The sequence below is a fragment of the Pholcus phalangioides genome, unplaced genomic scaffold (assembly GCF_987345545.1).
Source record: "Pholcus phalangioides strain wild (caught in Gottingen) unplaced genomic scaffold, Ppha-v1.0 ptg000009l_1, whole genome shotgun sequence".
Lineage (NCBI taxonomy): Eukaryota > Metazoa > Arthropoda > Arachnida > Araneae > Pholcidae > Pholcus > Pholcus phalangioides.
Genome location: NW_028301602.1, coordinates 6,758,883 through 6,830,971, shown reverse-complemented (window position 1 = coordinate 6,830,971; position 72,089 = coordinate 6,758,883).

Sequence of the window (72,089 nt, the reverse complement as noted above, 5' to 3'; positions counted from 1 at the left end):
AACCGCATCCATCATTGAGAAGGAAAAAAACCCCGTTTCATTTCCTCGTAGCTCATTTTATTCGTATTTTCGATTCTTATTGCGAACATATCATGCAGCTAATTGAAGCTGAAAGAGAGGGATGATCGTGAAAGAGCATATTTTTCCATTAACATGATTTTCTTTGCGTTTAAATGCATAAACAGCATAGCTATCATTCATATGCTCCTTTTATTTTCGAATATGTTTAAAATATAATCTTGCAAGAAAACAAATATCCGTACTTATTAGAATAATGATTTGTATTCATCATAAAAATTTGAGATTACTATAAATACGCACACTAATATAGTCTGTAGTCCATTAGCTTCTGCCTATTATGCACATTTGCTTTCCTTGAATGTGTTTTTCAACTGAAATGATAACAAAGCCAAAGGGAATAAAAATTTGCTTGTGATTATACTGGGTGTCGTGTAAATCTTAATTAAGCATTTGCTTATTTCATCAACATTTGAGATACAGTTCTAATTAAAAAAAAGCTCAAAATTAGGGCTGGGAATCGATTAAAGTCTGATAGGAAATATTTTAATGGGTTATTCGAGTATTTTCTGTAACCTTATAATATTAATTGACGCTAAAAATGTAAGTTTTATTCATTACGCTCACCTATTCACTAGATGCAAACAAATATAAGTATACGTAACAGATTAATTAAGAAATTATTAATTAAATTTATTGCCCACTTGAAGCAATTTAATATGCTGAAAATATTTTGTCTCAAAACCTGAAATTTCTTATTAACATGGATTTTTGATTAACAAAAAACAAAATCAGTTATTGTAGGTTACTCGCTGATTTCGAAACTAATTTCGATCATAATGCTCATTGTTTTACTACACAGAAACTCCTCCCAAATGATACAAGTGAGTAGACGGGGTCCTTGATTTTCCAAGAATACTTAAAACTATTCTTCACAGGGAAGAAAATAAATTTTGATCTTATGTTCTGATTCTTTTAATCAATTTAATGAAAATTTGAAACTGAAAACAATAGGTTTTGGTTAAATCGACTTGTATTTCCCTATTCCGAAAACATTTCAAAACCTGTCACTTATCCAAAATGTTATATATAGGTACATAATTTCAGACATCTAATCGAGTTATAAGTAACAAATATTTTAATTGAATTTCATTCATATTCATCGAGTCGATTCTCAACTAACATTATAAACTGCGATTGACAATCGATCGATTAACACCCCCGATCAATCGATTATTCGGACCAAACTCAAAATGTGTTCAGAAATAACTTTGTACCAGTTTTCGAGAGTGAAACTGCACAGCGTGTCATCAAAAGAGAAATGTAAATTTTATATGTCTCCTTGTTCTCTAACCTCAGATTCGAAAATTTTTGTTTTGTCTCCATGCTTTTTGGCCAATTCCATGTTTCTAAGTGCAATATTCACTTAGATGTTTTTTAATCCACAAAATCGGAGAAAAGTTGGGAAAGAACAGCATAAAAGTGAAAAAGAATCATTGTCCATTAGTTTATGCCGCTTTCTATATTCTCCGGTTAAAATATCGGCCGCTTAATAAAATAAAAATCATCAGGATAAAAGTGATTTCAATAAACTGGCATTGTGCCAGTTTCTGGCACACGAGTTGGAGAAACACCGCCTACCTGGCCCTGAAATGAAAATTTTATGCAGCCCTGTTATATTTTAGTTATTAACACACCATCAATCAACTGCTTCGACAAGGGGACACCAGTGTTGTTTAGTAAGGGGCATTTCCAGGTTGTGGTGTCGCAGGAAGTTATTTCTGCAATAGGGTTTGGATTGCTTACTAGAAATGCTTATTTCCAAGGTTCGTGAATTCTAACACAATTGACACGCTTAAAAAGAAGTACTATAGACATAGTGGGATAAATCGGGATGCTATCCATCATAAGGTTAAGGCAGCCATAATTTTTTTTATGGGCAGTGTATTATACATTATTGATCATTAGCTTTTTCTTTCATGATATTTGCTTTATATATTGGGTTCCTTTATTTTAGTTATATTTCACACTCATACTTTTATGAACATCTTTTTTTCAGCCACCTCGTTGGCCATTTTGCCTGTTGTGGCCTTTGTACTTGTATTTGTATTTGATAAAAGAATAGCATGGGGTGAATATGAAAGCATTCGTGACTAATCCTATCGGTCGATATAATGAAACGCTTGCAATAATTCATGGTGGTCAAAGTGCTGCATCGATTGTGTAAGGATTCTATGTGAAGTCTTTATAATGATTGATTTTTCTTACTTTTTCTACACTGATGCGTTTTAGTGATGTAAGATCAGTCTGGTTCCGTACGAACAACTACAAGAAAACTAGAAAGATTCTGCAGGCAGAAAAAGAAGTGAAATGGGAGAGAGAATTGCTCTGGTGCGAGAAATATTAAGACATTTGACAGCGAGTCCTTTCTTAATTCACTTCCTGGAATGCACTAATGGCAGCGTTTCCCTCCGATCTCAAAAGATTCCGTGTACATATAATGCCTGGGGGAAAGTCGCGAAATTCCAAAGGAAAAAAAAAAATTAAAAAATATAGTGACTAGAGTTATATGACTGTGAAAGGAATAAAAAAAAAAAAGGAAATAAAAAGAAATAGAAGAAGGGAATGAAAAGTTCTTCTTACCTTTGGGCGAGATGAATTTCTAGAACTCGGCTCAAGAGTTTTGAAACTTTGTGGGTTTGGAAACATTCTTTCTGATTAAAAAGAGATGCTTAGAAATTCAAGCTCACGCTTCTGAATCTAAAAATTTCTCTTATCCCTCTTACTTCGTCACGTGTTACCTATTAAAGAAGTTTAAGCTTTAAATCAGCTTTTCCGTAGCGGAAACTCTTTCTCTCCTCTCGTACATACTTCTTTATGAAATGGAAATTTCAGTAAGAAATTTTCTTTCGTTATAATTTAAAAATCTTTCCCGTTGAACAATGTCAAACTGAAGGTCGTTTCCTAGCTTAACTTTAAATTATTCATTGGGGAAAGCCATTCTATGCTCTGCGTAAGCTATTATGTGCTTTCCTTGGACCTACCGCGTTGGCGGGAATTTCGAAATGTAGTGATTGTAATTTCATTCTAGTAATAAGCTTTAGACCTGGGAATCGAAAAAAAATTAACCGGTTAATCGAATTTTAATCAAATAGTTTTTGAGCTGTAACCGTTCACATCAAACGTAGTATTGGTGAAAATGAAATATCAATTGATGCTATAAAAATATATTTCATTTATTTCAAACACTTATTTTCTTGATGAAAAAATTATAGGAATTGATTAAGAAATTCTGACTGCCCTCACGAAGCAATTTAATAAGCTAACCTATTTTGTCACATCCTGGAATTTATTAACTCGGATCCTGTTTTTTATTAAATTCAGAAAATCGAGTTAGTCACTAATATCGAAGCTACTTTCGATCTTCATAGTATTGTAGTTCATTCGGGTAATATGTAATTCTATTTTTCTTTTCTCGATTATGCCAATTTGAAACATGGGACAAATCTGAAATCTGTATTTATATAGAAGTTGGTTTCTCGTATTTTCATTGATAAGTGTATCGAATTTAGAAATAAATACCATAATTAAAAAAAGACATTTAAACAAATAATTTTTGTCGGGTAATATAGGATAAATCGATTCGAATCGATCAAACACAAGATTTAATGAGTCTATTCAAAAGAGTCAAAAACACAATATTCCTGTTCTGCCCATAACCGTCAAGGGGTGCCTACAGACAATCGGGCACGCAATATTTTTAGAGACTGTTTTTTCTCCTATCTTACTAAACTTTCCATCTCGAAGAGTAATATTCTTGCCCAACTCACAAGGAAAGAGTCTCACGGTGTCGTCCTGAAAAAACTCATGAAAAAATGTATTCATCTCGCCCAGAAACACGTAAAGACAAAAAACATCAGCGGTGAAATGCAGTTATTAAAACCGTAAAATACGATAACAAAAATTCAAGATGTGGCTATTTATCGCCTTTCTTGGCGATATCTATGAAAAAAAGAAAATTATTTTCACTATCTCACACACTCTCTTCAGTTGTGTGTTTCTTCTCTTCCTTCTTTTTTTTCTGTTCTGTACCTGATCATGCGTTGTTGTAATGACGTCACTCTAGGGGGAGGGGCTTGCGGGGTAATTAAATTCATTCTGGTCGTTCATTTTATTATTGTTCAAAACATTAGTATTTATTATTATTTTTTGAGTGACCAAAATATTTCCGCTGGATTTTTAAAATTCATTTCTGTGCATTATTTGAATGAGAGGAACAAGTGATGATTTTTTTTCAAAATTTTCTCAAAGACGTCATCTTGGTACCCTCTCTTTGTCAGATAATACCTACGGTATTCTATACTACAAGACACATCATTTGTAAAAAATAGCGTTCCACTACTACCCGTATTTTTCGTATTTATTGCATTTAATCTTATATCCACATGTAATCGAATCAGACACAATAAAATACAACACTTGTGATGTACACTGTGCTTAGTTTAAAATCATGGGACACATTTCTAATAATTAATAGACATTTTTAAAAACTTGTCAAAAGTTCGAGTGTAACCAATGGGCTTATTGGTTGTTGTAAAAGATCTATTATCACATTTATATAGTGTAATCTCGGCTTAAGACCAGATTACACTATAATGGTTTGATAAAAAATATTTTACAAAACTTGAAAAAAAAAGCAACCAATAAGCCTATTGGTTACGTTCACTCGCATGTAATCAATACGCTTATTGGTTGACTATTTTTAACTTCAAATTTTGTAAAATATTTTTTAATCAAAATTTCATACTGTAATCCGGCCTTAGTAAATTTCTGGAAGTAGAGAAATTAATATTCCCTTATTGCAGCCGTGATGATGGTGACAACCAAGCGACACCAACTCGGGGACCACCATCACGGGGACATTTCGTAACCGCTTAGCACTGTTTCAATTGGAGGCCATACTTGAAGGCAGAGAAAACTGTAGGAAACATATAAGACGGAGAAGTCACAGTAGACACAATAATATATTTTCAACTTTTCTTATGAAACTGCCATAAATCTCACTTCGGAACTGAAATTCTAACCGGTTTCTGTTGAATCGACGTTTATTTTTAAAAAAAAAATGAAATTATTGGTTTAAGAATATTCAAATATGGTCACATGTCTAAAATGTTGTGTATAATGTACATAATTTAAGACATCTAATCGGTTTCGTTAAATAAATAAAGTTGATTTGCACAGGTTTAATGGAAATTTCGATCGAATTCCAATTGGATTGATCGATTAGATTAACTCAACTAAAATTTCTAACTGTGATTAATAATTGATTTATTGATCTGCGACAAACAATCGACCCGATTAATTGATTAAATAGATCAGTCATAATAGGGATACTTTGAAAAAATTCTAATTAATAGTTAAAGGATCGCAATTTTTTATATAATCGGTATTCTTCACTTCTATACCATTCGTAACTCGCCCCAATCCCCAAAAATCCGATCTAGATCTTCATCCCACTCAGAATATTGAATCTCGAATAGAACAATTCTGTTCACGAAGCCGTATCTTGGGTAATTTGATTACCGAAGCACCAAATAGCTCGGCCATTAGGGAATTGGGAAACAAGGATCTTCTAACGTCGTTGTAAAATAAAACCAAATAATAATAATAATAATAATGAAACAATTTAAAGTGTTTTTGGGGAGAATTTAGTTTGATTTATTTTGATGTTGACAAAATATATATGTCATTCAGCACATCTTTCAAAACCAATTGAAATAATCTGCTTTGTCGTACAAATGCGCAACACATTTCCATGTGGATCTTCATTTCATGAGTTATTGTGGTCGCGGGAGTGTTCATTAAAATCGCATGCCATCTCTGATTGGACGTATATAGTGCGTATCGTATATAAGAGAATTTATCTCTTGAGTACAAAATTTCACTTTATGTTGTCAAGACTAGATAGAGGACTGTAGAGACTCTGCTACCGCTAAACCATACATGTACCTCGTCCACATTCCTCTGCGGAACTTCTAACGAATCGGTGCATGTTGGAATATGCGCGTACGTGTTGTGAAACTGCCGTGAAGTTTGTTTCTGTGTGGAACTTGTTATGTGTAGTGCTGTCATCTGACATCAATTTTTCTAGGCAGGATTGAAGTGTAATGATTGAATAACTGTATCGTTGTCTGCCTGTGGTTCGCTGTGTACAAAGAAAACTTTATGTCAGATGGCAGCACTACACATAACAAGCATTACGCAGACTGTGTGCAATGCGGTAGAGCAGGGGTTTCCAACGTAAAGTTTCTCTTTGATAATTATGAAGCTGTTCCGTGGAATTCATACAAATTTTTAACTATTTACTCAAAATAAAGTATGTCTCTCCTGCTGTCAGAGCAGCATCATAGCCTCACGGCAAAATGAAATAGGGCTTCGTCACCACCTCTTAATGTACTTATTTAATACCATCCATCAATGTGTTTTTTTTTTCAAACCGAGCACAACTCAGGTCTATCGCCATGGGCAATTTACTACCTAGTGAATTGTGCGGAAGTGTAAGTGTGTGTACCTAACAGTCTGATTGCGTATCTAGTGCCGTGTATGGTTTTTCAGTGCTGCCATTTATATTACAGAAGTGAAGTGAGTGAAGTGTTATGCCTGAATACTTGTACTGTTTGTAGGACTGTTGCTCTCTGTGGCGAGACATTTTGAAGGGGAGAGCGGCTCGAAGTTCCATCAATGTGTCAGATGTCATCGCGGAAGCTCCATGAAAGTGAAGTACCGCATTGCTCTCACAAGGGGAGGACTCTGACCGACGGTCCGAGATGATTTTCATCTTTTTTTGTATTTGTTTTTCACGCTATAAAGTTATAACAGAGGGAGCCCGTGAACAGTTTGACAAAAATTTGAATTTTAGTAAATAATTTTTTTTTTAAATTAGACGCTTTTACGTTTAAGGGACTATTCAAGTATTACGTCAGCAAATTTTTAGTCATTTTTGACCCCCCTCCCCCCTCTGTCAGCCAAATTTCGTCATCAGCTCTGCCCCTTTGAATCCTAACTCATATTTTCATAAAGGGTGGTTGATGACGTAAGCATTATCCAAATCCCCCCCTCCCCCATTGTCATCAAACGTCAGTAAACCCCAACCCCCCCCCCCATCGATGATGACGTAATACTTGAACGGCCCCTAAGGGAAAAGAAATTTGCGGGTTTGGCAATGTTACGGCACCTTAATGTTCCGCCCCCCCCCCCCTTTGTCTTTGAAAATAGAAATTTTCCATACTTTACAGTGATAAGCGAGGTTTCTCGATATTTTTTTCCATGGCTATACTCGGGGGCCTTGGATACATAGGAGGGTCTCATGATCATTTGAGACCAGGCATTACGATTTTCACGAGAAAATATGTAAACGGGTAAGCTGTGAATTCCAACCAGATAAGATCACTTGCCTGGGGTGCTCTTAAGATGGTCCTTAATTTGATGCCTAGCCCCGAGGTTGGAGTCATGTTAGCATATTCACGAATCAAGATCTTTGATTGTAACCCTCACAAAAGAAGAAAAAAAACTCTGACTGAAGCTGAAATATTCATGATGCGAGTCATTAAACCACAGGGTGTTCATCTGAGTTGTCGATGAATTTCTCCTGATAACGAAATCCATCCTGAATGGTACAAGTGTGCCATAGATATAAGACAAAGTGCTATATTTATGTGTATGAAGTGAGCACCATGACCTCCCTACGTGGGTAGGGAGAGACCTGGCAGGGATCTAACACGAGGCCCGGGACAAAGCCTATTATATTTGTTCTTGTTTTTCTTAAACTATAGATTCGCCATAGAGGAGGTCCACAAAAGCTCTCAGTCCATAGTTTCGCAACCTTTTTTGTCCCATCGCCCCTTTCTTCAATTTTTTTTCTCACATCGCTCCCTCAACGCAATCTGATCCATAGGATCTTATGTTATACCCGTAGCTTCTACCGACCCCCTAGACCTTCCCAAGTCCTCAAGGGGGCGTTAACGCCCACGTTGGGAATCACTGGTCTATAAGGAGCCTGCGTACAGGTTGTGGGGCACCATGGTAAGCACCGAGATGCTCGTGTGAAAAGGAAAATTTATTTCTACATAAAATGTGCCCTCTAACTTGTATTTTCCCACATATAAAAAGGGCACATTCTATTTTTTTACACCTGCACAGACTTGTTGTTTCTCTGCGTGCAGAATCATCATATCTGGATGTCTGCGCGAAATGACAAAATATCATACTACGTATATACAATGCCAGAGATACTATCATGGCCAGAAACAGTGTCAGAATGACCCCCGTTGTATGAAATGCAGCAAAGGTCATCGGACCCATTTGTGCAAAAAACCAAAGGTACTGGCACATGTGTGAACTGCCTGGGAAATATTATCGCATCATGGAGCGGATGTCAAAAAAATCCTAATAACGCTCACGCAGACAAGAATAAGATGAGAAGTAAACAAATGAACGATAACTTTAATCAGAAGCTCCACAGTGCAATTTGACAAATAAATTCCATACCTGAAAGCAATCAACGAGATTCTGTTGAACGTACAGAGTATGATGCTGATGAGCTACCCCAAACAATTCAGAATTACTTTATAGAGTTTTCTTACCAGACACAGAAGGAGAGTCCTCAAAAGAAGGGAATATTTCTCTAAATAGAAGAATAGCGCCTCCTACGCTCAAGAAAAGTCTAGTGGTTCCGATAGAAATGCTCAGAAAAGAGGCCACAGATGCATTGGTGGAAGAGTCAAGAAAAGAACGTAGGCAGTTAACATCCTTGTCTTGTTAACTGTCTACGTTCTTTTCTTGACTCTTTAGGGAGAAACTAAAATTCCCCTCAACAAGGGAATAATGAGGGTGAAAACACAAGGATCCAGCAAGAGAATGATGGTGGCAACACAAGGATCCAGCAAGAGAATGATGGTGGCAACACAGGAACCCAGTAAGGATATTGCAAGGGTACTGACACAACGACTCAACGAGGAATCTACTGTGGATTCAAGAAAATAATCCAGCACAAATGTTCCCGAAGGACCCAACAAACAAACGATGGATGTTCGGAGTCAGTTGCAGGTAAATTTGGGTCATAATCTTCAACGAGTGAATGGTTGGAAGGAAGTCGTTTCCAACATCATAACTCAAGATTTCCCTTTAGATGATATTTTGGATATAGTCGAGGGATATCTTTTCGTCATCCTCAGTACTAAGCGAGAGAATAGAAGAAGCAGTATAGAAGAAGAATGCCACTAGAGGAAGCTCTTTTAAAGGTCCTAAAAGTGCTGACATAATGCCAAAAGAGTCAAACCAATCGCTCTTCTACAAAGGAACGCAGACGAATTGAAGAGTGATTTATCAGAGTTCCGTCAGTTAGTTGAAGACAGAATAACGGACGTGGCATGCGTCTCCGAAACAGTTTTGAAACCTATAAAAGGGCCAAAATCGCCAACTTCTTATGTATCAGAAATAACAGAATCATTGGTATCAAATATACAGTGGCAATATATGTTCAAAAGCACCTGCCTTACAACTTTGTGGACTTACCATTCTCCACAGATACGGAGGCTCTGGCCGTAGATTTGTCGTTCGGTCACAATCTACAAATGCGAATAACATCGCTGTATAAACCTCCGGACGAGATTTTGAACTATAAAGTCATCACAGCTATCTTCAGAGACAACATACCAACTATAGCAATGGGAGACTACAGTACAAAATATTCTTACTGAGGCTTCAGAATTGACTCTTCAGCAGGTAAAAAGTTAAAAGAACATTGCGACAGAAATGGAACATGTATTGTAGGGAGTCAAACTCTCACTTACTATCCATACAACCTGAATTGCCGACCAGATACTCTGGGTATAACGCTGGTAAAAAAACCTACAGTTTCAACTACAATCGAAGGTTCCGAGTGCTCTTAACGCAGATCCAGATCATCTGCCAGTTGAACTTCTTATAAATTGCACGACCCATGTACCAACCTACATCTCCAAAAAGACAGACTGGAAAAAATACCAATGTTTGCTCCAATGCATACCTATACTGATTTCACAACAGGAAACAGAATAAGTGGAAACCCAGTTTTGGAAAAGATCACGAATGTCATACAGGCATGCGTCAACGCAGCAACTTCTACAAAACTTAGAAGTCATAAATCCATTAGCATACTTCCATACTTAATCAAAGAAAAGGTAAGAGAGAACAGACACAAAAAATTGTATCAGAAAAAACCAGAGATCCATATTTTCATTCAGAGTAGAGCAGAAGAAAAGCCGAGACGCGACGCCTTATCAAGAATTTACTAAATGAGAGGTTCGATGAATGGGTCATGGACGCTAAGCCAGGAGGTGGGATCGTGTACGACATCTATAAAAAATGAACAAGAAAGATACTTCGATGCCAGCTATCTACAGTAGATCCGAGGGAGTGATATTTGAGGACGAGCAGAAAGTAAATGAATTAGCAGTGGATCTAGAGCAGCAATTCTCTCCAAATGGCGTCTACACTTCAGAACATCGGCAGCGAACAAATCAAGTAGGTAGAGTGTATTCGATGAACCCACCTCCATTGGATTATGAGATAGAGACAATCATATCCAAATGGCCCTTAAAGCACCTGGCGTGGATGACCTCACATCTGAAGCGATAAAAATGCTTACTCCAAATATCATCACGTCTCTTACAAACATTTTCAATCTCATGCTAATTCTGGCTTATTTTCTCGCATATTCGAAAAATGCTAAATTCATCCTTCCTTCAGCATTCACATCATCGTACAAGCCTATCGCTCTTCTTTGACATATGTCCAAGTTATTTGAAAGTGTGTTTGCTGCAAGACACCGAATTTACTAATGAATCCAACTTAGGCCGAATGGAACAGTTTGGTTTCAAGGCAGAGCACGGAATGGCTCATCAGCTCGTTAGGGTGATCCAATGCTTTCTAGCAGCTAAAAATTATAGAGATTACTCGGTTGCAGAACTTTTAGATTATAGTCGAGCTTTTGATCAAATTTGGCCATAAGGGCTGTTTTTGTAAATGATAAATAGGGGATACCCCTCAATCATAATCAAATTTTTTAGTTCATATTTATCTTTTCGGACGTCTTTCAGGTCAAGATAAACGACTCATTATCAGAAAAAAGACCTATAATCGCAGGAATTAACCAAGGCTCTAGCTTGGCCCGATGATACACAATATCTTCATGGATGATTATCCTATGGCACCAAAGGGCATCTTGGGTTTATACCTGACGATGTTATATTGATTTCAACCGACAGTAAGCCCTTGAAGGCGCTAAGTAACCTGCAGGAGCTGATCAGCAATGTCGAAAGCTGGGACTCATACAACAATGCCAAGTTGAATGTGAACAAATGTGTCATGATATGGCTCACAAACCGAGATATTCCCTCAAATATGAAGATCATCATAGAGCGACAAGATATCTTGCCATCGACTCAAACTGGCGTCACCCTGGATGACTGGATGAAAGACTCAACTTCAAGAGCCATACCAAGAACAAAATAAAAAAGGCTCAGATCCTCTTAGACAACTATTTATATTCTGCTATCCGAAGTCCAAACTCAGTTAGAGAAACAAAGTTTTTATGTACGAACAAATTGTTCGCCCAGTGTTAACATATGGTGTCCCAGCTTGGGCTTCTATCGTCTAAGAACAATATGTACAAACTACAACGACCGCGTCCTCTAGCTAGTCCTCATTCTTCTAGTGATACTGATAATGCTTTGAAAAGACAAATATAAGTGATAACGTGTCAAGAAAAATTGGATATATTCACGAAAACTATGCTTGACGAAAGTAAGTCAATACCTGCTGGGGTCCGCCATTACTGAATCAACTAATCTACGGTGGGATATATCAAGAAAAAGGAATCTGAAATTCGTTGAGCCGTGGCTGTAGCTGCACAGGTGGCAGTCAAAACTTTTGAGCGCCTACGGGATCCACGTGTTTCTCGTACAGAAAATGCTGTTTTTTGTGGGTACAAGACTGATACAAAAAGGTATTTCAATTGATTGTAATATTATAACAGAAAAGGCCAAAAAGTTTTACTCTTCCATAAGGAATATGCTGGTGAAACGTCTATTTCATAAGAATTTTATGCAAGTAAAGGCAATTTTATAGGTTTAAGAAACGATTCGGATCACGCAATGTAAAAATCTCCGGCGATCAAGCCCCTGCCGACCAGGAGGCAGCTAAAAAATTTCCAGACTTTAGTAGTAGGGAATTTTTATAAATTTAAGAATTAAGAAGATTTAAGAATAATTTTTTGTAGAAAATTATTGAAGAGAAGGGTTGTGCACATCAGCATGTGTTTAGCGCTAACGAAACTACACTATTTTGGAAGAAAATGCCGCAAAGAAGTTAAGCAAGAGAAAAAAAAAGCGAGCTAAAATTATACTTTTACCCGTTTATTGGTTATGGACCAAAGTAAGTCTGCTCGGGTGCATAAAGGTGGCTTGGTCAAATGCCTCACTTTTCCACGTGAAAATTCGAGCAATCGAGCCGATAATGGGTTCGCTTGAGGTCCCCTCCATTAGTGGATTTAGGGTTTTTCTACCTGTGGGCAACATACATTTTTCCATTCTTCACCCATTCTAGTGTAGTTTTCTTGACTTATTCTAATTACCCGCCTCATTCCTCCAAATTACCAGCCCTGGAGTGTCGAAGTCACTTCTTTGGTCGTTCACATGCTTTCACATCCTCTAGGTCAACCGCCGGCTCCTGACATCAATCAAACCGGGCCGTGAGTGGTTCACCGTTTCATTTCAACCCATTTATTTTCCATTAGTCAACAGTGTGACCAGGCTTTCAACTCGCAAAAAAGAAATTAACCAGGCCATGGGCTTCCAAATGTTTAGAACCACTGCTCTAGGTCACTTTTTTCGTCCCTCGTTTACCAAATCATTCTTTTGATTACTCACATACTTGCACACTGTTTTCGTCACTCAAATGCTTGCACACTCTCTGGAGATCAGTTGTTCCCAACTTAAAATTTCTCCCAGAAACGTTGATGATAATGAGGCTGTTCCACGGAACTCAAACATATTTTTAAATATTTATCCAAAAAGAAAACAATCGTGTCCCTACTGCCGTCTCTTTGTCCCAGGGCAAAATAAAAGAGCGATTAGGGCACCACCTGGAAATTTACATACTTAATGCCATAATCAATGGATTATGCCAGATGTTATCGTGAAAGCCCCTACGCAAATGAGCTTGCCGTGCCCGGTGTGACCCATGCACTGTGGCTCTCGTAAAGTGCACATAAATTTTGCTATCCAAAAATCCACACTCTCAAAAATATTAATAACGGACAAAACAAATTCTGAAAAAAAAAACCATCGTTTTTAAAATTTAAAATTTCCTGATGAAACGAAGAATGACTTTTATAAACTTTTGTAACTTCTGATTCGAATATTCGAATTTAAAGTAAATGTAATGTCACTGTTTCAAGAAAGTGGTGTTTTTTTTTAAAGCTCTCTGGGTTCTGCGGAACACCAGGTGGAAATCAATGCTGTATAGACTGTCCAGAATAGAGCGTTCATCTTAAGGATCTAAGCACGTTTTAGAAGAATTAGTGTGTGTGTGCGGAATGAAAAGATTGAAATTCAAGATAATACACACACACACACACACACGATTTTCGGAAGACTGGTTATATCTAGAAATGAAGATGATTTAGTCTTCCGAAAATCTTGTATCAACAAGTATAGAGCACATCTTTCTCTATATTAACGATGATAGTCTATCATAAACAGGTGATTGGGGGTGGCATTATGAATTGTTTGGAAGGACATACTCGTCGCTGCGTACAAAATCTTGTCAAAAGTGCATCTTGATCATTTAATGAAAGTGTTGTTGGACTAAAATTGAGCCTTTACATTATTATGTTGACATATAGGGTAAACATTTTAGCCCCTTGGCCGCCAATTCTGTGGTGTTTGGTCAGAACATGGCAATTCCAAAATCATATTTTTGAGATATAAGCATTTTCATTGTTATTTAAAAATAAAAAATAAAGCATATACACAAAAACAAAGGACAAAAGGACAATATCATACATTAGCAAGTTTTATATAATATATATATATATATATATATATATATATATATATATATATATATATATATATATATATATATATATATGTATATATGTAGCCGTAGGCACATACTTTTGCATTTATCTCACTTCTTAAAATAGCCATTTTTTGGAGAAACCTGTTCTGACCAAACACCACAGAATTATCGGTGAAACATTGATGTTAGAGGCATATTGCATCAGAAAACGTGTAGGCCTCAGATAGGTCATTCATATTGTGTGCAAGGGGTTGTAGAGTTATTCAAATAAATACAAAAAAAAAACCTTGAAAAAAAACACACACACGAATTAGAGTGAAAGTTGGTGAACTTCTCTGTTCAGGCCAACAATAAATAAAGATGCTACATTTATAATTGCAATATTCACTGATATGTTTGAATTCAGAATTTGCTGAAAATGTGGAGAAAATCCGCATAAAGTAACGGACAGGTGATTATGCTGATTTTTTTTCTCCTTTCCAGTGATTTTATTTCTTTTTAATTCTAATATCCCGGCGAATATTCAACTTAGAAACGCGGAATCCTCTTTCTTTGGCCTCAAAATAGAGACACCCCAAAAACTTTCTCGCTGTCGAATTAGAATTTTAGGATATACTCACAAAATAATTTTTTTTTTGATTTCAATAACAATACAATCCTTTGCGATATGAATGATGTATCTGAGGTCCACACGTTAATTGGACACTTTTTTTTTCTTCCATTTGGAAGTAGGCCACTAGGATCAACGGTTCGCAGTGATTTGCGGCCAAGGAAACGAAGGCGTCTGCCCTGCCATTATAACAACGTAAAAACGTGGTTCACCTTTAGTGCAACATATCTTTCATTTAATAATCGAGATATGCTTCTGACAAGATTTTGGGCATACCGATGAGTACGGCTTGTAAATAGCTCGTAATGCCACCACCACTCACACTTTTCGTGGTAGACTATTATCGTTGATTTTAATCACAATATATATAATGCGTAATTTACCTAGATCAGATGGAAGACTTTTGTCACTATGGTAAACTTGTGTTATATCGTGAGAACCTGTTCCTAGATGTATTTTCAACCCACTATATATTTTGCAATGTTGCTCTGAAACGCAACTCATGAGTTTCTTATATTTTTCAAGTGAAGGCATTGTATATTTTGAACTCGTTTCGGCATTGATGCTTCTAAGCGACTCCTAAACATTATCGTAACTGGAGCGTTTGCAGTTAATGGCTTATCGGTACACCCTTTCTGTTGAGGACTTTCAAAGCCATGGGCAACAAATCGTTTCTAACCTGTTAAATAGAGGACCCCGCAGTGGGAGTAGCTATTGCCGATAGTAGCAATGATGCATGCGTGGCACCAATGATGCTTAATTGGCGTACATTCTCAAAAATAGCTCAAGTTTTGCGGATGCCGGCAGTGACAATCACAATTTCACAAGCTAAGAATGGCTTTCAACATCTAAAATTCGATCATGTCAATACAACATGTCCTAATTTGCAATTTGAGCGGGGACGAACAATGCCAAATGTCACCTGCGCAGATATTCCTATGTAAATAAGTTAGGTTATTTCGAAATTTTGCTATTCTTTGATGTTAAGGTTATGAACTCTGCATAAATATAATTCTGTAGTTTCAATTATTCTTAATGCGATGATGTGAATCATACGTATTCGCATATTCTATCATATTTTCTCCTTTGGGAGTCCCCATAATGAAAAAAAAGAAGAAAACTATACGGACAAAGTAAATTTGTGCCTTCTCATTATTGTTTCCTCCAAATCGAATTAATGTTTGTAGGTTCAGCTCCTTGTTCTTTCGTAATCAATTCGACAACAAAATGATTTATTGTTATTCGAAAAGAATCGTGGCCTAAGGAACACACTCCGGTGCGCACTATTTTATTCGAAAACACCAGATGCAGTGGGAGTTAAAACTCCCGAACTGGAAATTCGGAGAACAGAAATGTCAGAGTTAATTAAATTCTGAGAATCGCTGTTGCCGTTCAATTAATGGTAAAAGTACTAATCGTATTAGGCGTTTCTCTCAACTTACACTTTGACTTCGATTTGTGCTACAGGTACATCGGGTTTTAACATTTAAACAAGTTTAATATTTCGCGCTGGAAACTCAATTCCCACGGAAACGGCCGATAATAACGTTTTCGGAGGTTACATTGAAATGAAATAAAACATAATAAGTTAATTCGTGAACACGCACACCGCCGACGCCACCGCAATATTTATAATTAAATCCCGTCATTTCAATTGCACGGACCTGATAGCAAATACACAGACATATTGGCTAGTTGTGTTCATCTATGCTAGTTTTTCTATTAGAGGTGGGAGATAATTCTTAGCGCGCAGTAAAAGTTGACACATACTTGTCAAACTCGGTTATGGAGCCATGGAATATTCCGGAAAAATTTGTCGTTATAACCGAGGCGTTGTTACATCTGTTTATGGAAAATTTGCCAACGAGATTTCGCCTCCCATGTTTTGTCCTCGAAAAATTTCGCTCCCGGGAATTTCGACTACCCTGATCGCATAAGTAACCAAGTGAATAATAAGTGAGTGACTGCATAAGTGAGTAATAAGTGAGTGACCGCATAAGTGAGTAATATGCATGTAACGGCATAAGTTACTACGTGAGTGACCATTACTCACTTTGTTACTCATTCGTAGTCTCTCATTTGATCACTCATCTGGTCATTTACTGAACCATATAGTCACTCCCAATCACTTACTCATATGGTGACTCACTTGATAACTTATACGGATGCTCACTAGTACATTGTCTCACTTTATCATTCATATGGACATTTACTCAACCATGCAGTCACTCAGAATCATTCACTGATACGGTCACTCACCCACTCATATGACAACTTATGCGGTCGCTCACCCACTCATATGACAACTTATACGGTCACTCACCCACTCATATGACAACTCATACGGTCACTCACCCACTCATATGACAACTCATACGGTCACTCATCCAATCACTTGGCCACTCATACGGTAAGGACAGGTGACATGTCAGAGATGAAATTTCCGAGGGCGAAAAGTACCGGGGGAGAAATATCGAGGCGAGATACCCGTTACATCCCATGTTGACGTCAATTACAGACTAATTAATAGACTCATTACAAGTCTATTTAGATGACTAATGCAACCAAATGCAATCAAATACTGTGCACATGAATTTTTTATACCATTACAAAAAGTGTGACCATGTTTAATCTATAAAAAATACGGGAAATCGGGGGGAGGGGGTGTTTATAAATACCAGATGCCACTAATTCGCGCCAGATATATTGCCAATTGTTGACTAAATAGCCAAATACTGTTCCTAAATATCTCATAGTAAGAAATAGTATGATAAAAAAAAACAACTTTGCAGTGTTTTAAAACGTATTTCACTGTGTAAAATTTACAAGGCAGATATGCTAGATGGATAATTATTCATAATTATTAAAATTAAGTTTGATTTTAAATAATATATAAACATACTTATATTCGTAATATTTCTGCGCTGATGTAAAACTATGATAGCTCCTTGCAATACATATATTACATTGTATTATGACGTTGCGTATGGGGAAGGCCCTCACAATGAAATTTCGTTCGCAAAGAAATGTAACAATTACAATATAAATGTGATTATACGAATACAAATATCACAACAAGCAAATTGCCCAACGAGGTGACTAAAAATGATGTCCATAAAAAATATTGATGTAAAATATAATTAATCTACAGCAACCCAAAATATAGAAGCATATATCAAGAAAGAAAAAAAATTCAATATTATATATATAATAAACTGCTCATAAAAATATTATGGTTGTCTTATCTAAGTATGGACAGCTTCTCGATAATGGTTATTCCAATATGCTCATCATACATCTTTTTGAACGTGTCAATTGCGTTAGAATGCACGAGTTGTGATTTGCTAAACATTACTTGTGTCCACTTGTCGATGCACTTGATTGACGGTGTATTAATAACTCACGGTCCATCCTATCCATCCTGTTTAAAATTTTAAACACTTCGATCTTTCCTCCAATCTACAACACCTTACTTGCGGTCCTTCAATGTGAACACATTCAAGAAATCAAGTCTTCCTTCATACCTCAAGCGTTGTGTTCCAACAAAAGCTCGCGTGGATTTCTCTGCGCCCCCTGAACCAAGTCCATGTTCCTCTGTAGGTATGGTCTCCAAAATCTTACTGCATAAAGAGATCGTTTTTCCTCCAATCAAATGCAATCGTTAGAATTCTGCAAAATATACATTGTTTCTGCGTCTTAATAGTTTATTAACGAGCAGGAAAAAAAGTCATCATATTTGATAGTTGAGCATTCAAATTTGACTGCGACAAAAAAGAAGAGAAAATGGTGAATTTGAAAGATTTTTCTTAATCAAAAACGAAATTGATGAACACAGTGCGATAGTTTCCATGAAACAAAAGAATAAACAAGTATTGACATTGCTCGAGTGAGACCATTTTTGATTTTTGTTTCTCAGACAATGTATGAAGTAAAGACTTTTTTCTGGAAATTATCAAAGAAAGGTCTATTAGTTTCCACCTGGAATGGAACCCAGACTATCTTGGGAACCAGGCAAGAATACTACCCATATACACCACAGGAAACACAACCATTCCTGGCTTATTCAGATTACTGCACCTGTAGTTCAGCGCGTCACGCCACAGTGCGTAAATAAAGAACGGGAATGGTCGTGTCTCTTTTGGTTGGTGTATATCGCACTTGTGTGATTTGCAAGAGGACTGGGTTCGATTTCCGACGGAGAGCTATGCATTTTCTATTCTGAGTTCACCTCGTCATAATATACAGAAAAAGAAAGTTTTCCCTTCAAATATTCACATAGTTGTTAACCACTTTACGATCAAGGAAGTAATATTGCGTCCAAACGCCAGTGGAATAAATTGAACAGGAGTACCCTGGCGAAGAGTTATTGCAACGCTATGAGTTTTTTTCCTCTGGATTTTTTTGTATAGCCTGTTAGGGTAGCCCTGATAGTGATTTTTGTTTTTTTTCACATATGATGCACCTTTCTTATGAGAGTGCAAGAGAACAGGTTGTGTGAGGATGAAAAGAGAAATATAACTTTGTACCACTTTATTACCATCTTACCTACTATACTGTCTTACTCTTTCATTTATTTTTTTCCTTCCCTTCTCTTCTACTTTTTCCCCTGGCCTTTCCCTTTCTTCTAACGTGTGGTTAGGTTAGGGCAAGTTTACCATATTTATTGCTGATTCGTCAAATACAAAGAATCCGAATTTCTTGCCAATCACTTGCAATCGAAGAGGTTAAATTTATAGATATAATAGTGAGATATGAATATATAAGCACTATTTGGAATAATATTTGCATTCTACATTATTTTTAAGTGTATCTTTCCTGTTTTATGCTCATGATTACTGGCTGTGAAAAAAAATCGAGTTCATTCATGGGAGAGTGGCAATTTCAAATTATATCATATTTTAAAATCATTGATTACGAAAATGTTCAATCAGTAATGATAATTATCAATAAAATGAATGATTAAATAACCATTGTAAATAGAACACTTATTAACATAATGAATTTCTCAATCATATTGAGAATATGAGAGCAAAATATTAATAATAATAATTTTATTTGATCATTTGAGTGAAGCGTTAAAATTGAATATTTGTACCGTCTGTTGCTCTTTGAGGCGATCCTACTCAAGGAGGATATCGACTCGAATTCGAATTTTAGAACGTGGAATAACCCAAAATGAATATACAATATGTCAAACCTCCTCAAACACACATTTAGGCATCATATTGCCGATCACTAAAAGAAAGAATATCATAGAAAAACCAAAAAACAAAAAACAAACCACATACAAGAAAAATATAGCGTTTAGAAATAAATATCCATTATATCATTTTCATTTTTTCCCGTTAAATCTGCTGAAAAATACCAATCCGTGGGAAGGGGGGGGGGTTGTATCTACACCATACATGTTAAGAACTGGATGGAAAACTCATCAATACTGACGGAGTATTAATGATTCGCGTACAGTGTTCGACCATCATTTCTTTTATATCCAGTATGAAAAGAGGAGCTTATGATCGTACGACATTACTATTGCAAATTCTGTGGTTTATCAGTTCACGTAACATTATTTATTGTGAAAGAAATTTTGTGAATGGTATAAATGAAGAGAAATACGAATATGTATAATGTACTATCCGTTTATGATGTTTATAACTGGATAATATTTCTTGCAATATCCGTACGTGATAATAGTCTATTTACCTGCACATCCCAAACGACACTTTCATGAGCTATCTGTAACGAAAAGCAAATTGCGTGTATAAATTCAGACACCACGAAGCTCCAAATACACTGTAATGCAGTGGAAATTCTTTGCATTAAAAATAGTGACGATCTAGTCTTGGATATTTTGCATAGAAAAATACAGGATGAAAATCTGATCGTCTTCAGGATGAATAACTCACACAACGGAAGAAGATAAGCAAGACTAATGATCATCTGTAAGGTTCCTTATCTCTTTCAGTTCCCCCCCCCCCTCAAGTCAACAGTGGTTTTTTTCACTGCACCCTATATGATATTTTCCACGTAGGCGAACGTTTTTAGCACTTGAGGCAAATTTGATCTAATATTTTTACGTATATCAGAATTTCATTCAAAATACATGCAAACAAAAATTTTTTTTCTCGTTTTTCTTTCTCCTAACATAATTTTTTTTGTACAAAAATATATTTTTATTTTCAGACAATTCTTTTCTAAACAACAATTTTGAAAGCATCTTTTTTTTCTACATAGGTGGTTCTCACTCAAGTTATATTACTAACAGATACTTTTTCCAAATTTATGAACATTTCTTATGAAAATTAAATAATAACTTTGTGTACAATTACATTCAAATGCTATTTTAGGTATGTTGTTCTTGTTCCTGATTACATATTTATATATTGCATATTACATATTTATTTCAAGTATCAATTTGTTCTGATTTTCAATTACTTCTATCGAAAAATATTTTAGAGATATATATAATACCGTGCGCCTATGTGTTCATAACATTATTAATTAGGCAGTAAATTTTATAGTTTTCATAACTTTTTAGAATTTAATTTATTCTATTATATCACTGATTGTAATGCAAAAATAATTTATGTGCATGTTTCACAAAACACATTTTATACGAGAATAAGTATGTGTAAAACATATATTAGTCTAAATTACTTCTTTTTTTTTTACTAACTCTTATTCAAGTATTTTTTCAGATCTTTCTTTTGTGGGTTATGACGTTTTTTTTGTAGTAATATTTATTTTCCTTTCAGATTTATCTTCAATATATTACGGGTTTTTTTTTCAAAAGTTTTCATTTCTCGGTTTGATTCGAGAAATTTAAACATTTCAGGCTTTCGGGTGAATTTCTTTGAATCTTATTTTTCAATAAACGGCTTTATCGAATTTATCCGAAATATTTATTTCCCAGATTAATTTTATTATTTTCATCAAATTATTATTTATTATGTTTATCTCATTTGAAATAAATTTATTCAAGTATCCTATTGATGTATTTCATTTTTATCAATTTATTTTTAATTGAATTTTTTTTTCATTAACTTATTTTGCTTTCCTTCACTATTTTGTTTAAACCTTTGGGAACGCGTGCTCAACAGACACACACAAGCTTTAACATTTACCCTGTAATTTATCAATTGAAAACAAATATATTAAACTTTGTGAACATTAATAATGTATTTGCAATGAACAATAAATGCCCAGTTTTTACTTGCAAACTGTCACATTTTTAGTGAAAAGCTGAGAAAATATCAGTAATATTTAATTCCCAAAAGAAAGACTGTTATCAGCATGTGCAACTTCTTTAACTCATTTTATAAATTTCGGGAAAAAAATTAAACATTATCTTAAGTGACATTCTTTAATATAATATACTCGAAAAAGCGTGATATTTTCAAGTTATTGTGATGGTAAATGTTGTATAAAAAATGAAGAGGAGGGGATAGAAAACAATTTTTTTTGAAAGATTTCTGCGAAAACTATAATTGAAACACTTCAACTGCTACCTGTTGAAAATATATTGAATCGATGCACGTGGGTTGAAACTTAATACGCCCGCTTTCAACCATTAAACGCTACAAAAATGTAAAAATTTAATTTGAGCCTGTCAATACGATGCGTTCTCAAGGGTTTCAACATATATCTCCTTTTTATTTATTTATCTTTTTCAGGGATCATTTTGTAATAGCAAAAATTACTTTCAGTATAAAAAACACTTTTGTTTATTTATTTATTTTCACAATTTCGTCTCCATCTCAACAGTTTCTATAAGTATTTTAAAATTTATTACATTTAGAGGAGAAGAAAACTCCCACACTAACGCAATTGCCATACCATACGTATACCTTCATTAATGGGAACAAATAAAGAAATCAACACACGTGTGATTTTTCATTAAAATTTAATTGTATTCACATTGTACAAAATGTTCTATAAAGACTAGTTATTGCGAAACAAAAACAAATCTTTTTTTTATAACATCCCTGCTGAAATGACAACATCGAAAAATAATGTAAATGGTTTAGTTAGCTTTAAATTAGACAATATATTTATAATTTATGGCTAATTATTAATTAGCCACTGTGGTGGTCGAGTGGTTATAGTGACGGACTCGCGATGCGAGGATCCGGGTTCGAACCCCACAGTGGTGGTCGGTTGAAGTTGGTTTTCTGTGGTTTCCAACTTCAAGGCGCAAATGCGAGCCGATCTCCCCGTTAAAAAGTCTCGCCACAGAGAGCAACAGTCCTACAACGATAAATCATTCAATCATAACACTTCACTCATAGTTAGAAAAAAACTGGTGGCAGATGGCAGCACGACACATAACAAGCATTACACAGGAACAAACTTCACGTCAGGTTTCACTACACGTACACACACATTCCCGCATGTACCGATTCGTTGGGGGGTTCCGCGGGGGGTTGTGGGCGGGGTGCATGTGTGGTGTAGCAGTAGTAGGTAGGGCTCGTAGGTAGGGTAAAAAAAAGGGCTCGGGATCCATGATGTTCTTAAGTACAGCCACCTCGTTGGGCGGTTTGCCTGTTGTGGCGTTGTATTTGTATTTGTATTTGTATTTGAAGATAACAAAATAGAATGAAACTTTTATCATCGTTTCGCAAATTCTAACTTGTTTTCCAAATTCAATTCATCGAATAAAGATAAGCTATCATGATAAAGTATAAAACAATTCATTGTGTTAACAGAAAAAATGCCAGAAGAAAAAATACATCTAAATTCACAAAGATGTAGAAATTTCATTTTTCCAAGCTTGCAATATTTATTTAGCTCTTTGAATTACTTATCTAAACAAGAAAAGAATTAATAGCGACGTTTATTTGATAAAAAACAAATAGAATGATTTTATGTGAAACTGTTGCCATAAACCATCATCAGAGATATTTTTATCTGATGGAACAAATGGTTAAAATTAAAATTAGATTACAATTCGAAAATGCTCATACACTCGATATTTTGTCATTGTTTGAGTAACAAATTGAGTTGAAAGCTAATCAGCGAAGATTGCTGGTAATGCAACAAATAAATATATACAAAGAGAAAATAGAAATTATTGTTTTTTCTGGAAATTCTTCTCCTTTTCGTATCTAAATACGATTATGTATATTGGAAATTCGAGTTTAAATTCTGATTTATTAATTCTTTGTTCAATTCGTGAAAGATTGTGGCGTCCGAATTAGAAAATATAATAATTCTTGTTTCATAAACACATTTCTAATTTGATGGAAATTATTAATTTTTGACATTGGTGTTTAATTTATGCATATTGAATTCTACTCATTTCGTAAAATGGAATGTTAATATTGTTTCATCCGGTACGTTATCACTTCGTTATCAATGATATTAAAGGTATTTACTTGAAAGAGTGCTTCCAATTATATAAGCAGAATGTCTTTGATAATTTCAAACTTGTTTTTTATCCGCTGTTGCAATCGTAAGAAAAAAAAATTAATGAATTTCTTTTGATAAAATTGTCACTGGATGTTTTATACAAATACAAATACAATAATTTTACGTTTTTGTTTTCGGTGATATTTTTTTCAATTCTTAAGATATTCAATTTTTTTCAATTCTCTAGAATTTTTATTTGAATGGATCCCCTCAAATGTTGACGTTACTTCGCTCTGGAATTCTGTACACTGATGCTAATTCCGAGACTTGATAAATCTGTAGTTTGTTACTTTCCAAATTCGAATCACACCTGCGTTGGCGTAGGCTTTCACGGCTGGCGTTTAATTGAGAATGAGAATTTATACCGGGCTGTTAGGCTGTGGTACGCTGTTTCTTTCTAACGTTTCCGAATAAGCATGACGGAACCAGCCAATCATAACAGTCTACAGCAAGTGAATCGGGAAAAGTTGATGAGAAGGACAACTCGACGGCACTCAGGAGTACCAGACTCACCTCTGAGGATGCCTAACACAGCTTCGGACGAAACATAAAAAAGAAACAGCAGACCACGGCGTAACTGCCCTGTAAGTTCTCATTCTCTATTATTCCAATTACATCTGAAATATAAGTAGAAATAATGCCTCTAGTCACTATAAAAATACTGTTACCGATCCTATTCGAATTTTATATAAAACTGTTTATAACGGGCGAAAATCACTCGCTCAAATTAATACTTCCCAACAACAACAACAACAACCCCGCTAAATACAGGATATATAAAGATGATGAACAAATTCCTTCAACACTTGAATTCCCCTTTTCAAATTCATTCGAAAATTCTCTGAAAAAACAAAAAATTTTGATTAAAGGTAGATATATATTTTTGTTTAAAAACTATTGTTAGTTAAAGATTAATATTTTTTTCCCCGTCTACCTGAAAACTTTCCTGTAGAACCAAATATCTCAAGGGAGTTTATATGAAAATAATTCTTTTCCAAATACACACTCATTTTAATTTACTGCAGAAACGTTTTTTTTTCCCCCGTCATCTTAATCTATGTGCGTTTCCAACTAAGCAAACAACGAACATCACCAACAACGAACGACTCAGACTAATGGAAAAATAATTCTGAATTATTTGAAGGTAAATGCGTTTTCTAAATCTTTCATTCCTTTTTTTTTTAGATTATTTTTTTCTCTCTTGATTCTGAATTAATGAAGAAGGATATGAAAAATCTAAGGAATACACACGTTCCAAAAATAATAATAATAATTCAAACGATTTTTTATAAGTAAAATAGAAACGAAATATACAGTAGACGCCGCTTATTAAAATCAGGAAGAATGTTTCGTTTGGATATTGTAATCACTTTTACAAATTAAGGAACGGACCAATGTCATAACATGAGAAAAAAAATTGTTTATAGTTATCAGTTTGGTTTATGCTATCTTTGATTTTGAGTCGAAGGAATTTTAACTTGCATATTTTGTAGCTGAGGTTGTACCACTATCAGTTTACTCCTATAAATTACCGTTATCAATCTGCAAGGCTATGTCAAAAGGTTCCCTTGGAAGTCTGGGGGGGGGGGGGCGCACGATGATGATGATGTCAATTCATGTACACATATATACATTAGATCACTCGACTCCACCTTTGACGCTGGGGGGGGGGGGCGAAATTTCTTTCCTATATTGAAGGATTAGTTAGTTTTATTTCTTTCACATTTGACCACATTCACAGTTCTTAGGCTGGAAGACTTTTACAAGGGATTCATGGTACGTACCGAGCATTATAAAAAGTATCGTAATTCGTATTACTCATTATAACTGTTTCATTTTAACTCATCGACTATTTCTCAATAGAAAAAACAAAGAATTTCAGCTTGAATGGGGGAAAATCCTGATTCAGATCACTTGAAAAAAATGCACGATTTTTCATGTTGAATAAGAAAACGGAGTTGTCCTGTTTTCATATGTTCCTTTTGAAAAAAATGGGGTCCGTATGGTCATTATAATTAAAACCAGTATTTTTTCAATTGGTTATTATTATCAGAAACCCCAATTCCCGATGAAATAACATTAATCGGCGTGCACCGTATTTGTTTATAAAGAAATATGTTCAAAAGCATGGGGTGGAGCGGTTTTCAAAATCGTGGAATCTACAGTCACAAGAAACCATTATTTATAAATTTCGTACGAGGAATACATACATTTAAATAATTTTACTTTCATATAGATTATAGAATATAGAAAACTATCGATAAAAAATTCCAATATACAGTTTACTTGGTAACCAACTTTTCGGTTTTAAATGAGTTTTTCCCCTCTAAGAGAGAGAGGGAGAGATCCTAAGTTCAACTATATTTCTACTAGACTAAGAATATACGTGAAGAAAAGTACATTAAGGCTCTTTCTAGAATCGTTAGCCCGGTAGAACTGGCAGTTTCCCAACTCAAGCGAACACACACACACACAAACCAAGCGTATTTTGATCCTATAATTACTGTCATTTCCTTAGCGCCGGAGTATTCCACATCATGGGTTGCACTCCACCCTGGAACACGGAGTGAAATCACTCACCAAGGAAAAGCCCGAACAGTAATTTGAGACTTCCACAAAATTTGACGTTGTACGTTTCGGAATCGAAGAAAGAACAAACTCATCTTCATAAATTCAACCATCAGAGAATAAATATAGCGGCCATTAAGAATAACAGGTGCTGGCTCATACATTCCCTTCCCCCCCCCCCATCTTCTTTTTATGTTTAAATTACAGGGCGGTATTTGAACATCATACGTGCCCTTAAAGAAAGGGCAAATAAACAAAAAAAAAATATTTCCACAATAATTGATGGTCTTTTTTTCAAACATAAATTTACAATTATTTTTAATGCTGATGATAAAACTTTTGATAGATTTTCCGGATAACAATCCTAAAACGAGGGCTGATCTGATTTATCGATTCGGTTAATAGATCAATCGCAGTTACAACTTTTACTAGAGTTATATATGTTACGGTAAGCGTGATAAATGTGGTTACAGTGTATATACTTATCAAGCATTTTGGTAAGTTTGATAAATTTCTCTAAATTAATCACTTTTACCGGTGGTAATGCATAGTACCCAAGCGTCACGTCGTTGGTAAACGGGGAAAATCGTACTATATGATATACTATACATAATTCATAAATTTATTTTACCATCATATCGGGATAAGATTGAAAAACTTGTTTTCATTAATTAGTTGTTATTATACCGGGGTCCTACAATGTTCATCACATACATACTAGTTTCATTAAAAATTGTTTTCGCATTTATGAATTGAAATTCACAAACTATAATTCGCTATTATGCATAATCTCCGTCGGTAAAAGTGATAAACTTGTCAAACTCAGCAAGAAAATTTATAATTATGCGTAATAAATTGTTATCATGTACAATAACCGATTTATACACTCTTATGAGGGAATGATTAAAATATATAGAAGTCCTATAGATGCATTTTTAAAATTAATAACAAAGCAACCAATTGACGCAAAAAGGTGCAGCTTGCACTAAAATGCGAATCATGGTCCTCGACGTAACACATAAAATATAACACAAACAGTGAGTAATTAATGTTTAATTAAATCTAGGATTTCTATGACTTTTATTATTTTTTATGTATTTTTCCATATTTACCTATTTTTACAGGATAGAGCAATCTTTTCATGATTTTCAGCAATTCTTGGCTATGTTTAATTATCTTCAGCATTTTTAAAGCATGTTTACATATTTTATACAAATACAAATACAAATACAACGCCACAACAGGCAAATTGCCCAACGAGGTGGCTGACTTAAGAACATCATGGATCCCCGAGCCCCTACCTACTACTGCTACACCACACATGCACCCCCCAACCCGCGGAACCCCCCAACGAATCGGTACATGCGGGAATGTGCGTGTACGTGTAGTGCAACCTGACGTAAAGTTTGTTTCTGTGTAATGCTTGTTATGTGTAGTGCTGTCATCTGCCCCCAGTTTTACTAACTATTAATGAAGTGTTATGGTTGAATGATTTACCGTTGTAGGACTGTTGCTCTCTGTGGCGAGACTTTTTAACGGGGAGATCGGCTCACATTTGCGACTTGAAGTTGGGAACCACAGAAAACCAACTTCAGCCGACCAACTTTCAGTTGTTTAGGGAATTAATGTGTTTTTGGAGCATTATTTTGCATATTTCAGCATTACAATGAAGAGGAACATTTTTTCCACCCACAAACTCTCTCTTCGCTAGTTTATTTCCCAGCAATTGGCTATTTACGCGATAATTGCGATTTTACTTACATTTGACATCGTTTTTGGCAATAATTGGTGATTTTTCGACGATACAGGTGTTGACAATTTCATTTGTGTACCTTCGCCATTTTTTACAATGATAGGCGATTTCCTGCGATTTGTCGTAATTTTCTCGAGGAAATATGGTCACCCAATTTTATGAAGACATAATTTTTGGATCTTACAGCAAAGTTTTGCTTGTTTTAGGGAATTAATGTGTTTTTCATGGATCCTATTGTGTCGATTTTTACGACATGAAAATCTTAGCCCTATTTATGACGATTCGTGTTACATATAACAATCATATTTCAACTTCAGCACCCTTTTTCCCGTTTGTATGCAGCTCGAGCTGGAAAAGGCGTTCATATTGGAATGTGATAATTTTATGTTACGAAACTGTATATAAATATTAATTGAGCGGTTCAGAAGCAAATGGATTCGAGTATATCAACTTCACACACAAAGTTGAGCTACTACTTGAAGTTCTACGTAGTAGTCGCAACTAGTGGCCGCTAATAAGCAGCCCAGGTGTATAGCATGGATCTGTCAGTCTGACCAGTAGTCAGATGTTGGCAAAGGAGAGTATTTAAGCACTTAACTCAAATTTTCAAACCTTCCCTTTGCTTCTGCCCCTTTACCTTAATTATGCACTGTTTGTGTTGCGTCGATTTTTTCGTTTCACAACGCCACCTGCGAGTGAAATTCGAAGTTTTTTTTTTTAATTTAGCAAAAAAAAAAAAAAAAACAACTATTCCATGATAAGTATTTTAGGGTTGTGAAAACCGTGCCTTTTTTTGTCAATTGGTTGATTTGCTATTGCTTTTAAAAATGTCATCAGGACTTCTCCACCCTGTCTATTTTTATAACATCAATTAATATTATATGAATACGAAAAATGTCCCATTAAAATTTTATTAATCAGTTGATTAATCGATTAATTTTTTTCTGGTAAATAATAATATTAACTAAATTAAAAATTAACCAGTTGAAATTTTTAATCGATTCCTATGCCTAATAAATACGTCACCAATTTCATGTGGAGTTTAGGGTTCTTATGGAGAATTCAGAAGGCAAATAAAATCAGTAAATTCACTTCGGAACTCGATTGGCAACATTTCGCATAAAATCCAACGCTGTAATTAGTTTTCACTTATTTGCGATGCCTCGTCGACATTTTCGACAAAATATAATTACTCGGAGGAACTTTCCTCATCACAACTTTTGATTTGAAGCATTATTTTACGTTGATATTTAAAGTAACGTGGAGTTTTCTAGATGTTTAAAACTCTCTCAAATCAACTGTGACGAATGACTTGGCATGCTTTCCTCAATATTTGGAATTGTTCGGGAATATCGGATGTCTTTTCAATGTTTGTTACTAAAGGGTGAATGTAATTTTACTTAAAGAAAAGCATACCTTTTCTATGCTGTCTACATTTTAGGGGGTTCAAGTAAAAGTGCCGCGAGTCACATTTTCAAAAATTTTGACTTAAGTCCAGGAATGCAATCTAGAAGAGCTAAACTGTTGAAAAAAAATTAAACAAATATCAGCTTCAATATTTCGCCTCTAGACTGAGAAATGACAAAAAATTTTAACGTTGGAACCCCTATGAAATGTATTCTAATAAAACTTTTTCTTTCCCTCAAAATGAGGATTAATCCACACGCATCACTCTGAATTCAACCCCCTCCCTTCCTTGAATTGTACTCATCAGAGAGTTAGACTTGGGTAACTTTTTTAAACAGATCTGAAGTTAGAAATCGAGAGCAAAAGCAAATTAATTAATTAATTAATTAAAAAAATTAATAATAATACAGTTTAAAAATCGATTAACCGTCACCGTCAGGACCAGGGCTGTGACGGTTAACCGAATAGGGATAACAGACATCTCTTAATACATATGTACACTGCAGTAACGTGATTTCACGTGATTTCCCTTGGGACGAAAATGGAAAACGTGAACACATACATATTACCCATTTAATTTTATAAAATAATCAGTATAAGAGTAATTAATGTACAGAAATGTATTCTAATACTACACACCTACGCTACTTTAAAATAATCTGCCATCTCCTTCTGTGTCTTAATTTAAAGATATCTGTCTGTATTTGCTGACGCTCACCTATTTTTTTTTTTTAGATGATGACGGACAACAGAAACTGACGGTTCGGTTAATTGAAGTTTCACTGTGATAATAATAATAATTACCAACTTTACTGCTAGAGTATTTTTGCTATGCGAAAATTGTTACGCAAATTCTAAATTTTTTGCAGCCATGCGATTCACATGCACAAGCTTCATGGCAGGACTTCTAAATACTTACGGCGTTCGGAACCGTTTGGCTGCACGAATAATCAGAGAAAAAAAACCACAATTTTTTAAGCTTTATTTTGTCTCAAAAGCTCGACTCAGACGTTGCATAAATTAAACAAAATCGAAAAAATACGCGGGAAAGGAAAAAAGTACAGGGGGAGAGAGTCGAGAAAGCTGTCAGGGCATATAGGAAAATAATGAAATTAAACAAAACAAATGAACATATATACGTACACCATCTATACGTCATTTTAAGCCTTTCATTTCAAGAAAAAGCAATTCGATCATCAGAGGATGATTGAGCAGGCCACCAAGACAGGCCGAAACTAGGTGGAGGGGGAGCAGAAGGGGTAACTGCCCGGCAAACTTTTAGAGGACGGCTGAATTTATTAAAGGGCAAAAATACCATAAAAATCATTGAATTTTGCAGAGGTGGGAGGCGGTTAAAAACATGTTTGCTTCCCGTCGCAAAAATCCCAGTTACAACCCTGTTCTAAGCCATCGTGCGAAACTGATAGGAGCAGTTTAATGGCCGTATTCAACTGACATAGGTTAAACTACAATCGCAGGTTAAAGTATTAGTGATCGACAAGGATGGGTTAAAATCCTCAATTTAACCAATTCGTTTCGATCTTCAATTAATTTAAACTGTGTTGGCGAATACGGCCGTAAGGGTTGAAGATAACAGAATTTCTTTGGCATTATCGTACTTTGCGGGTGGAAATCTTTTACAAACACAGTGATTAACACAGGGGATTATTTCACAAACACAACAGCAAAAGATTTGCGCGATATTGTGTTAAAATGGGCTCGAAAACTCAGCTCTGCCTTTTCCTAAAGACGTTTACCAAATTGCATAGCACTTTCACTCATCTACATAACCAGCTCCCAAACTGGGATCACCATATTACCCGAATTTTACGGAACAAAATCTTTTTTTTTTTTCATAGTATTCGGCTAATCATCGTTTTCGTAAAAGTTCTCATTTTTGTCAAGCATGCTGAGAAAGCTCACTTCGAAGATTTTTAATCGTGAATTCGTTAACTAAAGCGAATGATGCATCAATGAAGTGTCCCGTTTCTTTTAATCATGATACCCTGCTCAAAGCATGAAATACCTAATTAGGTACAACAGCCTGTATATATTGATTGTCCCTATGAGCTAAGTCTATTTTAGTCAGGGATATATGACCTACGTTCAAATTTTAACATTTCAACAGTATAAACCCATTGGCAACCCAGACTGGCTAGTATATGCTTTTGCCATTCTCCTTGTTCTCTTGAATAAAGAGCGTGGTCGAAAATAGCAAAGCTGTAAAAGAAATCTTGTCTTAGAGATTCTTCTTTGAAGCTCTTTTTCGATTCAATTCCTCGTTGTGTTTCCCCCGGATATAGATGTAGAGGTTTTGATCCTTTATCTGACGCAAGTTATATTTTTTCCTCTATTCTAAGACATCAACGTTGTCGAAGTCCTCCCTGGTGATGTTATACGTTCTTCTCCTGTACGATGTACCCTGTATTCTCCGATAAAGGTGTATATATACGTACACATATATATATATATATATATATATATATATAAATGTAACACCTCTATGTCTTTCTTACTCTCTTCACTTTCAGCCGTTCAGGTTGGAGTAACATTGTCCTTTATCGATTCAACGTGAAGTATCAGTCGGTGTAACGTTTTTGCAAGTCGAAAAAGACTTTCCTTCTTCTCATCCTGCTTTTGTTAGCCTTCTCTGTCGATATCCTCAACATTTTATTCATGGAATACTGAAACCGTACGCGACAAGCTTTTAATAGTTGAGAGAAAAATAATAAAACGTTTCTGTTTTAGAAGCAAACAAAATGCTCCAAACTATCTTTTTAACGATAAGTAAAGGGGAAAAGGATTTTAAGAGTGAAGGGTTGCTTCAATGTCGAACTATTTTTCGATTTTCTACTTTATTGTCAGTGAATATATATATATATATATATATATATATATTTTTTTTTTTTTTTTTTTCTTCACCTAAAAATGACGTTTATAGTATTTCTTTCAGGTGAATCTACAAGTTTTCTCAGAAATCACACAGGATATAAATTTCGATTTTTTTTTCATTCGATGTAAAACGTTACCGTTCGTAGAGTTTTTAACTGGTTCTGACGTAATGCTACGTCGGGGAAGTGCTATCAAAGAAATATAAAATATTTTGCGCATGGCAAATGTATGCGCCGATTCGAGATAAGGATGCAGCAACCTTGAGATTTTTTCTGTCTGAGCAGATAAAAATGCGTTGTTTCACTCGAAATCTTCTTTTACATTTTTTCTACGCTTGTCTTTTCTTTAGGTCTCATTACATTCTGCCGTGGGAGTGTTTTCCCCCATATATGTGATATTATTCTAAAATTTAATATTTCACATTTAAAATTGTCCTTTGTTCTTGGTTATCTGTCTCGAAGTAAGTGTTAAGATATTAAATTTAAGAATATTACCACAAATAGATAGATGGATAGAACCGCTCACAACCTCGGACTGATGAAATTCCAGAAGTAATAACACATTATCCCTATTGGCCAATCAGATAATAGCATCCCAGTCCGATCGCTCTAAATCAAAGTGTATCTGTATTTTCGTACTGTCTGTTATTATTTGAGATCTTATTCTATCATACATGCTATCTAATTTCCAGATATTGTCATACACTGGTATAAGAAATTAAGAGAATTTGAAGACTTGGCCGATTGTCTCTAGAACTACTGTACAGATTTTAATGAAATTTGATATGTTCATACATTGATACAATACAAAACAAATAACCATTCAATAATTGTGTGTAATACACACGCATGATCGTGCGTAACACTCGTTGGGGTCGGAAGGTATGAAACAGCGGTTGCAGAACAAACAAAAAAATGGGTTAATAGATAGGTTAATAGGGGATATGGTCCCCTCTTACAGATATACAGGTCTCGCAGCGTGATTTCATATTTGAAATAAGGCATTTTATCATTTCCTGTGGCAATTGGTCCCACTCGTTCAGCAACGCTGTTTTCATTCCCTGGATGTTTTCCGGAGGGGGGTTGCTAGTTGCAATTGCCCTCCCCAGAGCGTCCCAGACATGCTCTATAGGGTTAAGCTCTGGAGATCTGGCTGGCGAATCCATCCGGTGAATATCCTCACTCTCTAGAAAATCGTCGAGCAGAAAAGCTCTATGTGGTCTCGCGTTATTGTCCTTTAAAATGAACTCAGGGCCAACTGCACCCCTGAAAAGGGAAACACAGGGATGCAAGACCTCATCCCTATACCTCACACCAGTCACAGTGCCTCTTTCAAAGACATGGAGAGGTGTGCGGCCATCCAACATGATGCCTGCCCAGACCATTAAACCTCCTCCGCCATAATGGTCGATTTCGGGGACATTGGAGGGTAGGTAGCGGGTCCCTGGTTCTCTCCATATAAACGTACGGCGAGAATCGGTGCTTAGGCTGAACCGGGACACATCAGTGAAGAGAACGGACGCCCATTGATCCATACTCCAATCTCTATGCTCTCTGCACCATGATAAACGGATGATAACTGTCCGTAGAAGTGAGCGGGACGCAAAAAGCAGGTCTTCTTGCAAACAACCCTCTCTCATGAAGTCTTTTGGAAACAGTCACCCTTGATACACGGGTTCCTTTCTTCACCTCTCGAAAGGAACCAATTTCTTTCTGAATCACAACTGCTTGTTCTCCTTTATGACTCAAACCATTTAAGCATGTTTCCTCTGACTCGTATACTATTGAGAATAGTTTACTTGTTAATATTTCCAGATCAACGAAGTCAAATGCTGTTTTTAAATCTGGGAATACAGTTGTGGAATACATATTATTATTGAAGTCATTGTTTAGATAGTTACTTAGATTGCATATTGCCATTTGTGTGTTTTTATTTTTTTGGAATGCATATTGAATAGAAGAGAAGAAATTTTGTCTATTTAGGGAATTTAGAAGTCGTTTTTAACACATTTTTCAATTACTTTTGAAAATAAAACTGGTATACTTATATCGGTGTGTAATTTATCAGATCATTTCTATCTCCTGTTTTATATATACGATGGACGAGAGAGTATTTTAATTCATGATAAATGATACCATTTAAAATAGAATGATAATTAATTTTATAAATGTATTTAGGTGGTATTTTGAAATTATTTTAATAATTTTAGGGGTTAGTCCATCATAGCCACTTGCTTTATTTTCCTTTAGGTTTCTTATTACTTCTTTCAGTTCTTCTTGATCTATCTCAGTGAAATACATAGAGTTGGTCGAACTGGTTGATATATTATTTTGTTGCATCATACAGTACATGCAATAATTATTTTGTTCATTGGTGTCTAAATTTATAGTAATGATTTAAGTTATTGGCTAAGTCCATAGGGTCCTGACATTCTGGCAGTGTCTTATGTCCAACGTTTTTGTTTAATATATTTTCATTAATGTATTTCCATATTGTAATCGTTTGTTTCCCCCAGTTTTTTTTTAAAGTTATCTTTAATATACTCCTGCTTAATCTTTTTAATTTGTTTCATATTCTTTGTACTCTAATTTGGACGAGATTATAAGAGGATTTTTTTTTTTGTATTTTCTACAGAGTTTTTCTTTATAATTTATTCTTTTTAATGTCTTCATTAATCCAGTTTTTTTATTCTTTTTTGGTTTTTGTTTCACAGTGTAAGTCCATAAGTTTGAGTTCATTGTTAAGACGTTCGCTAAAAGTTTATATTTGTTTTCGTCACTTTCATCTTCTACAATGTTCTACAATGTCGAGATATTATATATATAAAAGCTTCGAATTTTTTATAATTTTTATACGTTTTCTTTCCTCACCAATACTGTTGCTTTGTTTTTGCAAGAAGTCTATCAATCCCAATACTGGATAGTGATCAGTAATCTTGGTTTTGAAGACTAAATTTCTTTGCAGTGTTTTGTTTTAATCTATAAAAAACATGATCAATACATGTCTGGGTAGTGTTTGTTTCTCTTGTGATTTTTTTCATGTAACGGAAGTAATCCATTTGTTGCCAATACATCAACATACTGAGATGTTGTACTATTTCTGGTTATAGATCAATATTAATGTCTCCAACTATTAATAGATTGGTCTTTAATTTTTTTAGATATAGTTCTAGTTTTTCGTTAAAATGGGTAATACTGTATGAATGAGACCGATATAAGAGTAAAATATTTATATTATAATCTGGAAAGTTTATGTGTAAATCCTCAGCGGAATTTAAATTTGCTCCTTTTTTGTATTGATACAATATATCATTTCTTATATAGATTATTACACCTCCTGACCTATTGTATGTTCTACAATTGATATAGGAATAATATTCATTCATACCTTCATAATTTGTGATTTCATAATTAAATTTTCCATAATTTTCAATCCGAATTTAGTTAAACATTCTTGAGCTTTGAATGTTCAAAATTAGAAATGTCAATGATTTATTTTCTGCTTTGGGTGTACCGAGAAATTTTCTTACTTCATCAAGTTCCTCCAACGGATATGGGGTGTGTGTTGAGCTCTAAGTCGTCAATTTCTGTGGACAACAGCATTTGACTCAAGCTTTTGTAGTTGGTCTTCAGTAATTATTCTTATTATTTTAGAAGTTTCATCTTTCCGAAGGAACAATTTGCCTTCCTTCCCCCAAGCATATCTGTAATCAAGTCTGTCTTTTGTTTGTCTCATCATATAGAATTTTGTTTTGTTTTCCCGTGAAAGGTGTTTATTTACATATATTCTAGTATCCTTAAAGTTTGAGTTCAGTTTATCAGCTGTGATGTTTTCACCTGTTGCTTCAGCTTTTTGTAGCCAAATATTTCTTGTCTTTCTCTTTGAAATCTTAGGTTTTGGTCAATATCTGTTTCTAGTCGGGATTCTATGTGCTACTTCTAATTTCTATATTGTTTATTCTACTTCGTGTTTCCAAGTCATTTATTCTAAAATTTCAGTTCTGTCATCTCCTGCTTCAGATTTGTGTTTTAAAGTTTTATGTCTTCATTTTCCTTATGTACTTGTTCCACTAGCAGCTTCATATTTTCTATCTTTCCTCTAATCCTCCATTTGTTTAGAATTAAATTCTATTGTCTTTACAACGTCTCGAATCTCTGTTGCTAGGGAATTTTGTTGTTGAACCACATTATTTATGACATCCTCAGAGATATTTTTCATTTCCTGTTTCACTCTTCTAACGATTTATTAAACACGATACATTTGTTTCAGATGAGAAAATAGCTCTTTAGTGCAAATAATTTTATTTAGATGGTGGCACTTTCTCCTTATGGTCGTTTCACTGTTTTCACATCGTACGTCGTACTTTTTTAAGCATATCTAATCCTCAATCAATAATATTAACTTAAAAATCGTCGCTCCATAGGTTTAACTCAAGGTTTAGCTCACTTGATATTATGAAAAGTCCCTATGTAGTTGAAAATGAGACAAAAATTATGAGCTGTCGTACATACGAGTTTACCAACAACCTGGGCTGTTGCCACTTTTCCCCCCGGTTGCATAAAAAAAAACAAACAAAAACAGCTTTCCACTATTGCATTAATTAGGAAAAAATAGATTTCATTGACAGAACAGAACAGACCGGGAACGACCAGGCTCTGTCACTTACGTGATTTTGGCTCACTACCCTGGAGGGTGCGGTCGTGCTGGAGAAAATGCTGATAGACAAATAGGGAGATTGGGTGCCCCTATTCGTAGGGTTACACATTCGCTAATCGTTATATCGTTATAAATCGTATACGACGCTAGGGGACATAACTCGTGCCATTTCATTGACAAAAAGAGCGAGAACAAAAACATTCGAGAGGTTAAGTATACAGTGGTTCCATAACGTATGCTTCGTGTTAACTGACACCTCATGTTAAAGAACACTTTCGAAGACCGTGGAGCAAGCCTTGAACGTATTTTGCTATAACGTAATGGACACCACACACCCCCACCCTTGTAGTTAACCAAAAAATCTGCCCAATATCTGTCCGGTAACGAGAGGGTCTTACTTCTCTTGTGGAACAATTAACTCAGAACGAGTTGTTCCACGGTTGCTATGGTAGGATCCCCGCTGGGAAAGTGATGCTGGGTAGACATGACATTTGTTCATGGGCTAAGGCTCTTGAGAGGAGCGCTGATGGTACACTTGTGCGATTCTTCCGGATAAAGACCTGGTCACCTGAATGGTGATAATAATGGCAAAATCGGGAAGATTCCACTTTTAATTGTGGTCATAAGACATGTGATGATGTCCTTTGTAGGCTTACGTCAAAGTAATTGAAACAAATTTCAAGAGTATTGAAATTTTAACTTAGGCTGTGAATACAAGTAAATGTTATACAGGGTGTCTCGTAAGTTATAATTCGGCCTTTATGTCATCAACTGCTCGCTATAAAGGTACGGCTCTAATTTGGAAAAAAAATGCTCAAATTTAGTTCAGGAATTACTCTGTACCAGCTTCGAGACTGGGTGGGGGGGGGGACTTATTACTATATCGAGTACCATTATAACGAATTTCACTGCAGTTACATAGTTTTCACAAAATGCATGTTATTAGATCATTGTACATCCCCCCCTGCACATGTCAAACGTGTCGCTACTGTAAACACCATTGGGCTAATAATTTCTCTCCAAAACAATTCAGATGATATTGTCTTCAATCTATCAAACTCCTTTCATAACAAATATATAATTGCAAATAATGTATCCTTTTATCTCTTTATAGGCTATTGAAACAACCGCAACAATACCTGCCATCCACAATAATGTGTGCAGACATTGTTTCACTATGCCCACACACACACACTGAGGTATATGCAGAAGTATATCACACACACACACAATGGTACATCAACATCATTTCCAAAGCCGCACTCGGAATATAGAATTCAATTATAATATTATCATTGAATGGGCTTGTACGTTCATGTTCTGAAGCTATTCATGTCTGTAATGCGAAGATTAAAGATAGCTCTCAAATAACTCAGTCTGTAGCCTAGAATTCAAGTGATCTTACACGAAATACTCTGAAGGAGATAACAGCCATGCCATTAATGCTCTCGAAATGTTTCCTGCATTAATTGGTTTCACTCTCAAAAGCCACATCGGTATGAGAAAATAGGCCTGAGGGAGAATCGATCTGCATCAATAAACAGTATCATAGCACTTGAGTTAACAGTCGAAATGACGTAAGTTTCGGATATTCAGTCATCTTTGTTATGCTCGATATCATTTTAATAGCACATGCCCGAAGGAAATAATATTTTCGGCATCGTAAAAGAGGGCTGGTTTTTTAATAGTGACATAACTCTAATTCTCTTTTCCTACGTACACAATTCATATAAGGATCCAAATGTTAAGAGCTTTCGATTCAATACTCATCAGCATTTCGAAAAGCACGTTGCCAGTTATGCGTAATTTGTCGCATGCCGATGGCACTGCCTAGTAGTGTATTCGTAGTATGAAGACCGTTGTCTAATGCCACCGCCGCCCCCCGAGGAAAGGCTGCAACTGTTCTGAAGCGAAAGCTTAGAAGTGGTATACCTTCGTTTCACTTATAAGCTTGGAATAAGAAACTACTTTACCGCACAACACAAGTCATATATCGCCATACGGAAATTTCCAACTAGTAGAGTTGGGTGGGAAATGAAGGGGCCATCTATCAGTGGTCATCCCAGGCTCGATATGTGAAGAACTTTTTCTGATGTTCTCTTGGCTGGATTAGAACCCACGGATTTTGACAGCAACCTTCATAGTGAAACACGAGCATCTTACCACTGCGCCAATCGGGTCGGAATGAGAACATTGTATCCGGAGTGTACGGTTGCTGGTAGAACATTTCGTCAGTTCAGCAATCGAAATTCCATCGATAGCTTGTATTTAACTCTCAAGGCGCTCCTACAACCCACAGCTAATAAGAGAAGCAACCTGCTCAATCATCTTCTGATTTGAAATGTTTCTGTTTAAGATGAAATTCCTAAGAAGACGTATAGATGGCGTACACATATATATTCTAGGTTTTTTTTCATCATTATTGTTTATCCATTCTGTGACAGATTTACTTGTACTGCATGGGCTGAGTGTACATAATGATGTAATGGTAAAGTGTCTGCATCAAATCGCAAGTATGTCGTCACTTGAATATTGCCATTTTTTTCAGTCGTTTATTTTAGGTGAGCCTAAAAAGCCACCACCTGTGGTAAGAAATACATTTATTGTAACTGTAAAATTTTATGTTATTTGGAAAGATTCAATGAAAACTGCATGGAATATGCTTTTGAAATCATTGAGTGTTTGCTTTGTCTGTTAGTTTTGGACAACTTCGTAGATGGCAGTGACAACACGATTGTTGTGATCAGAAAATGCAGAAAGCTGCAATGGTCAAACAGCATCAAAATACTACCTATTAAAACACTATGGAAAAACATTGATTGATGGGAAGTTGAATTCCATGAACATTTGGTAGTTTTTCCTAAAATTTTATACTGACAACTGTGAATAGAAGGAAGCATTCGCATAAACTGAAAAAATATCGGGTGAACCAATTATATTAAGGAAAAAAATGCAAGCGCGTTCGTGTATCTTGTATGTATTTCAAAAGTTTTTCCAAATTCCACAAGAGATATCTACCAAAAACTATATTAACGGCATATGGAATTTAATTACGCTTTGCATAAGTTCAATTTTTCCTGGACAATCTCAAATAATGCACTTTATGCTTGTATACAAAACTTATGTAAGCTAATTTCAAGACCTTGCTTATAACATAAGCTTCTCGAATCTCTAAAGAAGTATGCTATGAGCAAACTCTCTTCCGTCTGTGCTTCAGTCTGTGATTGCCTTTAGATGCATGTGACAACCGTCAGCATGTAGCTGCTGCTGGGAATGCACAAACTACCACCATTTTGTGTTTTTATTGGTAGTCACACATTGCATTCTTCGCCTCAGAGAAAAACAGGTCAACAACGGTACAAATACCCAACCATTATACTTCACTCAAAGTTCTAAAAATGGCTGACAGTACTATTACACACGCATTACACGGAAACAAAACTTACGCTTTTTATTCACGCAAATCCGAACATGTACCATTTCGTTAGCAGTTCCGCAAAGGAATATGGACGTGGGTGTGGTTTAGTGGTAGTAGTCACATTAATGTTACTCGTCTGAGTGTATCAAGTTGAATCCCGTTCAGTTCAAACAATAAATAATATTTTAATGTATATGGAATTACCTGTCAAATATGGAGCCTGAAATAAAATGACAAGTAAACTCCCTACAGAAAGCAACCTTATCCATAACTCCTTTAAGAATAATTCGTTTTAGAAAGATAAATCGATTAATTGCATGCTCCAAAACAGGTTATTCTCCGAGGTAACTTATTATATCCCCCAATTCCATTAAAGTTCTTCAATAATGAATTATGTGAAATTCATACTTGAATGGCCACTTAAACTAATGCTTGTATTTAAGGAAAAAAAGGGAAGAAAATGAACTTTTCTAGTGTTCATTGGATCGTCACGTATTAGAGATATAATGCAGTCCTTCCGTCATCTTGGGAGAAACCATCGTTGACGCTCTCAACCAATTAGGTGAGTTTGCTCTGGATAATTATCATTTTGCATGGGGAACACTTTCCGCTGGCACTGTCACAATCGTCAATGTAATTTTCCCAAGGATATGAGCACGCAGAAGTGAGTTGAGGGGATCGGGAACATTTAATGTAATTATATCATCGCCGGTGTCTTTAAAGACTCCAGTATGTGTGAGGGTGTACGTGTAATATAAAGGAGTAAAAGCCTCCCCAGAAAGTTCTCCTTTAACGGCTCTCGCGCGTTTGCTGCATATGTTCAGTAGCCTGTGCTCAGGAATGACTGAATCCTTTCTTGATCAGAGCTTACTTACGGACACTCATGCACTTGGAGCCATTAACTCGGCTTAAATTCAGGAAATGTGTTCATGGTACCTCGTAAATTGCCCATCGTTTATGACGCCTGTAAAGTAAAATATTTAAACACGGCACCGAGAGAAATAAGTATCTCATAAAATTTCCTCACAGTATCATTTGGATCCTTAAATTTCCTGCTTTCGTCAAAATTATCGCTATATTACTGTTTTCGAGAAGGAAGAAGGGACGGGGAGACACGAGCGTGATAACAATTTCTGGTTTCTTCGGAGATTTGTTGTCGCAAGGGGGTGACATTATGTAATGGTGACACGTTAATTTCTCTGAGTGAGCTACTAATGCCTCTCTCCTCGTTCTCTACATGTCTCAAAGTTGGAATAACGGGAAATTATGTCTTTCAGATGTGATCTAAATTATGTCTGATTGCTTTCGAGTGAACATGCGTCAAAGTGAGTGGGAATTGGATTTCGTAAAATAATTATTCTAGCTGTAGGGATGAGTTTGTGAGAATGGCTGTTATATCGGAGAGATATGAGGATAAATTAAGGAAAATTCCAGGTGAATGTTATGGATGATTTGTTGCCGTATCGTTTTCCTGCTCATTAGTTTTGTCAACAGAAGTCTTTTTCTAACCTGTATATCAAATATCTGATAATGAGTCTGAGTCATTAGAAATTTTCGGTGGAAGACGAGGAACTCAATCAACCGTCTACTCGATAAATTTAAAATTAGTTAATTATCTATAAAAATGTCCTTCTGTATTATGAATGGGTGCCGATTAAAACAATCTTTACGATTGGTCATCAACGTTCCTTTCATAAGCGCAGTATTTTTGTGTTTTTTTCGTTTAATGTTCTGTAAAATGATTAGTATAAGTATGAATAATGCTTTAGTGTTTCAAGATAATTTTAATCGATGTGATGTGGGCTACAAGAAATATTTATTGTCTCAGTATTAGATTGTGCGTAACATTAGAAATTATTGTTGAGACAAAATTTTTTGTACAGAGTTATCAAATTTTCACAATAAAATGAAAATTACTTAACGAAAAATCAAAATAGAACTACAAATAGATATAATCGAGTTTATCAAGTACCAAAACCAAAAAAACATTATATAAAAAGAGCTTTTCCTTCATTGTCCCTAAGATATTAAACATTTTTCACACTGAAAATCAATTTAATAATAACATAAATGATGTGATTTTTGACTTCGTCAGACGCATAGATTACGAAACCATTTAGATGAAAGTATTGAAAGAGCAAAAGAGTATAATAATGAAGAAGATAAGTGGTGTTCGATGGTTGTATTACATTGAGCTTCACGAAAAGCAAATTAATTGTGAACATTATTCAGATAAGCGAAAATACATTTGGACACAAATCTATAAAATATAATAATGCTGTTGCAAGAGAAAGAAAAAAAATATTCTATCGAGCTTATTCCTTCAGGCCTGCTGGAAGGACTTTTCAGTCCCTTGAGGCTACAAACTGTTTGTTGCAATATGTGTGCATCCATTTTTTTTGTGTATTATATGTTTTTATTTGTGTAACACATGTCTAGATTTGTGTATATGTTTGTATTTGTGTAACTCATGTCTAGATTTGTGTAACTCGTGTCTAGATTTGTGTATATGTTTGTATGTGTGTAGCACATGTCTAGATTTGTGTACTGCATGCTTGTATTCGTGTTATACGTGTTTGTATTCGTGTAAAACGTTTGTATTTGTGAAATAAAAAAAATATTTTACCATTCTTCATAGTTTTTTAGGGGTATCGAATTTGCTCAAAAATAATGTACTTCAAATGAAACAAGTAGCTTGTTTTGTTAATTTTCGAAGATGGTGGTTTTTATTTTATTTTATGAGTTTGATTGGTTTGAAATTTTTTTTTTCGTAAACTGTGTCACATGAAGTATTTCTTGAGAAATTTGTATGGCAGCCGTTTTTACAACTTCCCAGCTCATTTAAATTTTGAAAATTAAAATAAGAAATAAAAACACTTTAAAAAATATTTTCTTCATCCCATAAAGAAAAGAAAAAAAACAGTAATTTTTTCACAAGATTGAGTTGTATGATAATCTAGCATTAGAAAAGAAAACCATTGAGTAGACTAAATGCTGAGTAGACTATTACGTTATGATGAGGGGTGCCCATACAAGGCACGAGTAAAATTTAATGCGTGAACTAAATTTAACCTGTATGGTCCAGTGTATATTTGAATATACAGGAAAAACGGGAAGGCATGCTCCAAAAAAAAAACAAAAGAGTTCTCCCCTTTTCGGAGTCATCTCTGAAAGCTGCTGTTTACATGTTTATGGATTAATAAAATCGCACCAAATCGAGGGAATCGGAAATAAAATTCAAGGTAGCAACTATTCAACTTTGTTGACCAAGATTTTACCTGATTACAGATGAAAGTGAAACAAAGAAAAACAGTATATTTCACCCTTAATTAATGATTTTAGTTAATGAAAAAAAAATCCACCCTCATTAATTAAATTGCGGTGTTTTGATGAATCGTTTCAATTAAAAATATACTAAAAACTGTTTTTGAGGAAAAAAATTCTGTTACGTGTTTGTTGAGCTGAACCACCAAGGATCAATAGTTACCTGCTCAATCAAAGATCAGAGTCCGTAGGGTCCATTTCGAGTACGTGAAGCGTTTATTTTACTGAGTGTGAAAACAAACGAGTATATGTATAATTTAAAAAGAAAAGTGTAAACTTAAAAAAAAATATGCAAAATATGATGAAAAAATATCAAACCCCATGAACTTGACGGGACCGAAAATTTCATTAGCTGAAATTTTCCTTCTTCGAAAGCCGGCTTCGCTATAGCTGGATCTGATTGTACATGGGGTATACAAGTCCCCCCCCCCCTCACCCCCATTTCTATGAGGCCGTACTTATACGCATATAAATACGCCTTGTATGTCTGTCCCCGAATACGTTATCCTCTTCCACTTGTCTAAAAATACACAAGCCTCACACGCATTTTTAAGAATACACAAGCCTCACACGCATTTTTAAGAATACGCAAGCCTCACACGCATTTTTAAGAATACGCAAGCCTCCTACGCATTTTGAGAAACACATAACGCCTTTGTACAGGCAGCACTACTTGTACAGTCTTCGTTAGGTTGTTCACGGCTCCTACGTACCCAATCCTCCTGCGCAATTTTTTTTTTTCGTAACTTATTTTTAGAAATTTACATTTAATCAATATTCGACAACGATTTATTTATTCAAAGAATTTTCAAGAACATATTGGCAATAAAAGTATTTTCAACGTGTTTTTCTCAAAAGTATTTGTATGAAAATCTCTGAATAATTTGTTTTCGAAAACCCGTTCGTTAATAATATATGCTGGAAAATATTTTATCAAATATATTTGGTAAATAGATCTACTACGCGCGTATGAATAAATCATTAACTAAACAATGCATTTACAAGTATGTTTTGGAAAACAACGTATTCTAACGTATTTTTTACAAGCTATGTACAATATGTGTATCGATACTTTCTCAAAGCACATTCATTTTATTTTATTTTTCTGAAAAAATTTCTTTCCCGTCAAAATTTTTGTCGGTCATTCAAAAAGAACATTCCAGTTTTCATCGTTATTTTCCCAGTGTATCGTGGAAAAAACACTATGTTTGAAATAGTGATTATACGAGTTATTGTGCTCAAATTCCGACATAAAAAGATGTAAAATCAAGTCTCTGTCACAATATTACACGTCTTTTAGCTGTTTCAATATAAAAATCATAATACAGATTTAGTACTGTAAGATATATTAAAATGTTGCGATAAATGTGATAAATCGGTTATTATGCATATTCAACAATCGTTTTGGTAAGTTTGATGCATTCATTACTTTTACCGATGAATATGGGTAATATCCAAGCGTCGCAGGCAAATTTAATACATTCCAAAAATCAATTATCACTTTTACCATAGATTATACATAATGCCCATGTGTCATTGGTAAATTTAATAAATTTCTAGTATTTATAAATTTCAAATAAATTTCAAGTATTTTCAAAGTATATTCAAAATTTTACGACCATAGCTCCGATACATTGATACAATACATGTATGAATTATTTATATATATTTATGTATATATATTTATTTGTTACATGACTTCAGTAGTTGACGGTCAATTTTTATGTAAATTATTTTATTTTGCTGCCTTCGTCTGAGGTGGTCATGCTATGTTGTTTTTAATAAAAATTTCCGGACACACTTATCCTTCGGGAACGCTTCGATATCTCTATGAGATGGGAAGCGGAGTGTGCCCGGTCTTCAAAGGTCAAAGTACGATTTATCATGCTTACCAACGACACAACGCTTGGGTGTTATGCATAATCGCCGGTAAAGTGATTAATTTAAGAAAATTTACCGAATCTACTAAAATGCTCGGCAATTATGCATATTCACTGACCATTTTTGTAAATTTGATCAATTTTGCAAGTATATCACATTTACTGATAACTATATTTCATCCTCAGCTCTTATTGTTAAATATGATAAATCATCAATAAAATTGGATATTTTGCTCAAACTATAGCTTTATGTCACAGATTCGATCGATGATGTTGATTACGTTAAAAAATGTTGATGAATGTGAAGAAAGCTAAAATTATAAAACTGATAATTATAAGTTTTTATCGCCTAACAGTTATTTCTATTTAATTTTATTTTTATGGCAAAATATATATGCGCAGTGCAACATTCACGTACGGGAGAATCACAAGTAGTTGAGTTCAAGTAATATCTCGGCATGATTACTTCGATATTTATCGTACTCACCAACTTCATTCGGAAATTATACGTAGATATACTGGTAAAAGTGATAAAATAGGAAAATTTTGCAAATTTACCGAGAAGACGGGTAATTATGCATAATAACAGGCAATTATGTATAATTGCAGGCTTACAACATTTACCGTAACATATAGACAACACAATAAAAAATATTGTTTTTTTTATTGTATAGTTCACATGTTTGCTATAACGTGCGATGAATCCATCTTCCTAATGCTTTCCCTATTCATCCACTGCAACGACCCATAAAGGTCGGTCGATGTATCAATCCGATACAGCGTCCGAATTCAGCTCTGACCCATTGTATATCTTGCAAAGACATGAAAAAAGTCCCTATTGTTTTTCATCGTCCAAACTTGACGTTTTTGATCTTGACCTTTGATATTTTGGTAATGTGGTACGTAAGTTCGTGGGTGCAATTAATTATTCACATTTTATTTATTTTTTAACTTAATGCATTTGCATTGCAACTTGTTATATTATATTTAATATAACAAGTAAATATTTAAATAATATATAGTAAATTTAATATAATACTTCTTTTCCATCAAAATTTAAACTCTCTTAACACATTCTTCCAGTTTGTGACCAAATTGCGCAGTTATTTTATACATGGTAACGGGTTACTTACTGTATATAACATATTTGAGAAGTTTAAAAGAATTGAACATTAATTTAGCATGTTTTTTTTTGTAATTAATGTAATCATACGTATATATTATACGTACATATATATATACTAGCTATAATACCCGGTGCTGCCCGGGTTTTCTTCAATGAGGCTGTTAGAAACACGTGATATCTCCCTCTTTCTTTGAGGGACATGCAAACCGTGTCTAAGTTAACCAATATGGCGACTTCCTGTGCGACTCATGAAATAAACAAATCTAGATTTAAAGAAACATAGAAATGAATATATACTTTTCTTTCCTTTTTTAAGGGGCGCTACGTATTTCTATTCCCCCCCCCCAATCTTCAAGTTAATTATCTGCCTGTTTCAGCTTTCAAAAATGCTTAATTAAAGCTGTGGAATTTTTTCGATGTACCTTTTATGGGCCCATAATTAATTTTAAAACAACCTAAACTGTATGAATTGATGCAGTTGAATATCAGAAGATAATACGGAGATATTAATTTTTCATGCTTGAGAAGATATAAATAAAAAGTTGAAATCAATGTTATTACATGAATACCCAACTCAAAAGTAGGTCCGGCTAATTACTTCATATTCATTCTCCTGGGCTTAGTATACCTCTAAGCAAACACAATATTTCAGAAATCGGAAATTCTATACAATTTTTTAAATTATTGATGTGGCGGAAAACCCCACCAAATTTCAGCATTTCTACAGTAAAATCGGCAATTTTAACAGTGATTTCTATGAGTCTCACCATTTTCCTGACCCTCAAAGCGATGCTGATGATGATTATGACGTCTATTCAAAAAGCCTCACTACTGAGAGTATTGAAATGTAATTGTATTGAAATGTAATTGTATTGAAATGTAATTGTATTGAAATGTAATTGTATTGAAATGTAATTGTATTGAATAGTAGTATTATGTAGTATTGAAAGTATTGGCAAACCATTATAAAGGCATAAACTATTATACATATACTAACAGGATTAAAGAAGTGACAAACCATTGTAAAGGCATATACACGTCTGAAACGCATTGCTGGGGAACCACGGTAACCAAAGTAAACGTTCGGAAAGTGATTGTTGAGGCCCGAAAACCATTGTTGCCCTACAGTTTTTTGCCCATTTGGGGCACTTACCCTGCTCTGACAAAAATTTAAAGTAGCCTATCGTTTAAGTCGGGTCCCATTTGGTATATATGCAAAATTTGGCGACGATCCATCTAAAATTGTAGATTTGTATAGAGGACACACAGACGGACACACGGACAGACAGACAGACAGAAAATCAATTTTATATATATAGATTATAAGATAAATTTTGAATTAATATATAATAAAGTAAACAATATTTAGTTGAAATAACCAGTTATATGATTTTTAAAAACCATTTATACCACGTGACAAAAAAAGTAAAAACATTTTTTTTTTGCTATTTTGATGAATAAATAAAATATTTCTGTTTATGGTTATGAAAAAGAAAATTTACATCGAAAATCATGATAAAAATGCATTTTTGAAAAGTCATAAAAAATTATTTTTTTGCAAACAAATTTAATGAAGTTAATTTCTGTAAATAAAATAATTTAATTAAAATTATCAGTAATTATGATTTCTGGGGAACCTCATATTCCATGTGAGAAGAAACTTGAAGAAAAAAAAAATAAAAAACTTCAAAAAAAACAAAATTTTCTCTAAATCTTCTTTAAATGATAAGAAATGCTATGAAACTCATTAAACTTCAATTACCAAACATGTTCATTTTATATGAAAAATGGAATTAAATCTTTTTTCAATCACTGACGTCCTGAATTTCTTCCGATTCGTTCTACGCTCCATATTCAAGTAAATTATGAATCAATTCCATTTTACGCATTGCAACATTATATTGATTTTTATTATTTGCCACTCACATAAAAATCATGGAATGTACAGGGTGTTTCAAGAAGAATCTTCCAATTTGCATAAAATCATAACTATTCAGCGTTTAATCAGTTTTGATCGAAAAATGTATAGGTAGAAAGAGGTAAATCTCGAGTTTCACGCAGTTGCCGACAGGTAGCGCTAACGCTCTTGCCAGTCTTCGAACATATTCAGATATGTTCGAAGAATGGATTTCCCAAGGGTAGAAACTGATTCGGAAGACTTCATTTTCCAGCAGCACACTATAGCTTGAACGTTCGAGAATTTTTAAACAATCGCATTCCTACATGGAATCGGATGGATCGCCCGCACGGGACCTGACGATTCAGTTAAACATCACTGGCCTCCAAGATCGGTGGACCTTATAGTGTGCGATTTCTTCTTGTGGGGGTTGCCAAAAATACTGTGTATCATGTGAAAGTTTTGTTTTGACATTTTATTCTTTTCTCACATTTAACAACTACAATTTTTTTTTTTCCTCGCAAAAATTATATTTCTAATTTCTTTTTTTTCCGTTTCAGTTTGTTGTTAATTTGTTCACTAACAAGTAACTGCGTTTGTTATTATTCATCATAAACTTGCAGTGCATAAACCAGTATGAATCCCTTCACCCAAAATGTTTTTTCTCATCTTAAATTTATGTAAGAAATGAAATCAATGAAGTGAATTTAATTGAAAATTAATTGAGAAAAATTAAACATGGTGTTGGAAATGTGGAAATGCAATGCCAGTCGAAATTAGGTTAAGAAGGCACGTGACGTTCAAATGAAAATTTCTTATTGCTGTATATTTCTTGCCAAAAATCCTTTAATGACATTCCATTATCAATATAATAACAATTTCAGATTTCTAAGTTTGAGTTTAGTTTACCAAGAAGCTTCAAACTAGAACTATCAATTTTTTGTCATTTTTTTGTCCCGAGAGTTTCAATTTCATTGAAAGGCATTATTCGTTTGCCCTGTAGGCATATATCAATGATTTGTAGCGTTCATTTTGCATTATGAGAAGTCGTTAATGATATATATATATATATTTTGCGAATTTTTCGTCATTTCAACTTTTTTGCCAAAATTATCATGACAATAAGATCACACAGTAAAAAGGATGCTGCAAATCATTGAATATGCCTACAAAGCAAAATGTAAAAAAAACTTTAAAAAATTATCTTCAACATAAATGGCAAAATCATAACTTTCGCCGATGACACTGTATTACTTTACTCAGCTGACGATTTTCAATCTCTAACTAACTTAATCAATGCTGATTTAATTAGAATCCGAAAGTGGTTTGCTGCTAACGACCTTCAGATAAACACATCAAAAACTAAGTTTATAAATTTCTCTTCCCAAACTAATATTCACTTTCACCCTAATTTAATTTTCCATAATCACAATTTTACTATTAGTTCTGAACGTAATTGTTCATGTCTCGAAGAAGTTACTACAATTAAATACCTTGGTATATATATTGATCACAATCTGAAATGGAAGAGTCATGCCAAGAACTTGCAAAAAAGGACTACGGTTTTTACTAACTCGTTATTACTCCTTGTTTCGCTCACTCCTACTACATGGTCTAACTGTCTGGGGGTTCTGACTTCCTTTCAACCCTATAATCAGCCTCCATAAGAGAATAATTAGATTCATCGCAAATAATTTTACTACACCATCAATACAACTTCATATACTTACATTGAACATCTTGGAATACTTACATTACGTCAATTATATTTCTATAAATTTATTTTGTTCCTATTCAGAGATCAATTCTCTTTACCTTTAAATACATCTCGATCTTAAAATAGACTAAATAATATGTATTCACCTCCGTTAACTAAAAAACACTTTTGAATATACATTTTACTTATCTTATACCAAAATTCTACAATACATTACCACCAGAAATCACCCACAATACTAATTTATCATCCTTTAAAAAAATGTGTCAAACAATACAGGTTCTCACTTGATGGTATAGAAAATAGATGGTACAGAATATATTTTTAGATGCAACATGTAGAACTGTTTTTAAATTGCACTCCTCTTGTTGCCATGAATATATTTATTTTAGTTTCAATAATTTGAATTTTTTAGTTGAATATTCTGTTTTCCATACTAATGTTTACTAGCATTTACCAGAATGGGTAATTTTTTTGATTGACTTGGTAAACCTTGATAAACTTTGTAAACCTTGGTAAACTTTTCTCATATTTTTTTTTTACTTTTATATGATAAGAATATATTTGATTTGATTTGAAAAAGAATGATGCTCTTCAATGAGATGCAGTGGACAAAAAATGACTGTCTCAGTTTGGCACCTCTTGGTGTCTAAATAAGGCGCCAAGCTTGTTTTTATTATATTGATTCTGTTGATATTATATTGATTCTGTTGATATTATATTGATACAGATTTTATTATATTGATACAGATTTTATTATATTGATACAGATTTTATTATATTGATACAGATTTTATTATATTGATACAGATTTTATTATATTGATTCTGAAACGTCATTAAAGCATGTTTAGCAAGAAATACACAGTAATAAGGGCTTTTCATTTGAACGTCATGTGTCCCCTTGAGAAGTTTTTTTTCAAACTTGCAAACAAACCTTCCAGCGTCGTTTTCCGGGGAACGATAAGATATAACAAACATCGGACTGTAACTTATAATATATAGATGAATCGTCATCATACCCTTCATTAAAGATACAGGCATAAAAATTTTGTCCCCATTTTACTTGAGTCGCAACGTAAATCTGTAGCTTAGTTGTCATTTGCATTCCAGATGAAAATTTGAGAATTCTGAGCACGAGAGAATCAGAAACTCCTAAAATTGATCTCTCCCTCGAAGTCCTTTTGTCACCGAATCGCACTCGGATCGCAAGTAATCACTCGTATAGAGTTTTTCCTAATTCGAAGGTACAATATTTCGTTGGAAAAATTTAGCGCGGAAACGCATAAAATGCAAATTTAGGACCGACTCGAATGGGATAAAATTGCTGATTAAATTAAATTAGACTTAATTCAATAGAAAACTTGCTTGTTTTGTATGCAAAACTCTAATTCCTCGCTTCCTAAATGCTGTTAAAACTAACGCTTTTCCAGAAACAACGAAAGTTTTGGACTAATACTTTCTGAATCATCGATCTTATCTCATGGAAAATCTTTGAACAGAACGTCACTTGTGCTCGTTCGGGAAGGGATGACTAATTAATTTGCATGTTTTTAATTAGTTTTGCCGATCTTCTACTAATTATTTCTTTTTCGAACGTTCGAGTTAAATCTACTATTTGAATTAATCGTTAATCCCGAATTCCAAATCGCATACTTCATTTGTTGTTGTGCTATTAACCAGGTCAACCAGGTTAGGAAATACGAGTATATATATATGATATTTTCAAGTATATTTATACGGATAATAAGTTTTGATTTATTGATAGTTTTATATGGGATATTCCTGATGAATCAAGGTTTCTCACGCCTTTTAACATAATCAAAAATCCTCAAAACTATACTCTAGTAGAGATATCATTCAAAATGATATTTAACCCAAACTTTAATTTAAAGATAGTCGTGTTCTCGTTATTATATTCTATGCTATACTACCTTGATTAACTGGATATCTTCAATACTTATTTGTATTGCAGTTTTTCAAACATTGAGAAAAAAAATGTAATTTTGCCGCATTGCTAACGAGATGAAATAGCACGACATCAATGTAATTGAATAAAATTTTTGATTTAAATTAAACAGTTCAGTTTGTCAAATGAATTAGAAGATTGAAAAATCTGCCCAATCTCTTATTTAAAATTAAATTTAAAATTCAAAAACGAAAGCAATTCATTTACAAATCATGCATTTATGAATGAATTTCACATATTCTGCCTCACTTGATAAATTAATTTATGATTTAATATTCTATACCTGATGAATTATTTTTTTTTCTAATATTTGAATCATTTTTTATTCAGAGTTACATTGATGTCGCGGTATTTTATCATGTGCGAGCAAGGCGTAAACATTAAAATTTCTTCCTCAATAATTGAAAATTAAAAAAAAAAAATAGGCACAGGAAATATGCGAAATATTGGGTTGGCATGATGTATCATATGTAATATTGAAAATATGTATTTCAAACTCGAAATAAATCAGTGGCTAGAAAATGAATGAATTGAATATATTTGATAACGCGAAAAAACCAATGATGATAACGATATGAAAAAAAGTGATTACAGATGGCTCCGCGCTTAAAAGTAAAACCTCCTTAATCATTACTCTGCCAATTCATATAGCAGTAGTGCGTTTTGCTATAACGGTTTATTTATATTTATAAATGGGTGAATACGTAGGTTCAGTTAACGCCCAGACTCATTTTTTTTCAGAAGAAAGTAAGCATAATCACACATGCCTAACTAGGACTCGTGGATATAGAAATTCCAAGGTGATCGTAAAATAGAGTGAGTATATAATTGCGATTAAATGTGATCGAATACGATTAAGTGTGAGTAAATTCGACTAAATTTATTTAAAATTTCATAGTTACACTAACTAGTATCACAACCAGACATCTATAACACTAAACCAAAACCAGACATCTACAACACTATACGAAAACCGAAAACAAAGCCAAAGGCAGGTCACTCATCCATCAACAGTTCCTTTTTCTTTTCAAAGGAATCTCGTCAGGGCCAATATTGTGGTAAACCACCATGAATCGCAGTATCCATTATAATATTTTTCAAGAATCAAAATTAACATGCGGAATCAGCCCGCACTCAAGAGCGTTTTCTCCCCATCTCTTATTGTAACCCTTATGTGAGACATTCGCAGGCCCGGAACTGCACGTCTGGGAAATCCGAGTCTCGTTGTACAAAGAAATCTCAGCAAGGTACTGAAATTCAAATTCGGTCAACTTATCAAATAATCTTTTGTCGAACACGTCTTGGTATATGCAGTGAGGTTTGACACACCGGAATGTTTCCTAATGTTAATATTTCTGACAAAACAAGGAAGACCAGTGTAACGTCTGAGAATTTTATTCTCAAATGTTTCCAAAGCAAAAGCTTTCAAATGTTCAAATGTCCCTCTCACCCCACTGAGCATATACGTGAATTTATTCATTATTCACTTCACTTTGGCTATCTATATAGCTATATATATATATATATATATATATATAGTTTCATCCAAAGAGTAAATAAATGCGCTAAATAAAACTCACGAGAACTCGTCATTCTCGCGCGCGCGCGTGTGTGTGTGAGTTAAGTGAAGTAAGTAATGAGAACACTGTGGAAGTGCATGGGCATCTACGAGATCATTGAAGTAAATTTCGAACGAAGATTATGCTATTTTTAACAAATCTTGTATCCGCAATCTTGTATCGCTGATCAGTTAATCGGCTTCTTTGTGATGATTTTACAGCTATCGTAGTAGAAAAAGCGCATTCACATATGTATGTGGTTCTAAACATGGATGCGATTCTCGTGCTTTGCTCATTCAGCAAAGATAGTCTCCAAAAAAAAGTCTATGCCTTTCTCTTTTCTTTACTAGAAGAAGGAGTCACTTTGAAGATCACAAAGTTCTACTTGAATGCTGTCTTGCTCTTCTGGAATTATGCATTTCAAAGGGTTGTTAAACAATGCCAATTGTGGCCGCATGCCATCGAAGTCCGAAAATCGCTCGTTGAATTTTTCCAAAAGTCTGTTTTACAATTCCCATCAAATATTTAAAATCATTGTCATCATTCCCTTCCGCTATTTTCCTGCAAGAAGGGAAATGTGTCATGTTTCTTTTGGCTAAGGTGATTTTGAAAACAATCAGTCGGTTTATAAACCCATCTAGATGTCCAACTAAATCTAAAATACTTTTGTTTCGTCCTTGTTATTTCACGTTGAGTTCATCCAGGTGGTGTGTGATGTCCGTTAGAAAAGCAAGCAAGCTTGTAAAATGAGTATCCGATAATTGTTAGGTAATTTCCTTTTCAGCCCTCTCATGTCATTCTAAAAACTGTTTGATTTCATTTCTCAAAGAAAAAAAAAATGTTTTATACAGTCTCCTCTGCTCAGCCAACAAACCTGCGTGTACAAGACGAAAGACCAAATCATTATATTCCGCCTCATCTCTTTCAGAAAAAAAGGAACTTGCGGTGTGCTAAAGCCCGATTCCCACCTTCAATTAAATTCACACAGTTCATTACAGTTCTTATAATATTCTCCATGTCCAGAATTTTACCACACAGAACCTCCTGATACAGTGCAGTGCTGGGCAATCTCCAGCATTCCTTAGTAAGCCAACTGAACCAGATTGAGCACCAAACACTGATTTGGCAACTTCTTCTTACTTTCCTCACAAGTCTTCTCCTCACTCCTTTTGAAATCGCAAGTTGCGGTCTCCAGGCTTTATGTGCCACTGGGTGCACGTGCAATTTGTCTCCCTAGTCATTGGGTTCAGTTCTATCCACTTTTAGTCAAATGGCTTGTACGTTACATCGACTTGATAACTGTCTTCATGGGGAGAACGACGCGAGTGATTTGATACTTGCGAGCACGGGGCAAGGGGCCCCACTCCTATCAATCTTTGCTAATTTTTCCGACACAACCCTGCCTCTTTTGAGGTCACGGAAGTAAGTTGCTTTGCATCAGTCCGGGGTTGTGAGCGGTTCTATCTATCTATCTATGCCCAAAATACAACAGTTTCTTCTACATTCGTTAAAAAAATACATTTTTTTTAAAATTCGATATTTTAATATCAGTACCTTGATGCGCATATTTCGACTGCCTCGAGCTGAGGATCGTGCACCAAACCAATGTATACCTTCGATTCTCTGGAGAACATCTTTTCAGTGAATATTCTGTCAGGAATCGAAATAATGTATCATCCCGTGGTGGTTAATACGCATTCATCGGAATAACAACGCATTTGTTGTCAAAGAACCACTGGTGGTAGGTATCGGACTCGTTCCATAACGTCGCGTCGTTTTGTTTTGAATTATTCATGGGGTGAATATATCATGGCGAAATATTGTTATAAATATTTCATTCGAATTCGCGGTGTTTTGCAGACAATAAGTCAAATCCTTATAGCCTAGAATTCGTGGATATTATATGCATGAGATCTCATCACGTGAGATCGCAATGTAAATGCTACGTTTAACAGCCAAACTTGACTAACATGGAATGTGGCTTGTTTCGGCTATTCACAACATATTAATGAAGCTTACGGACCGGAGTAGCAACGCTCCATCAAGACATCGGTGCCGATAAATTCCGGGAAATCGAGGTCAATGCTCATGGAACATCGATTGAATGGAACACATGCATATCTAGTCAGTATTACACTGCATTAAAATTTACTGATTGACAAAATTCTTTGGAATAGGGGTGCACAATCTTTCAGTCCGCGGGCCAGATATGCGGTATTTCTGCCACTCGAGGGCCACAAATTCGTAGCTTTTTGGTGACCATATGGCCCGAATTTAGAGAGATATTCTCGTAATTTCGGCCGTCCAAAAAAAATATTTTATAAAATGTCTCGTTCTTCCTTCATTTACAATGAGGCTTACTTGAATTTTTGAAATCACGAATGGAAATAACTATCATGACATAAATTATATTATAATTATTATGAATCCACCATAATTCATTATAGCCATGTAAATATATTCATTGCACATATTTGTCGAACACATATGCGAAATATGATTCGTTTTTTTTCGGTGAACTTTTTACCCATTGTGATTTGCAGGAGCCTTCTGTTTCCTGCCATTGACGATTCTCCAGCAATCTTAGGCCGGTATTACACTATAAAAGTTTGATAAAAGTCCTATTATAAAACTTGAAAAATGAAGCCAATAAGGTCAACGGTTGCATTTTCTAGAATGTAACCAATAACCTTATTGGTTAGATTTTTCAAGTTTTATAAAATGGATTTTATCAAACTTTTATAGTGTAATACCGGCCTTACACTATAAAACGTTGGTAAAAGTCCTTTTATAAAACTTGAAAAATGCAGCCAATAAGGTCACCCGTTGCATTTTCCAGAATGTAACCAATAACTTTATTGGTTAAATTTTCAAATTTTGTAAAAGGGATTTTATCAAACTTTTACAGTGTAATATCGGCCTTAGTGAAAAATGGAAACTTCGATGATTCATAATTCTTTTTTTTTCTTTTTTTTTGGCTGTACTTGACAATTGTGCTTGCTTTTGACTATATTTTTTACTGTAATTAACCTTTGACTATATTTTTTACTGTAATTAACCTTTGACTATATTTTTTGCTGTAACTGGCCTTTGACAACTTTCTTGGCTGTAATTTGCAACTTCTCTTGCCTTTGACAGTTGTTTTGGCAGTGATTGCCATTTTTGCTTGCCTTTGATAATTGTTTTGGCAGTGATTGCCATTTTTGCTTGCCTTTGATAATTGTTTTGGCAGTGATTGGCATTTTTGCTTGCCTTTGACAATACTTCTCACTGTAAGTGTCAACGTTGCTTGCTCTCGATAGTAATTTGGGGGTAATTGATCAATTTGCTTGCAATTTCTTTTGCGATAATTGGTTATACGGATATCGTCTTCCCGTATTTTTATGAGGGAAATATGCCTGTACATTTATCATGCTGTCTGTATCATAGACTTAAGATATAAATAGACCGCGCACGCTATTCATAAAACTTGTCGAACGTGAAGAAAAGATGAGCAGTATTGTCGGGGAAAGAACAGGTTCTGCGCTATTACATTTGGCGCGTTTTCGCAGAAGCTAGGATGTTGCTGTAACGAAATTTGACTCAATTCGATCAAGTTGATGAAAACTTTCCTTCATTTTTTCAATGAATTTCACTCATTTTTATGTGAAATATTTAGGGAGTATCAGATTTGAAAAAATAAATTCTATAAAATAAACAAATATTGGAAAACGGAATTTTTTTATTTTCCATTAAGTGATAATTCTTAATAATTTCTTAACACATGGGTTTTTAAATTTTAATTGAATATATAATATTTGAAGGAAGTGAATATAAACAGTATAAATTTCATGAAATAAATTTTTTTGGCACAGTTTTTAATAGCTTTCTAAATATCTATACACACACAGGAAACAAAATATTGTATACAACAAATATATAATGTTTATGTTACTGTAAATTTGATAAATCCGTAGTGCGCGTTATCTTCAGAAATTATGCATAATAGTTGGTAAATATATGCATAATTACCAATATTTTTAGTAAGTTTGATGAATTTCGTAGCATTTATCACTTTTTACGAATGAATCGAATAATTCTCAAAATGAAGTTAGTAAGTTTAATGAATATGGAAAAAATCCATGCTGAAATATCACTTTATTTCAACAACTTAGTTCTGTCCGTATGAGATGCGTGCACTACACATATTTCGCCATAAAAATTAAATTAATAATAAATGCGAAGATAGAGAGAGATTTTTTTTCATCGGCTTAGTTCATGTTGGCTTTTGCTGTATTTATCAGCATATGCAAACATAACCGTTACGAAGAGGGGTAAAAATACTATTATTTTTAGAGGTTGTTATGCATTTTTATGCAAAACTGCAATTGTCTAGAGGGGGGGGGGGAGTTTTCCTCACATTCTATTTAAATAGAATATTTTTCATAAATTTCTCCATCTGAAAAGCATATTTTCTTCCAAGTTGAGCAAAACTCGAATGAACTCACTAGCTCGCCAAATCTCGCCAAATCTTGCGGAGACGTATATTTCAGTTAAAACTTCATAAAACTCACAATTTCAATCACTTATTGCCAAAAATTCTATTAAAACATTTAATAATGATTCATGACATTTGAATTTTACCAAAACTTGGAACTTTAATTGAATTAAATCCAAAATGGAGTCGTTAGAAACTGAGATTACGTCAGAAATCCATTGCATCGTCAATTTAATATTCCAATTTTTAATTTATAAGAAGGGGAATAAGCAAAAAAGTATTCCTTTGTGAAAGGATAATGTTCCTCCTTTCCTAAACCGTTCAGAACATCCGAAAGCTGCACACGTGGTGACCATTCTAATGAAAAATAAGACAGCACTTGGAGATCGTCATACGAACAGCCATAAGGAAAGCATTGCCAGCAAGATTCCCTGACCAGCCTTTCGACCGGAATCACGTGACTCCGGATCTTTGCTTCACATTGTAACCCCTCGCGCGCACTCTATAGTATTATTACTCTGTGGTCTGTATGCATTGATACATTTGCACCGGAACAACTTTCGCGAGCCAGATCGAACCCCTTGGAGGGCCGCACGTTCTGCACCCCTAATATAAAATAATGTACAATGGCTTTGATAACTGAGGATTCTACGAAAAACTGTTTGGGAATCATTTATATGTTATAGTTATGATTTATAAATCCATCATTCGAGCTTAATGCATTGATAGTATTCAGAAGGCCTATCTAAAATTTTAGTCTCGTGTCTTCAAGTTTAATTGTCTTATCTTTTAGCATTTATTTTGATAGCGAGGAACAAGACACTTCAAAATAACTCTCTCTCTAATAACTTTTTCCGAAAAAAAAATTTTTAATTAAAAAAATATATCACATTCATGACAATTAAAATTTCCTCAAAAAATGCGAACATAAAAAATAATATAATTTATACCATTCATTAAAACAAACTAGTTTCGTCATTAACCCGCTTGAAAACTACTGTTTTTTTTTTTTTTTGTAAGTGAAAGAAAATTCGAAAATAATAATTTTTTTCATAAGGGTCCTATTTTCAGGGTCTGCATTTTTTTTAACACATTGGTATAATGAGTAACCATGATCCATAACATATTACGTATTCTAAAATGTAATAACCAGACAGCATATAAATATAAGAAATGAAAAAAAAAAAGAAATGCGCAATATATATTTAGGAAAAAAATGTGTGGTTCCGTTAATTGTTTTTTATTTTCATTCCCTTTTCACATCTTATATTTATGACGACACGCAATAGTAATATATTTTTTCTTTCATGTTCTCTACGAATCCGTGGAAAGACACGAAGCAAAAGTTAATGAGCACTTTGCGTTTTTTACTGTTTTTTCTACATTTTTTTTTGTTATCATTTTTTCATCGTATCCATTGGATGAAAAGAGATGAAAAAAGAACAATCTGGGAAAAAAAAAAATTTTCCCATGAATATGGGAAATTTCGTATTTATTTTCCCAATGAGCAGCAACAGTTAATGCAAAACAAACACATTCGTCATAACAAAAGAGGGAAAAAATAAAGGAATAACCTAAATAAAAGTTATTGTTTAAATTTCATTACATACGGAATGAGTAGTATTTTAGTTTTTTTTTCCTTCCAAAAGAATCATTTTTCGATTTATTTTTCTGAAATTTTGTGAAAAAATATTTTGTTTAGTTTTTTGGTAATATTTCGAAAAATCGTTATTGGGGAAACACATTTTTGGTTAACATTTTGAAATAGCTAGCTTTTGTCCCCGAATAGAATATGATTCGAAAAAAGTTTTCCACTGTAATATCCGTGGTTGCTTTGAATGTTCCGATAACTTATAGCAGGGGTAGCCAACAGCTATGAGCTGTTGGCTGAACAGCTGAAGTGGTTTTGTGCGGCCCGCGACAATGTGAAAGTAGCGTGAAAAAAATTAAATTTGTGATCATTATTTGAACTATCGTTTCCAACAGCAGATTTCTTCATTAACAAACTGCTTACAAACTTCTTATTTCTAGTGGTGAAATTAATTTTAAAACGAATTAATTCCAATTAATAATGGAGCGGCTTATACACCGAAGTTTCACCACTGATGCGGCCCGCGACACTTTAGCGGACCATTATGTTGGCCCGCGAACAAAAAGCAGTTGGCCACCCCTGGCTTAAAGAGTGTATATAAATACTTATTCAAGTATCCATGAATCACAAGTGAAGCTTAAACGTATGCACTGGGTGTTCCTATGCATTAATTATTATTATTTTTTAATTTATATAGAACTTGCGCATACTTTTGCTCATTTTTTTGAAATTACGAATCCGTTAATAAGAATTTAGATATATTACGAACAGAAACGGTATGTGAGTTTCCAGATTTGCTTTTTTTTTAATTTTGGAAAAATTATGTCCGTATTTAGGCACGTGTAACCATATGCGCTGCATATTGTGGAAAATTAAAAGAAATTAGCGTTGTTGGAACACAACACTCTATTGACAAGAAATTTATCGGTGACCCCTTCCTATCGGTGACCATATGTCAATCGGTTTTCCCGGACATTATTGTTTTGCGCTGTCCCAAAAAGTACTTTTCGGAACACTTGTTTCTCACGGTTTAATTTTGTGATATTGACTTTTAATGGTACTAATTTTTTTAAAAATAATATTATATAAATATTTTTGTGTTTTCATGTAATTTAGATTTTTTTCATGCAAAATGAAAGTGTAGCGAGGTGTATAATCCTCGATTTTCGTATAGAAGGTGATTAAGAACCATTCGATTTCAAAATGTTTTTTTATTTGAAATCGACTAACATTACTGTTCATAAAACGTAGAAATTTCCTTTTGTATTCATATATCACTTATCGTTATGTTTCCTATTTTATGAAAAAAATATATATAATGTTTGAAGTAGGTTTTTTTCTTTTTAATTCACATTTTCTTCTCTTTAAGTCATCAAGTTAATACTCGTACAGGGTATAGTGATCACCGTACAAGTAAGAAATTTTCAGCTTTTTCCTTGGGTTGTTACTTCGTTATGGCCTTAGAATTTCAAGTTTTATTTCCAACATTGTATATAAATTACTTCTTAACAAAACCTGAGAATTTTCTACAAATCCGCCATATTTTTAAGTTATTATCATCCATTATTATCCGGTGCCATTGCACATTTTCCCTGCAGTCTGCCCCAATATAGAAATAGATTAAGGGTTGGGTGAGCTAGTAGAAAATAATAATGGCTACGCAGGTATACCCAAAAGATGAAGAAAAGTAACACAGCTATCTGTGGAACATGTCACTGTCCTTTATCCATACGAACATTTTTCTTCATCAGGTGACTGATGCGAAAATGAATTTAGGAAACAGAGGAAAATTCAACTGTCCTTGCGTGGAACGGAACCCACGTCATCTCACTTGCCAGGTGAGGGCAGTATACAAGAAAGGCAACGTATATCTCGTTCTTACCTTAGAGCTCGTGTGCACCTTATATGGATTGTGGTAGGGACAACGCATACTTATATCATCCTCGGATAAGTCGTCATCTGGTGGCAGTGTCAGCTTCCTCCGGGAACGCTTCGATATCTCTATGAGATGGGAAGCGGGGTGTGTCCGGTCTTCAAAGGTCAAAGGCAGTGTCAGCAGTTGTGAGCTTCGGCTTGAAATAAGTACGACCATCCATGTACGGTCCTGTTCAGTGCACACGAACTTGAAAAAAAAAAAAAAACACCACACACAAAACCCCTTTCGTAAACAACAGCTGGACACGTTTTGAAACTATAACAAGTTATTTCTTCAGCAGGTAACAAAAACAAAAAGAAGCATCTGGAAAAAATGTTTAATAACCCCATTCATCGGGTAGGTCTTTGACGAATGGTTAATGAGATTAAGGTGGAATTACGACTCACGGGACACCCTGCATGTCACGCATGCAATATATATATTGTTAAGAAGACAAAAATTTATGCATATAGAATTGTCCTCTCCACTTGTCAATACAAGATTCGTTGAAAGACCAGTCTTTCAAAAATTTATATTTCCATCGGGATGAGATGGTTCAAAAGCAAGTACAGCCGTATTATGTTTTGTAGAATATTAAATAAAAAACGAATGATCAAAGAATGTCATTCATGTGGATATCTTAGCATTAATGTATTTGTGGGAGGGAGGAAATCGTATTTTTCATTATGGGGAGTTTCATTTTCTATTTCCTGGAGCGTGATACATAGTTTCCAATCTTTTATCTTTACTTGGCGATTTTTGTTCTCGTTTATATGGATAGATCATTCATCTATCCGTTCATTATACACGAAGATAATTGGTGCCAACGGGCGATGAAACCAAATATTTATTTTCTTCAAAACGACTAAAAAGGGGATATCGGAAAAAAACAAATGAAAAAAAAAATCTCCTCGGGGAAATAATTGTTTTTTGTCACGCGATATGTTCGATAGAAGGAGTGAAGAATACTTTTCATCGGTGATAGCAAAACAGTCAAATATCATAGTGTATATAATCGAGAAACGTTTGCATAGCACCGAAACCGTATATATTTTTATTCTGGCAAATTTCGTAAATTTCATTATATTTTTGCAGACGAATATTTTTTATGCGTTTCAGGTATCGGAAGAGTATGATGACACGGTATGTGATTGGCAAATGCTTTGTCATTTCAGAATGAAAAAAAAACAAACGTAAAAATCCAATAAAATATCTTCAAATAATGTGTACATGATTTCGAAAACCAAACACAATCATACACAACATACACATCGGATATGATGGGGAGAAAAAATCATAAACATGCCAGCATAAATCGTCATAAATGATCTATCTGTTGTCAATTGAGCTATGTTTTATCCGTTATTATCGTTCGATACATAAGCTTCGGGTCATGGAATGCATAAATGGTTATTTGTGTCATAAAACATTGGTAAAAAAGGTCTTATTGAAGAACGGTATCGGGTAACTTGTGTCGGGAAAAAAAAATATTGCACGTAAGATCTTTCATTCAATGAACGATATGAAAACAATATAATTACAAATGAAGAGGAAATATATTTTAACATTTCATCTATATCAATTTGAAAATGAATAAGATTGGAATAAATTAAAAGACTTTTACAAGTAATATATGTTACTGTCAAATCCTGAAGTGCCGTCATTTCGCGACAGGACCGACCACTTCGCGAATTGGCCAACAGTTTCGGTCAGCGATTTCGCAAGGTGGTCGGAGATATCTTGCCAAAGCTCGATGTAAGATGGCCCGATATGAGCCAAATCATTTTTTTTAATTGCCAATGTGTGATACATGCTCATATATAGCAGCTGTATAGAATTAGTTCCATGTGACAAGAGAAAAAAAAGTAAAAGTGAAATTTGAGAGAAAAAACTATAAAAATATTTATAAAAACAAATGGTTTTTTATGCCAAATTTTGGAGGGAGAAAAATATTACTACATCGTGTTCGTTAGATGGGTTGCCATAACTAACGTGGAGATAATTATCACGAAAAAGTGTGCCAACTTGATGATAATCCGTACTCATGTCTTTTTATTACAGGACTTTGGCCAGGGATTACCGGCCACTTCGCGAATTGACGACCAATGTTCGAATTTCGGGCATTCATTTGATCTATATTCAACGAAATTGGCCAATTCGCGAAATCGCCGGCCCCGTCGAGAATTACCCAACTTCGGGCTTTTTGGCCATAGCATTAATAAATATAAATGGAGAGAAACATTTATTTAAACCCATCGTGCTAATACTTGCAATCAGTAAAATATAAATCTTGCTCTGGCGAGTGATTTAGGAAAGAGTTCCATATATTTTAAATACAAAAATTTGCAGAGATAACAGAAATATTTGATTTTTAAGTTTTCATCATCTATCGCCAATGATTGTGGGTCTAGTCTACAATTAGCGAAAATGTAAATTCAACTCTACTATATAGTTGATAGATATAGTTGTTATTGAAATAAGAACACAAAATCGTTTCACATTTGATAAATTTTCAAAATAAAAAGTCTCCTATCAAGTTGTTTCACAATGAAACCATCTTTTCATGTTTGTTCCAGTAATTTCAAGTTCTGACTAAGAATTTAAAGTTGGTGCAACCAGTGTTTCTTGCATTGCTTCTATCTGCCAAAAATATTTCCTTTAGATATTTTTTTCAAAGTAATTGACATTTTGGTTCTTACAAGGTTGACTATTTTTTATAACTTTTCCCAGTAGGAATGAAAAATGCCTGACACAGTGAGCGACGAAAAGAATTTTTATTAAAAAAAAATATACAGTAAAATAATCAAAATGAAAAAAAAACCAATAATTTTATTCAATTTCATTAGTGTGCAGTTCCTAAAAACCGGTTTTGACCAAATTCAGACTCGAAATCAAAGCGATATAATTCGCTAAAACATATTAATATTTCAGCTACAGTATCTCGATAAATTTCACAATTAAAATTACGAAATATTTGAATTCGAAAATAAGTGAAAATGAAAGACAGAACCTCATAAAATAACTCTTTTTTTTTTTCTTCATTTATTATCTGTTCTTTCCCAACTTTTTCACGACTGTTGATTTCAATATCTCAGCAATTATCGCATTTAGAAATACGGATATTTTTGTGGGTATTAGAAGAGACAGACAGACATGACCGCTGGCCGCCCAGAGAGACCATCTTGGGATGGTTTGCGCTCTTTCCCAAAGGGATGGGCGGTCTTGGAGAGCTATTAGAAGTGACAGATCATGAAGGACATTAATTTTCTAACTCGAAGTTAGAACTCTAGGACCTAGAGTTCTAACTTCGAGTTAGATTTTTGACAAGATTTTGAGAATTTTCGCATTTATTTTTTAATTAAAACCATACCTCTACGACGAACTGTTGATGGGATAAAGACGAATTAGGACTTACGGGACACCCTCTACATTGTACATGCAAGTCTATTCTTCGTTTCTAATTCTAAGTTTCTTCGTTCTAAGTTTCTATTCTTCGATAAAATTATTGAGACATAGTTAATAGTATTTTCTTGAGTACAGTGCATGACGAAATCGCATTGAAATAAGTGTTCTTTGGAAGTAAAAAAATTGTTGTCCAGGTTTATGTATATTTCCTCTTAATAAATTTCGAGGAAATAAAACGTTTCATGAACCAGAATGAAAAAAAATAATTATAAATGCTTAGTTTACGCATCATATATACATAAAAAAATATTTTTTAATGATGCGTTTTGATCATAATAAATCTAGAGGTGAAATTCACAGTGGTTAAGAATGATCTCAGGATTTGATTTCATTGATTTGGATTCATCAAATCGTACGATCAATAAAATCATATCGATAAAAATGCATCGCGACCGGCCGAATAGTCATTAGGGATAATAAAACTGAAATAAAAAATGATGGGTGATCAAAAGTTGACCGAAAATCATTTTGCATTTTTTATTTAAATGAAATTTCTAACTCATTTTTGTAAATTATATTTACTTGTTGAAGTACTAAAAATTGAATTCGTTAATAAAGTTCTACTTGTTTTTCTCACGTTCAATATGGATAAGTAGCACTCTGTTAGATGAAATTCGGGAGCACGATTTCATAATTTATTTCACAAATAATTCCTGAATTTGTTTTTTTTCAAATGAATCCTCGTTAATTCAAACCAGATACATCATCATTATTATTCATGAGCACCTCATCATGCCATCTTTCTTAAGAAATGAATAGCATGCTAATTTTTTTTAACATTTCCTTTCAATGATGATGAATTTCTGAGAAAACCTGATGAAATTACTGGTTACTATTATTTTTTTTTTTGGTTTCAATAAACTGCTTTTGTAAATCTCATTTTATTTGCTTCATTTTTCTGTTGCTTTACAATATCCTTACAATTGCTTTACAATTGCTTTACAATATCAACCATATAATGCATAGCAGTGGTTTCTAAATTTTTTGAAGCGCCACCCCCGTTGACCAAAACATTTATCGGTGACCTCATTTATAGGATGTTCCTACATGTACGTGTATCCCGGTTTTCCGGGACATTCCGATTTTCTGCAAGAAAACGTTCTGTCTCGAAAGAGCACTTTTCGGAATGCCTGTTCGGTTTTTGATTAAGCCATATTAAATGTTAAAGATATTCAATTTCTTTTAAATATTATAATAAATATTTATTTTGTTTTTTCGTGTACTTAGTGTTCTTTATGCAAGATGGAAATGTAGCAAGATGGTCTTTGATTTTCGTATACAATGGGATTCGATTCATGAAAGAATCATCCGATTCTAAAATAATTCTACTACAAAAATCGTTCAAAAAATTGGAGTATTTTCGCTCCTTATATTCACACACATATTACTTATCACTGGAGCCCGGAAATTTAGGCACTAAATTTAAGCTATAAAAATTTATAGTTAACAGAAAAAATAAAAAAATAACTGAAATCTGTGATATAAAGGGTCCGAAAACTCTCTAAGAAATGACTGCACCCATTGAATCTGCTTTTCATTGACTGATTATAATTGGTGTTGAAATAAGAAAAAAAGTATAGAAAATATATATAGAAAAGTAATACACACAAATATGAATTCCATGCCGATGAAAATGCTACAATGAATTTACAATGATGAATTGGTTCATAATCACGAGCCGGAAAATAATCCGGAGACAAATAATGCAGTGAAACCGGCTTGCAATATTTTTTCAAAAAAAAAAAAATCATGAAAAAAAATTGTAAGCGAAGAAACGTTTTAAACGGGGAATTTTTTTATGAGTATTAATGAAAGTTGGAACAACGAAAGTAAATCGTACAAAGCGGAGAGAGCGTACAGTGAGTACTCTATTAGCAGGATCCGCTGTCTACAAATGACGCTAGATACGTAAATTTCGCAAAAAGGAAAAGTTTAAAAATCATAAATTTCGTATTTATTCGCAAGAAAAAATTCAGGTATTTGTTCACAAAAAATAAAAATTTAAGAAAATAAATAAAATACATAAAAAAAATAACATATCATAGGCCCTCGGCTGATTTTTCCGAGGCCCCCTACCTTGCTGGAAATGCTTACTCTTGATAATTTGAACCAGATCTCATTTTCATGAGGCTCCTCTGCACTTGAGGTTTCTGAGCCGTGCTCGGTCGGACCCATGCATTAAGACGACACTGATGGATGTACTCTTTTCTACTGCTGTATCCTCAGCAGAATACCATGCTGCTCATCAATTCCAATATACAGTAGCTTCTCTTTTATCCGACCTTCGTTCTGACGTCCCACCGAAAAAAATTGAACTGTCAGAATTTCACATATCGACGCGAAGTTAAGGCTCTAGAAACTGAAATTAAATACATTGAGCAACAAGAAGCTACAGGAATCGACATAATGATGATGCAAAGATGGCGAAATTTGGCAACAAAGAAACGTCAGGAAAGCAGACTACGATTATTATTTTTTTAAATCATCAACAGGACTGAACTTTTTTAAGTGCTGAATTTAACTTCAAAATATTCTGTAACTGTATAAGTTCATTTCCTCACTTAATTTTTTCTGTTGTTTTGCTGTAAACATGATTATTAGGTTCGTAATGGGCAAAATTATAACAAAGTTTGACTTTTAGTAGGCTTTCCCTTAACACCTCTGTATTATCGGACGTTCTGCTTTCCCGTTTATGTCGGATAAGCGAGACTCGAGCTACTGTACTCATTAGTCAATTTTTTTTTTCGTAAAAATGTCCTTGAAATTTGAGCCCAAAAGATTTCAATCTACTAACTTACTCCACAAAACATGTGCAAATGGAAAGTTCTGAACAGAAGTCAACTGAACCCGTATTTTAGGAGCTAGAATTTCATTGTCAAAACTTATTTTTAAGAAACTTATGATGGAGAGATAGATAGATAGAACCGCTCACAACCCCGGACTGATGCAAAGCAACTTACTTCCGTTACCTCAAAAGAGGCAGGGTTGTGTCGGAAAAATTAGCAGAATTAAAAGTAGTCGCCCCCCTTGCCCCGTGCTCGCAAGTATCAAATCACTTGCGTCGTTCTCCCTGGAAGACAGCTATCAAGTCGATGCAACATACAAGCCATGTGACTAAAGTTGATAGCTGAACCCAATGGCCAGGGAGAATATTGCACGTATGACCAGTGGCACATAAGGGCTGGAGACAGCAGCTTGGGATTTCAAACGAAGTGAGGACAAGACTTGTGTGACAAGTAAGAACATGAAGTTTGCATGTTGAGGTGGAAGATTCGAATGATCTAAATGCACAATAAATACAAAATATATGCAACTCCTCCACTGTGACGGTAAACGAGGAAACAGAGCCTCCGTCCACAGTGCTGAGCAGTTTTGCTTCCCTTTATTTTTTTGTTTATGCTGGAGTAATCGTCTTCATATTTATTGAGAAAAGAAGCAATATGATGGATATATTCACTCACATGAATGACACCTTTGACCCACAACTTATACAGTGATACTTTACTTTTCTTTTTGGTAGCTCAAAAAGAAACGAACAGGTTCTCATAAGATGCATAAATTTGAAAATTAAAGTTTCAAGTCGACAGCAGAGGACGGTAAAAAATATTTTTTATTGGCAGGCGAATCAATACATTGTTTTTATAGCGCTTTCAATTTCTTAACCAAATTTTGCATCATTTTTACATGTGATTACTGGTAACCAGTACTTTATGACCTACAATAAAGAAAATCAGACTGTTGGCAATCGAAGTGAACAAATTGTAATTTTCTAATAAACGTATTAAATTAATGAAATTAAGTTTTCTATTTATTCTTGAATTTAATTCGAAAGTTTGCACAACATACCCGTGTTGGTCGGTTTTTGTACCATGAATCAAATGATTGAGTATTGCGCTAACGGTCTCAACAGTACTCACTAGAAATGTTCGGCTGTACAACATTTAAATTAATTATCAATGAAATCTTAAAAGTGAGGGTAGAATTTCCATTATAAGAAAATACAAAATCTGAGCTCGTTTGAATCCGATTTAACAACTGAATTTCACAAACCATATAAACAAAATCTGAGCCTGAATATAAGACGAAAAAAATCTGACAAATTTAATCACCCTTGACGGCTCTTTGAACACATTACACGGACACTTCAGACAATTTTTCCTACTAGAGCAGAGGTTACTGGGTATCCATACTTCAAATACCCCTTGGAAATGCGTAATATGCTTTCGTATCCCAAAATGTGTCAAGATTACCTTCTCAGGATTTGAATTAGAACCTTCTCAGGATTTGAATTAGAACCTTCTCAGGATTTGAATTAGAACCTTCTCAGGATTTGAATTAGAACCTTTACCTAGGTAAAATTAGAACCTTCTAAAAATGTGTGTATAACACATGAAACTTTTTCTACATTTATAGAAAGGGAAAGTTTCTATACGAAAAAACATTTAGAATATTTATAGTATCGAAAATCCAAAAATAGCTGCTTCAAAAGTTTAGACAAAATTCAGATATACAGAAATTTCAGTCTTTTAATAGCTAATAGACTTTTCATTTTTTATCTGACAACCTCCAACACACTATCCTTCATGGATCTAATTAAATACTGTAGAGTTTCAACATCAAAGCTGTGCCATGCTTCCTTGATAGAGCTGTTCAAGTCATCAACAGTCGAAAATACTGCATTTAATTTCCAAACACTTTTATCGTAAGTATGTACCATACATTCCTAATAAGATTCAGGTTAGGACTCATCGATGGTCAGTCTAAAACCAACACATTTTTGTGATGAAAGAGGTTTTTTTTCGCCAGCAGATTTTTGAATAGACACATTCTAATGTTGAATAAGTTATAATATCAATTATACCAAAACCGTCTCTTATTCATATTTTCTCTTATATATACAGGCGAGTATTTGATAAATGCTTGTTATGTACTTCTATGAACTGTACTCCTTTAAAATTTCTACATCGAGCATTGAAGGACCACAGACACCCGATTCCTATCTAAGAGAGATATCAAAGCGTTTCCGGAGAAAGGATGGGTGTATCCGGAAATTTATTAATCTATGTGAATAAAAACAAACAACGATATTTCATACAAGCATATATGCAATAAGGAATCTGGAATGAAAATTATGATCTAACATCGTCCACAGTTAATCAGTTTGTAATCTTACCATTACTTTTATGTAGGCAATCGCACAATAATCTTGAATCTGGAACTGAATTTACCTAATCTAGAATATACCAATCTGATTGATTTTCAGCACAAGCAATCATGCCGAAATAAGATACAAATTTACGTCCACATAATAAAATTTACTACAGAAAACGAAAGTCCCCCCCCCCCCCAAAAAAAAGGGAAAATATTGCTTACATATTTTTCAAGACAAACTTTATAATGTCTAACTTAATTGCAGGAAACATAAAATCATGTGCCCCGAACAGCAGTTTTTTCTAACGGACAACAGTGGAATAATTTTCATTTACTGTTATTGAATTAAGAACACATTCAGTGTGTTGCGGAATTCTAATTTATAAATTCAATTTTTTTATGATATGCAAACTATAAAAAAACACATTCTGGATTTCATGGACAAGCAGCGTGGAAATTGGCCTTCCCTAAAAGAGATCAACTCACATCAAAAAGGTTGGCAACACTATTATACAGTACACATATATACATGCACTTCCAAAATGAACGTAAGCTCAAAAAACGGGCTATAATCTTACAAAAATTATTTAAACTGATTTTACTGTTCATTGAAAACTAATTATTTGAATGTGAAAAGTTAATATTGTAATTCATTAATGTATTGTTCTTAAACTAATCCCAGTCAATACTTTTTACTCTCGACTTTCAGATAGTCGATAGTCTACTGTATCGACTTTTATTTCTCATATGACCAGATATTGTGATCAATATAAATTATGAATTACAATTAAGACCTATCTTTTGCAGTCACCGGGGGGAACAAAAAAAATCATCCGTAAATAGGGGTCACCGATAATCAAGGATTTTGAAATGGATACTTTAATATACGGGAATTATTATTTGACCGTAAAATAAGGGTCACCTCATCTGAGGGGTGTCCGTTAAGAGGGGGTTTCACTGTATTTAAGTCGAATGTTTGCCTCCGGAAGGCCCGATGTTGCCATCTGAAATCGTTTCAGAATTTTAACACTGAAATGGATTTTCGGGAGAAATGTGTGTAATTCATATTTTATTGGACCTAAACGCTGAGTAAAATTATAGATCTTTTTATTTCAAAAATATAATTCCTATACAAATATAATTTCTTTTTCAAATCATAAGATTT